This window comes from Lactuca sativa, chromosome 9 (genome assembly GCF_002870075.4).
Source record: "Lactuca sativa cultivar Salinas chromosome 9, Lsat_Salinas_v11, whole genome shotgun sequence".
NCBI classification, from domain to species: domain Eukaryota; kingdom Viridiplantae; phylum Streptophyta; class Magnoliopsida; order Asterales; family Asteraceae; genus Lactuca; species Lactuca sativa.
This window is the reverse complement of record NC_056631.2, coordinates 189,328,668-189,400,756: the sequence shown is the minus strand read 5'-3', so window position 1 is coordinate 189,400,756 and position 72,089 is coordinate 189,328,668. Positions and strand designations below refer to the sequence as shown.

At 40.2% G+C, this 72,089-nt stretch overlaps 6 protein-coding genes across 7 annotated transcripts; all 6 read left to right on the top strand.

Annotated features, from left to right (window-relative positions):
- Nucleotides 1-554: 554 nt before the first annotated feature.
- LOC128129213 (putative F-box protein At5g52610) lies at nt 555-4,141 on the top strand. The gene is made up of 4 exons (XM_052767857.1): nt 555-690; nt 735-791; nt 3,300-3,434; nt 3,963-4,141. Exons 1-4 carry the CDS (start codon nt 555-557, stop codon nt 4,139-4,141), a joined length of 507 nt encoding a protein of 168 aa, XP_052623817.1.
- Nucleotides 4,142-5,980: 1,839 nt separating this feature from the next.
- On the top strand, nt 5,981-7,135 carry LOC111889785 (F-box protein At3g07870). The gene has a single exon (XM_023885938.1). It carries the CDS (start codon nt 5,981-5,983, stop codon nt 7,133-7,135), a length of 1,155 nt encoding a protein of 384 aa, XP_023741706.1.
- Nucleotides 7,136-49,893: 42,758 nt separating this feature from the next.
- On the top strand, nt 49,894-51,544 carry LOC111889725 (putative F-box protein At3g10240). 2 transcript variants are annotated; one of them, XM_042898562.1, is made up of 3 exons: nt 49,900-50,070; nt 50,323-50,692; nt 51,010-51,168. In XM_042898562.1, the coding sequence occupies exons 2-3, from the start codon at nt 50,324-50,326 to the stop codon at nt 51,019-51,021; spliced, it is 381 nt and encodes a 126-aa protein (XP_042754496.1). In that variant the 5' UTR covers nt 49,900-50,070; nt 50,323; the 3' UTR covers nt 51,022-51,168. The 2 variants fall into 2 exon arrangements, with proteins under 2 accessions (XP_023741649.1, XP_042754496.1); XM_023885881.2 differs by having other exon boundaries at nt 49,894-50,070; nt 50,323-51,544.
- Nucleotides 51,545-53,305: 1,761 nt separating this feature from the next.
- Nucleotides 53,306-54,751, top strand: LOC111889727 (F-box/kelch-repeat protein At3g06240). The gene has a single exon (XM_023885883.3). It carries the CDS (start codon nt 53,407-53,409, stop codon nt 54,562-54,564), a length of 1,158 nt encoding a protein of 385 aa, XP_023741651.1. The 5' UTR covers nt 53,306-53,406; the 3' UTR covers nt 54,565-54,751.
- Nucleotides 54,752-54,949: 198 nt separating this feature from the next.
- LOC111889811 (F-box protein At3g07870) lies at nt 54,950-56,430 on the top strand. The gene has a single exon (XM_023885961.2). The coding sequence runs from the start codon at nt 55,097-55,099 to the stop codon at nt 56,291-56,293; it is 1,197 nt and encodes a 398-aa protein (XP_023741729.1). The 5' UTR covers nt 54,950-55,096; the 3' UTR covers nt 56,294-56,430.
- A 6,150-nt stretch (nt 56,431-62,580) lies between these two features.
- Nucleotides 62,581-63,331, top strand: LOC111889763 (uncharacterized). The gene has a single exon (XM_023885918.3). It carries the CDS (start codon nt 62,634-62,636, stop codon nt 63,195-63,197), a length of 564 nt encoding a protein of 187 aa, XP_023741686.1. The 5' UTR covers nt 62,581-62,633; the 3' UTR covers nt 63,198-63,331.
- Nucleotides 63,332-72,089: the final 8,758 nt, after the last annotated feature.

The window sequence follows — 72,089 nt, the reverse complement described above, 5'->3', positions numbered from 1 at the left end:
GTCATAGCAGCGGTTACAGGCTCATGGTAGCAAATTGTTAGAAACATTATACTTTGTCGTATAAAAGTATTAATGTTAAGTATAAGTTTCCCCTACTCATACCCTAGGTTCAAGGAACGTTTAAGTATAACACTTATTTGATAAGTAAACTATTATACCTAAAATATATACTAAATGTTGGAGTGTCAAAATGGTACTTTCAGAAACTAAACTTTTTAACATAGGAAAGGTATTATTTTCATATGGAGTCAAAACCTGTGACCTCACCAACTTTATGTTGACGTATTTTAAAATGCATGTGTTTTCAGGAACTTGAAAAGTTGGTATGTATTCGAACAGAAGAAGTTTTATTATTACCTTTTTGTTCATTAAGAAGTATGCCATAGTCGGATATTATGTAATAAGTACTAGGAAAACAATAATGTAACTTTCAATCATCAATAAAGGTATGTATTTTCTTTAGTACTGTTCAGTGTATGTTATATAGCTGTGATACGAAGAATGACGTTACACCACCCGATGTTTCTGCCGACAGTCGGGGTGTGACAGAAGTCATGGTCGATATTCTCTTAAGGCTTCATGTGAAGACAATCATCCATTGCAATTTTGTATGCAAGAAGTGGTTGTATCTCGTTTCTAACTCTTACTTTGCCAATCTTCACCTGTCTAGATCACTTACAAGCCTCATGATTCATCAATAATCAAAAAAATAAATTTGCGGTATTGTAAACCAGGCATGTTGAAGTGGGTGGAGATCAAGGAAGAATGTGGCAACCCGAAACTTTCACCTGGTACATCTAGTCCATTAATCTATGTTAAACTCGTTTTTGATAACTCCTAGCACTGATTAAGGGTTCATATAAGCGTTCTAAGCTTGAGTACAACCAAGGTTGATGTTAGGAATGAGTCAGCAAGCCGTAGGGTGACAAAAACGGTCCATACACACCCTTAGGGGGAGTGTACGGCCATACATATGGGTGTGCGGCCGCACACTCACTCCTAGGCAGCACACCCACCCCTATAAAAAGGGTAGACCCCTTTCCTTTCATTCCTTTAACACCTTGGCAGCACACCACTCCATTTCTCTCAATCTTCTTCAACCACAAACCCTCCCAAGGCTTCAAAAACATGAGTAATCCATCCCTTAGCTTATTGTGCTTGAAGAGCCTCTTGATCTAAGCCTTTATTCATCATGTCCCATCATGTTCTTCATCTCTTTGAAGGAGTGCAGCTGCACACCCACATAAGGTGGCCTCACACTCCTAAAAGACCCTCCAAAGTGAGAGTTGGACTTCCATCTTCGAGTTAGACATGTCCATAGCCTTGTTGCACCTTAGAATTGGCGTTCTGGACACAAACATGTAGGGTGTACGACCGCACACGCCTGTGTACGGCTGTACACACCCTTGTGCGGCAGCACACTCATGTGTGAGGTAGCACACTCCCTTGTGCGGCAGCACACTCATGTGTATGCGACCACACACACACCCTAGGACCAAAAACCCATTTCTAGGACCCCTAAACTTGTACTACAATTAAGTATGGACATAGAACACTTCATGGATGCAAGTATGGACATTGAAAACCCCTCAATGACACCTTCCATCATGAGTGTACGGTCGCACACCCCTTGGGCCGCACACCCATGGCCGCACACACCTTTAAGTTGGCCATACACGTCCCTCATGCAATCCTTTAAGGTTCTAACACTTAGTACAAGTAGTTCCAAGTTCCTAGAGTGGTTCTCCATCACATCTAGTGGTGAAATACCCTCATTTGACATCCTTTATGTGTCATTACTTGTTAATTAGGATCAAATCGTGTTCAATGCTTCGCTTGAACATCCGGCATTCCGTATCGATCCTTCCTTCAAACCACTTACCCAAGGTGAGTTCATACCCCTACGCTTTTTTTGATTTTTTCATGTTTTCAGGGGGGAATACAAGCAAAAGTACAAGGAAACTTGTGCTCAAAGTATATTATTTTGTTTAAGATAATTATATTTTCAGTATGCTTTTAACACCGAAAACAGTTTTACCAAACAATTAAGAAATCAACTCGTAGAAACAGTTTTCAAAACTAGAGCAATGAACTTATGAATCATATAGTAAAATGTATCGTTTTATTAAGGATTCATGTTAATCACAAAAGGATTTTTCTATATTATTACTTGTAAATTTGTTAGTCTAAGTTGGAGACACGTCTTTGGTAACACTCCCACAGAATCAGAGTGTGGGACTATCACTTGTGACCAGAATCCCTTGTAGGGAGACCGTGACTGTTGTGTATAGATCTATACGGGACTGACAATCCCGCACCTTGCTGCTAGCTACAGTCGGACCGGCAGGTTTACGGGTTACAAAGTCATAAAGGATACCGGCCCCGTTGCGGGCCATATCCAGTGAGTTATGGTCATGAAACTCACAATGTAGATAGCATAGATTTACTTTTTTAATAATGAATCAAGTAAACCAACCTCAAAGTAATAACGAATTTGATTATTGGAGGGTATTAATAGTACCTTCAGGATTTAGTTCATCACGTTTTCTTTTATTAGTTTTATTTATGTAATAGGGCTAATATACCTCACTGGGAGTAACCAGGATTTTGAAAAGAAAACTACGTTTATCGATATAAGTATAGTAGATACTTGTGCACCTCGGTTTAGAACGGATAATCAATGATCAACCTTTAGGGAAAATATAGGATATTCCCAGGATAACTCGGCTTTTCATAAACGGGTTGTTTAACAAGTAACTAACGGATATTCATATTCATTCCATGACACCTTGGATTGTACATATCTTGTATGAATCTGGAAGTCATGGAAGCAATGGGTTTTCAAACACGCTTTTCATAAGAAAATATAGGATTTTCTTGAGGAACACTTTTCAAAAGGATCAAAGAACATTTTCCACCAAAACCAAATGTTTATGAACTCACCAGCTTTATGTTGATATTCTTTCAAAACTGCTTGTATTCTCAGGAAATTAGTAGACAGATACTTCCAGGATTTTAGAGAAGGCGGCGCGTTAGAGTCACATCTTTCCACTTTACTTTTGATATGAACAAAACTATGTATTAAGACCATGTAAACCTTTTTCATATATGTATTCAATGTTTTGTTGTATTTACTATGCTTACTATGATACAACTGTTGTGATACTACGTATGACGTTAACCACCCCCGAATGTTTCCGCCGTTCCGGTTTGGGGGTGTGAAAACGAACTTGATAACCACCATTTACACTGCAACCCTTCCATAAGCCTTGACCTTGATCTTGCACCCATTTTCCCAGACTCTGAAATACACACATTGGGCTTAGTCGATGGTTTGCTCTGCCTGTGGCAGGTTGGCCATAGTATCATTTACATATGCAATCCAATCACTAGAGAATATATCATCTTCCCTAGGAAACATTACTATAGACAAGGTTATGTTATGTTTGTTCATTGTTTTTGTTATAGTTTACGTACACAGGAATACAAAGTGATACGGATTTCCAAGGGGATGTATACTGAGATATTATCTCAGCATCTCAGCCGAGCCTATTTGAAGCGGAGGTCTACACCCTTAGTAGTGGCCAATGGAGAAGTGTCGGTCATGTACCATACCGGCTCAAAGGCTTTAATGGGCCATTTTTGAATGGCCATGCTCATTGGAGTGTTCTTGACAAAGATTCCCCTTAAAAGATTTATGCTTTTGATTTTGACAAGGAGACATTTGAGTTGTTTGCATCTCCTCCTTGTGAAGTTATAGAAGAACGTGAGACATTTTTTCTAATGTTAGGAGTTCTAAAGGGTTGTTTATGTTGAAGTGAGACCTACAATTCTAAATTGACGGTTTGGGTGATGAAGGAATATGGGATCAAGAAATCTTGGCATAAAGAGTTGGTGATAAAAAAAAAGTATCATCCCTAATTTTGATTGGCTGACGAAGAACACCGTGCATATAATTGCAGGTTTAAAAGATGGAACTATTTTGATGGCGTCCTATAAAGACAAAGTATTTGCTTACTGTCCTCATAGGAAAACAATTGTAGACATGGAAATATTTGACCGCTACTTCAACGGATTGCCTTATCGTCCTAGTTTTCATAGACTACACAACTTTGAAAATGAAAGAGTTCGTTTCTTTTAAAGCTCAACATAAGTTCTTTAAGGAACATCCATTGTCATATGTGTATCAAATGGTTCTTATGGGTGCACATGATACTTTTGCCATGTACATTTCATTTAGTGATTTGCTATTGGTTGTCATAAGTGATTTTTTAGGTCTTCAAGTCGCAATTTGCTGGTGTCACTTGCATCCTTATCATTTGATAACATATACATTGAACAAATGCATGATTTTTAATTCGTTGGAATGTATGATGAAGAGAAAATATGATGCCTCGGCTACCGAGTATCATCCAAAGCAACAGAGGCGGCAAGGTCATTCCTATAACCAACTTTTTATGTCCCTAAAACACCTTTTTGAGTCTCATTAGATGGTTTGAAAACACACAATAAATACATACAAGAACCATAACCAAATCCAAAACCAACTATGAAACCATGTCTTCTCTCAATCATTTCCCGGAATATGCTTATCGTCCAAGATCCTTTAAGGTCCAGAAGTTTGAATCAAAAAGAGCTCATTTATTCTAAAATTCAACCATTGGACTTTAACCTTTTGTTACAACGGCTAATACACACTCTCAAAATCTTATTTATAAACTAAACATTTATCAACCATTAGACTTGAACTCTCAAGCACAACACACATTTTCAACACCTAAGACTATCTCAAACCCTATTCAGTTTTTTTTACACCAAAATGGTGCAAATAGTATTTAATCTCTAATCTTACAATACTTTTAGCACCAACTTTTTATACCAAAAAGTATATTTCTTAGTATATATATTTTTTAAACTTATATACATTGTCAAAAACAATATATTGTTAGCTTTTTACTTATTTATTTTTTTTTTGTGTAAAAACTTTATAAAATATATTATTGTCAAATTATAGTGAAATTAGTTATTTGCATATTATTAATATAAATTAGGTGTTATTTTATTAAAATGACATTTTTTAAAATAAAAATATATATTTAATACACGATTTTTTTATATTTAATGATATATAATGACAATTTATTTTTTAGGATTAATTTTTTATATTTTATAGAATAAAATGAAAAATGAAGGATAAAATATGACACATAAAAATATTATGCTATTTCTTTACATCGAAATAGTATAGAAAACCACACGATTTTTGTTTTACTCTCAAAACATTTACGTCTTGTTTTCGAGTTCTAATTAATGAGGGATACATATGAAAATGAAAGGAAAGTGAGAGATGTCGAAGGAAAATTATGTTTCCGAATTTCATTAATGGAAGGAAAGTAAGGAAAAAGAAAATATTTTGGAGCAATATTTTTCTTTCAAATTTTCATCTCAAATTAAGCGGATTTGGGAAGAAAGTGAGCGGAAAGAAAATTGTTAAGTGTTACTTTTCTTTTTCCTTCCGGCTGAGAAACACAAAAACTTAAAATTATTCTTTTCATTTATTTCGAACTCAATTTTCACACCCTTCCCCTTTTTTCTCTCAATATTTTCCTTTTCTTTACAAAAAAAACTCACTAAACACCAGGCATCCAACTCGCTGTTTCTAAGGGCCGCTATTTATCTTTTTGGGCCTTCAAATTTGCAAGTTTAAATCAACATAACGTTATAGAAGGTTCCAACATGAATCCAGTCAGAGATGACGACTTATTGGACCAAATACTTGTCAAATTCAACTGTACTTATCTTCCAAGCAAAGGACCTTTCCAAGTTCCTCCATTATAAATCACATACACCACAAAATATATTCATATCCACAACCACAATCAAACCAAACTCAGCTATTCTCTTTGTTCTGCTGCTATCCACCACCAAAGTCTAATTAAGCTTTTATTACCAGAATATTATGTCTATTCTAAGTCCATCAATGGAAGACTTACCTGTACATGTCATGATCGATATTCTCTCAAGACTTCCTGTAAAGACGATCATCCACTGCAAGTTTGTATGCAAGAAATGGTTGGATCTCATTTCCGACTCTTACTTTGCCAATCTTCACCTCTCGAGATCACCTGCAAGCCTCATGCTTCACCATAATCCTGATAATGGAATGAGGGCACCACGTAAAGTGGGCATTTTGAAGTGGGTGGAGGTGAAAGACGAACTTGATCACCACCATTTACACCATGACCCTGTCATGACATTTGACCTTGATCTCGCACCCATTTTCCAACACTCTCAAATACTCCCGGTGGGCTCAGTCAATGGTTTGATCTGCCTATGGCAGTATGGTCCTAAAAGTGATAACACTTACATATGCAATCCAATCACTAGAGAGTATATGATCCTCCCTAGGCAGCAATACTATAGAGAAGGTTATGCGATGATTATTTATTGTTTTGGTGTTGGGTCACTAACACAGGAATACAAAGTGATACGGATCTTCCAAGGGGATATACCTCCCGACCCCACCTCATCATCTCGGCCGAGTATAGTAGAAGCCGAGGTTTACACCCTTGGCACATGTCAATGGCGAAGTCTCGGTCATGTCCCTTACTTGCTTAATGGATGGTCTGGGCCATTTCTAAATGGTAACGCTCATTGGATTGTTCTTGACAGGGATTCCCCCGAAGAGCTTTGCACGTTTGATTTTGACAAGGAGACGTTTGAGTTGTTTCCATCTCCTCCAGTTGAAATTATAGAAGAGAGTCAGATGCATTTCCAAAGTTTGGCAGTCCTTAAAGGTTGTTTATGTCAATCTGATACGTTTGAATCTCAATTCACGATTTGGGTGATGAAGGAATATGGGATCAAGGAATCTTGGCATAGAGAGGTGATTATCAAGGAAAGTATCAGCCCTGATCTGGATTGGGTGATGTGGGAGCCTGTGTATCTGACTGAAGGTTTAAAAGATGGAACAATTTTGATGATCTATTATGAAGACAAGTTGTTGGCATATTCTCCTAAAACGAGAACAATTGAAGACACAAAAATTTTCAACCGTTACTTCACTGGAATGGGTTATCGCCCTAGTTTTCTTAAGCTCCAGAAGTTCGAATCAGAGAGCGTTTATGTGTTGTAAATGTCGATAAAGTTTCTGCCATTTAGCGTATGATAAAAAGAAGATGATGATTTTTTTATTTCAATTTATTACCAAGTGTCTTGTCATGATTCACACAACAATATCTACAAATTCCTAATCAAATGGATGAATCGGCTATTTGAGCACCAAAATACTCAATTGTTGTACCATGACATATGACAAAAGTTGTCACAAAACACGATTAACTGAAGTTATATATAAAAGCAATTGAGATTAAAACTGTTAGATGGGATTAATCACTAAGTTTATTTTGAAACCTATGCATCGCTACACACCCCACCGACACCCCTTGTCTCGTCTTTCTTTTATTCTCTACTTCTCTCTATCTCTGGCCACCCAACCCACTACTGCTCCCCTCTCTTGCTCTTTTGCTACTCATCGAAGACCATAGGCCCAAACTGGATATCCAATTGCTTCGATTTGAATTATCCAGAAAATGCCTTATATAAATATCCATATATCAAAAAGATAGACGGTCAAACCTATTTCTCAATTCAGTAGAAGCCCAAAGAGGTAAATAGGTTCCTAAATAATAAAAGATCACAACAAGAAAACAGAGCATTAGGGACAACCCTTTTAGCGACATCAGACAAGACATGTGTGGTGTCGCCGCTAAAAGGCAGGCGAGAGTGTCACCGCTATTGCCATCGATCCGTGTGACCCACATGACAAGCAATCTTAACCCTACGATGTTCACATGATCAAACGGCCAATAATCACGAGAAAATGGCACATTCATTTCCCTCCAACTAGTCGTCGCTAATGGTCATTTGTCGCCTCAAAAAGCGTCATTTCAACCATAACGAAAGACAGATATGTCAAATTAGTTTGTCATTTCAAAACAGGTTCTAATTATCAGAGTAAAAACATCACAGGCTAAAACTTTTTGGTGTGTGCCATGCGATCATCTCGAGCTCTTCCCTCCGCTACCGGAAGTACCTAAAACCAAAACTGAAAACCGTAAGCACGAAGCTTAGTAAGTTCCCCAACACAACTCGTACACATACATGCAATCAAATAACATACTAGCGCATAAAGAAAACATACTAGCACATAAAGAAAACATTATCTACTGTACTTCTGTCCTAAGGTATCGCCTATCTTGGCCCCCCCTGGTCTGCTACTGATGAGTTATGGAACCCCGTCCACACTCCTACTGTTAGTGAGATATGGCCCCCTGCCCACACTCACTTATCTCCTATCACGGGCCTCGCCCCTACTCTGCTAATATCGAGATATAGAACCCCATCCATACTCAACTAGTGATGAGATGCGAGACCTCGCCCACACTCACCTCCCTACCAGGCACATACAAGTATCACAAAGACAACAAGTATAATCTATCGTGTACTTATAAATCCTCCTCAGGCTTGCCCCGGCATTGAACCCTAGTCCGGAACTTACTACCATATAAATGTACTTCGGTCTTACCCTGACATCGGACCTTGGTCCGGAACCTATCGTATCGACACATGCAAGAATCACAAAGACTTATATTATACTAACATTCATGGGGCCTCGCTCGGCATCGGTTTGTAACCCGGAACATATACAATAAGTGCCTAGGGCTAACCCCCGGGCCTTCCTACGATACATAAACATAATGGACCGGCATTGTGGCAGTAGACCCATGCACACAGTGAGGAGACTCACCTCGCACTGCTGAAGACTAGCTAAACACCTCTGACTGCTAATCGGCAATTCCTGAACTGTTGATCCTTCCGCTCCCTGAACTATCAATACCCAAAATAACACTTAGACCACAATACCCTCAAAAGTCAAACCAGGTCAAAGTCAACGCTCCGAGTTGACCCACCAACTCGTCGAGTCCCACAATCTACACATAACTCTAGACTTCGATCCTACTCGTCGAGTCTTCCTTGAGCGTGGCGAGTTTTCATTCAAATATGTCGGGACCATTGCTTAACTAACTCGCCGAGTTCACCTTTGGACTCGTCGAGTCCATCTTCATAAGTTAGGGATTTTGCCTTGGACTCGCCGACTTCCTCCTTGAACTCGTCGAGTATGATGAACTTCAAGTCCATAATGAACCCAACTAGCTGAGTCCTCTTCCAACTCAACTCACACCCACTAATAGAAGGGTTTTGGGCAAGAAAACGGCCTGACTCATCGAGTCTTATGAGCGACTCTCTGGGACCCTCTAAGTCCAAGTCTATTCAGACGAGTTCAGTCGAACACAAAGCATCTAGGACCCAGATCTAACCATCTAGGGTCGAAAATAACACACAAATCCTATGCCTTTACATCCATGCATGGCCCTTTTTGCTCAAAAGGCCATAATAGCCTCTTTAAAGCTTTCATGAGGGTTCCAATGGCATAAAGCTTGCACCTTTATGCCTTAAACACTCTTAGGGACCCCAGATCTGAAAGGATCTTTTCTTGGGACATCCTTGTCCCATGGATCAAGCTCCATGGACCAAAACTCTCATAAAGTGGACACAAATAGATCTAAGAAGCTATAAGTCAAGATGAAGACTTGATTACCAGAAAATGATGGAAAGGAGATGGTGTTGCTGGATATACAAGTTCCTCCTTGAACCTTTAATCTCCTTCTCATTCTCGTCTAGTCTCCAAGAACACCAAAACACTCAAGAATGGCTCACACACTCACCAAATGATCTAGGGTTTCGTGGGTTAAGTTTTGGACAATGGGGGCTGGGAATGGAACCAAGAGGAGGAGAATAAGATGCTTAAATAGGGTGCTAAGTCCTGAATTTAGGCTTTCCCAAACCCTGAACAACTCGCTGAGTCGGTCCTCCGACTCGTTGAGTAGGTCACTTAACCCGTGACCTGGAACGCGCTCCTACTCGTCGAGTCACCCAACCTACTCGACAAGTCGCCTTATGATTTTGAGGTTTTCCTTTCCTTTCTAGGTCTTCTGAATTCGGGGTGTTACACTAAACCTCTATAAAAAAAGGGTTTCTTCAACCACTCATCATTGGACCCCCACAGAAGAGGTAGTTGGTAGCCTTGGGATGTAAAGGAGGACCCAATGGTTAATGGCTATTTAAGTGGGTAATCTTTTTGAAACAAAATTTACCAATGATTCCACAATGAAATGGGCCAAGTTTCCTACCAAAGCAAAGATCAAATTTTCAACAAATGGAAGCACACAAACAAATTGGTAGTATACCTTTAGAAAAAAATTATATATTTCATGTAACATCCTAAAATTAGGTATAATTATTATCTCTTGAATCTTTATCAAAAGTGGCACATTTGGTCACTTGAAGAAAAAGACTTGCAGAATTGGTCCTACACAGTGTGTGGTACACCGGGCGTACTATCCCATATTTTAAACCCTGTTCTTAAGGGTTTCCCTGTTTAAAGAGCATTATGTCTTCATTTTGAGCATCCTTATTATCCTCCAAACCCTCTCTACAACCCTAATCCCGAGTTGTGTTGCCTATGTGAGCTTTTTTAAGTTTTTGAGTGTTCTTGGTGTTTGTAGTGGAAGAAGGAGACACGAGAAGTGTCACACCCCCGAACCAGACGGCGGAAACGTCCAGGGGCTGTTGTGACTCAATTGAATACCATCATAATGAATATACATGAAACATAACATCATACAATACCAAGCATTGGAATATTACAACTGATAGTGTTTACATCCTTTACATTGTTCCATAATATTACATGCCCAAAAGTAGATTGTTCGACATATGAAATGTTGGTGAGTTCATAAGTAGTGTTTGAAATCCAATGTTTTGTATTGTTTGAAAACCACCAGAAAATCCGATATTTTCTGAAAATAGTATAGTCAAAAAGGTGTGAAGATCCATAAGTATGCTTGTTTGTTTCTATAAATGTAAGAGTACAATTTGTAAAACTCGGTATGTAGTTCGAAGGTGTATTAATTGAAAACCCTAGGAAAACCCGACGTTTTCCTATCACTTTACTTTAATTAGTTCATGTGTTGTTATTTCGTTACGACAGGTGTATTCGTTGAGCTCCGGAGACGTTGGATTAATAGTGGATTGTGAATTGTTGTAACGTACATTATTGAAAACGACCAGTTGACAACCGTACAAACGATCCTTTAGGCGTCGCTTGCACTTATTCACTTAACCCAACCACCCGGACTCATGTAGCCCCACAACCGAGGGGAAAAGAAGAGGGTGCGAAACCCCGGTATTTCCCTACGTCGTTCAAGACTATCGTGAATGCGAAGGACCCTTAGCCCAACTCGCATTGGTGAAATCTCGACTTTGCTAGCAGTACCGAAGGACCCTTGGGGACCAGCAGCACATTTGCCATTGAAAGTCCTTTTACACGGAATTAAGTCGTATTAGACCCAACTACATGTAAGCAAATTTCCTTCGGGCCTAAAGATCATGCCATTGGGCTAGCTAGGCCCAACAAACATGATTTGAAACTTTTGGGCCCAAAGACGGTGTATCGACGTCTGGTGTATTCCCGCGTGTGTATTGAGTTCCCGAGAGTTTCATGTGTGTATTGAAGTGTCGTCGCGTTAGTAGTTTCGGATTTGTTATTGATTCGAGACCGAATCAATTCGTTTGATAACGATTTTGGTGTTGGAGGTGTATTATAATTTGCCGATAGTCGAGATGTTAGAATTTCATCATGACGGATCTATTATTTACAACTTTAGGATGTTTCATTATTGCAGCCCCTTTTCTTTTGGATAATTTACACATTTAATCCTTTATATAAAATAATTTCTATTTTAGTCCTCAAACTATTTTTCTTGACACTTTAGTATCAAAACTTGTAGAAAAGTTATTTTTCAGCCCAAAGTTATTTGAAAAACAGTTTTAGTCCACCAAAAGAAATTTTTCTCGGCTAGAACCCTTAATTTCGCAGTTTTTACACTTTTGACCCAAAATAGAATATTTTTGCATTTTTGGTCCCTTTTAAATGTGAAAAGCATTTTTAACCTTTGAAATGGACTTGGGACACTAGTAGTCCCCTGTTTTACAGAAAAACGCAATTTCAGCCCCTCAACTTTGGATTTTTCGCATATTGGGCCTTATTGGGCCGAAAAGTTCCCTTTTAGCCCATTAAGTTTAGAAATATACATTTTAAACATTCTAAAGTGTATATTTCTGGAAAATTACTATATGAAACTGTTTGGACACATCTTAACCTCCAGAATTTGTATTTTGACGTTTTGGGCCCTTAAAATTCATGTTTTTAACATTTTAAGTCCAAAAATGTGATTTTTAGCCCAAGATGTTCATCTAAACCAAGTTGGCTATTTTTCTAGAAATGATTTGTGTATAGCAATATGTTTAACACTTGTTTCATACATCCTAATGCAAATCTCGATTTTAAGGGCTTTTTGACTAGTTTCAACACCATAATCACATATAAACATGTATATAAGCATAGAAATCATACAAAGCATACATATACTCATATATCTACACATTTGCTTGTATTCCCCCCCCCCCCACAAAACTTGTAAAAACCGAAAAATAGGGGGTATGAAGCTCACCTTTGGGTGTGGTTTCGGTTTTGGAGAAAAGATGGAAGAAAATGAGGTGATTTTCGGCCCTAGCACTTTGATGAAGATCTCGGCCTTGAGGTGTTTCTAGGATGCAAGATCATGAGTTTGAATGAATTAAGTGGTGATTTTTGGATGAAATGAAGTAGCTAGTTTAAGGATCTAAGAGATTTCTTACCTTAGATGTTGATTTTTGTGTAAAAATCCTCTTGATTTCTCCTTAGATCTCGAAATATGGATGAGTTATGAGAGAGTTTCCTTGAGAGAAAAGTGAGTGAATTATGTGTGTGTGTGTGTGTTGGAATCGGCCGAGAATGAGAGAGAGGGAGAAGAAGAGAGTGGTTTGCATGGAGAGATGAGATTTGCATGGATGTTTGAGGTGTAAAACTTGGATATCCCCCATACAAAAGTGAGGTGTCATGCCAATAGTCTACTTCCTCTTCTTGGGCTTGTCTTGGGCCGAGATTTGGAAAGGAAGAAAAGATTTTTGGGCTTTATTGCCCCTAAGCCCATATTATAGTTAGTTTGGATGATCTTTGGCCCAAAAAAAATATAATATGATTTTTACACTTTGTTGGGCTAGTTTGAGTTAATTATGATTCATAATATTTAATTTATTTCATTCTAGGTCCAATATGGCCCAAGATGTTGAAATACATGAATGTGGGTCTAATTAGAGCCCATTTAAAGGTTCTAATCCCATGATAGTCAAATTGGAAGCTTATTGGCCCATTGAGTCCAATAAGGAAGTCCTAGTCCAAAATGGACCTAAACAAGAACTTCTAGGTTTTCCAATTGCTTATTGACTATTTGTAGCACTTGTATGGTGTATTTGATTGAAATTATGTTGTCATAGAGTAAGCATCGTACATGCTCTTTGAGTTTTTTTTTTTTGATTCTACATTTTACTTGAGTGTAGTGATTACAAGACACAAAATTTCTAGTTGTGACAAGAAGAAAGAATGAGTGCTAGCAAGCTTGTAGATCCATAAACCTTCCCTCTGTATGCATCATTTTCAGGTATAAATTCTATACCTTGGCAAGCCTTTCTTTAGATCTTCATGGTTGATGTTTTATGAAATTTTGTCCCTAAGATTGGACCTTTATGAGTTTCGAACACTCTAGGGAATTGTATCTATCCGTTCATGCATTTTAGGACCTATAGATCCATAAAATTGGTTCCTTGATCATTCCCTTTGGCTCATGCATGAGTAAGGTAGCTTATAGTGCATTAGAAGCTAAAGATTGTTGCATTAGGTCCTTCCTCGCCATGTAAATGCTTAAAGCAAACAACTTTATGGGTTAAGACATCTTAGATTAGTCAGATATGTGGTTAGGTTAGTTGTCTTAAAGGATTAAGACACTAACTTGGTGGAAGTAGAGGCAGACAGAGTACGTCGGACATACTCCTAGCTATGCTCAATGTAGCCACTTCCTCCCCCGATTAAAGCTAACTTCTTTGTATGCCCAACGTAAGGAATGGTACGCTCAGTGTACTCGCTGAGCGTTGACTTTTATCGACTTTGATCCTTGGTCAAGATTTAGGGTTTTGGACCATGAGAATGGAAAAATGGTCCTTTTGCCCTAAAAAGGTTTAGTTGTGGGATTTGGACTCGCGAGTAAGTATTGGACCTTAATTATTAATTAGGTGTAACGTCCAAAAAATACGAGCCAAAAATTTCATTTTTAAAACATACACTTAGCAAAACATTAGAAATAAAACATTCACTGATCATATCATTTCATAAAAGATGTTGCGTGTCTGGAAACCATTTTATAAAACATAACAATGTCAGAGTACAAATCCCCAGGAAGATCTCATAGTGCGGAATACAAAGCATGTATGTGATGTGCCGCTATCGCGCCAGCTCCTTCCCCTTCGAAGAAGAGGTACCTAAAACCAAAACTGAAAAATGTAAGCACGAAGCTTAGTGAGTTCCCCCAACATACCACATACCATACAATCAAATAACATACATATATTGTCAGGCATATCTGGGTGCCCGACCTACCCCTTCGGTCCTCTCGACCGGATACAGACTAGTCTATCTGGGAGCTGGCCTCCCCTTCAGTCCTCTTGACCGGATACTGACTAGCATATCTGGGTGCTGGTCTCCCCTTCGGTCCTCTCGACCGGATGCTAGCATATCTGGGAGCTGGCCTCCCCTTCGGTCCTCTCGACCGAATACTGGGGACTATTTCACCCCCTACTACTACCACATAACACATATATCACATAATCTATCTAGCATGATTGGGCATGACCGTCCCTTAGGCCCTATCGACCGGTATTCTGGGGGACTATCTCCCCCCCCCCCCTCCCTACTGTCACTAGCACATAGCATCATATCATACTAGCACAATAACACATCACAGGTAGTAGCAACCCTAGATGAATATCACAGAGACAAACATCTATCATAAAACTCCTACTGGTGGGCCGGCATTGTGGTCGTAGACCCACCGCTACTGGAAGGTAACTCACCTCAAAGTAGCTGCTGATCTGCGTGGGAACTGACTGTCTTCTACAGCTGTTGCCCCGGAAATCCTCCGGCTATAATTCACACAAAACACTCAGTCAAATACTACTAATCGACCTCAGGGTAAAATGACCATTTATACCTAACCAAGCCAAGAGTCAAGGTCAAAGTCAACTTCCAATTGACCCGACTCGCCGAGTTGGCTTGCCAACTCGCCGAGTCCCTATTCATTTGATTGACCATAATCCCGTCTCTACTCGTCGAGTTAGGCATTGACTCGACGAGTTTTCTTCTAACCGATGTCCAATAGTCCTTCATCCTACTTGCCGAGTTGTATGAACAACTCGTCGAGTTCATCTTCATCCGAAGAACATGCTATGCAGACTCGCTGAGTTGTATGAACAACTCGCCGAGTCTGTTCTTGAGGCAAGAAGATTGCCTTGGACTCGCCGAGTCAGGGCGTTGACTCGCCGAGTTACTTCATGGGTGAGTCTGGCTTCTGACTCACTGAGTCACACCCCATGACTCACCACTCCACTCCGCAAACACAAAAAAAGGGAAAACTCGGGGACTCGCAACTCGACTCGCCGAGTCAGTCACATGCAAATACTATACACTCGATTTTGCTTGAATCCAGCTCATGCCATACCTAGATCTGGGTTTCTAGGGCTTGATTAACACGTAAAGTTTCCAACTTTACATGTAAATAAACACCAATGAAGGTTTTAGGGCTCAAAATGCACTAAAAGAGTAGATCTAGGGCTTTCATGCAATATGGCTTCATAAAGGCAGTGGATCTGAGCTCCTGGAGCTCAATCATGCCTAGATCTAAAGGTTAAGCGACTTATTACAGACCCTAAATCATACCCAAGCTTGGAAGTGGCTCAAGAAGAACTTTAATGGAGCTATAAGGGACTATAAGCATGAAAACAGAGGGAAACTGAGTTATACCTCAAGGGAATCACTGAGATAACACCAAGATGTATGGCCTCCTTCTTCTCTTCTTGATCTACTCTTCTTTTCTCTCAAAATCTTCAACAAAACACACCAAAGCACTTCAATCTCACAAGGAACAAGGGTTGGACGATATAGGGAGCTCTGAGGGTGAAGGGGGCAAGGTTGGGGTGCATAAGGTTGGTTTAAATAAGGAGCAAACCCTTGGAATTTAGGGTTTCATTAGATAGCGGGGACTCGCCGAGTTGCCAACTTAAACGTGTTCCATATCTCGTCTCTACTCGGCGAGTCGGGCCTACAACTCGCCGAGTCCAAGGCTAAAAATGCAAAACACTTAGATAAATTTCACATACCAGGAACCAAGTGCTACAAATCTCCCCCACTAATTTTAGACTTCTTCCTCGAAGTCTGTTGCTCGATCCTGAAACAGCTCGGGGTAATGCTCCATCATTTCTTCCACCGGCTCCCAAGTCCACTCCGAACCCTTTCGGTGCTGCCACTGCACCTTCACTAATTCCACCTTCTTGTTCCTCAGATCCTTCGACTTCTGGTCTAGGATTGCGACTGGGCGCTCAATGTAATTCAGGCTGTCATCAACCTGGATATCCTCTAATGACACCACCGCTGAATCATCCACTAGGCACTTCCGCAGTTGGGAGACATGGAAGGTGTTGTGGATCTGACTGAGCTCGGCTGGCAGATCCAGCCTATATGCCACCTTGCCCACCCGGGCTACAACCCTGAACGGACCAGTGTATCTCGGGCCCAACTTGCCCCGCTTCCTAAATCGAATGACGCCCTTCCAAGGCGACACCTTCAGGAGAACCATATCCCCGACCTCGAACTCCAGGTCTGACCGGCGTTTGTCGGCATAGCTTTTCTGCCGACTCTGCGCAGTCTGCTGCCTGCTTCGAACCTGTTGGATTCTCTCGGTCGTCTTGAGCACCACCTCAGTGCTCCCCATGACCCTCTGGCCAACTTCACCCCAACATATCGGGGTCCTACACCTCCGTCCGTACAACATCTCGAATGGAGGGCGGTCGATACTCGCATGGTAGTTGTTGTTGTACGAGAACTCCGCCAAGGGAAGATAGGTAACCCAACTACCACCAAAGTCTAGCACGCATGCCCGCAACATATCCTCCAACGTCTGGATGGTCCACTCGCTCTGACCATCCGTCTACGGGTGAAAGGCGGTGCTAAAATGCAGACGAGTGCCCAACTCGTCATGAATCTTCTTCCAAAAACCTGGAAGTGAACCGCACATCTCGGTCTGATATCACTGACACTGGCACCCCGTGCCGTGCCACTATCTCCCTGATATAGACATCGGCCAACTTTTCGGCCGAGATACTCTCCTGGATCGGAACAAAATGGGCGCTCTTCGTCAATCGATCCACGATGACCCAAATCGAATCTACTCCTTGCGCAGTCCGGTGAAGCTTTGTGATAAAATCCATCGTAATATCTTCCCATTTCCACAACGGGATATCCAACGGCTGCATCTTGCCGTGCGGTCTCTGATGCTCGGCCTTGACCTTCCTGCAGGTCAAACATCGCTCGACGTACCAGGCCACATCCCGCTTCATGCAGGGCCACCAATAGTCTAGGCGAAGATCCCTAGACATCTTCGTCGCCCCTGGATGAGTAGAAAATCGGGATTTGTGCACCTCCTCCATCAAGATCTGGCGCACGCCTCCGTGATACGCCACACACACCCTATGGTGTAGTGTCAATAATGCTCGGCTATCATAATCGAAGGAGGTGACTTGACTCACTATTCGCTCGCTCTTCCGATGTTCCTCCTTCATAGCCTCCCGCTGAGCTTCCCGAATCTGCTCTAGCAGTGGTGTCACCACCGTCATCCTCATACACACATCCCTGATCGGTGCCGCCTTACGGCTAAGCGCATCGGCCACCACATTGGCCTTCCCTGGGTGATAAAGGATCTCGCAATCATAATCCTTCACCATGTCCAACCACCGATGCTACCTCATGTTCGGATTCGGCTGATCCATGAGGTACGTCAAACTCTTGTGGTCCGTGTAAATGGTACATTGAACCCCGTAGAGGTAATGCCGCCAAATCTTGAGGGCGAAGACCACCGCCCCCAACTTTAAATCATGCGTCGAGTAGTTCGCCTCGTGAGGCTTCAGCTGCCTCAGGGCATAAGCAATGACATGCCCCCTCTGCATCAATACTGCGCGTAAACCTAAGATAGACGCATCACAGTATACCACAAAATCCCCAACGCCCTCAGGCAGGGCTAAGATTGGCGCCTCGCACAATCTTCGCCTCAGAATCTCGAATGCTGCCTGCTGCTCAGGCCCTCATCGAAAGACCACGGCTTTCCTAGTCAACCGTGTCAGGGGTACGACTATCTTGGAGAAATCCTGAATGAATATCCGATAGTAGCCGGCTAATCCTAGGAAACTCCGAATCTCGGATGGAGACTTCGGAACCTCCCATCTCATCACGGCCTCCACCTTGGCCGGGTCTACTGAAATCCCGTTCTGGTTGACGAGGTGCCCAAGAAACTGCACCTCGCGCAACCAAAACTCACATTTGGAGAACTTGGCGTATAAGCTCTCCCTCCTCAAGGTCTCCAAAACCTCTCTCAGATCGATGCTCCTCGTGCTCCTCCTGCGTCTTGGAATAAACCAAGATGTCATCAATGAAAACTATCACAGACCGATCCAGCATCGGTCTACACACGTGGTTCATGAGGTCCATGAACGCGGCAAGAGCATTGGTGAGCCCAAACGGCATCACCACGAACTCATAATAGCCATAACGTGTCTGAAATGCGGTCTTCTGTACATCCTCCTCTCTGACCCTCATCTGATGATAACCTGAAGGCAGATCGATCTTGGATAACCAAGATGCTCCCTTTAACTGGTCAAAGAGGTCATCAATCCTCGGGAGTGGGTAACGGTTCTTCACCGTTACCTTATTCAGCTCCCGATAACCTATACACATCCGATGCGACCCGTCCTTCTTCTTCACAAACAAGATCGGGGCTCCCCAGGTTGAACTGCTCGGTCGAATAAATCCCTTGTCTAGCAGCTCCTACAGCTGCGTAGACAACTCCTGCATCTCGGGAGGAGCCAGCCGATAGGGTACCTTGGCTATCGAAGCCGCACCAGGAACTAGGTCGATTCTGAATTCTACCTGACGCTCCGGAGGTATTCCAGGAAGCTCCTCCGGGAACACATCAGTGTAGTCTCGCACCACTGGAACCTCGCTCACTGTCGCCTTACCCGTCTCCCGGGTATCCATAACGTACGCGACATATCCCGCGCAACCCTGCTAAAGGTAGCGCCTAGCTCTCGCTGCTGAACATACTACAGGTCCACGTTGTGACCTCTCGTCGTGGATCACCAACTCTCCCCCACTTGGGGTCCTGATCCGCACTAGCTGTTGTGCGCAATCTATCACCGCCCCATTAGGGCTCAGCCAATCCATGCCTATAATCACCCTGTTCCCCCGCAATGGGATGGGAACCAAATCCACCAAATAGCGCTCCACAAATAACCTTAGAACACAATCCCTGAACACTGTTGACGCTCGCACCGATCGATCATCGGCAATCTCTGCCTCTAAAGGGCAATCCAACATGCCCGAAGACTCAGTAAACCTCTTGCTAAGCGCAAGGGAAACAAATGATCAGGTGGCACCCGAGTCAAACAACACCTGAACAGGGATACCGTTCACATGGAACGATCCTAACGCATATACACAGAGCACAAATCAATATCATAACTGTTGGGTTTTAGCCATAAGAACTTTCCTATGTGCGCATGCAAAACCCTATTGCTTGGATCTAGGCTTTCTATCAAACATGCTTTTGAATCCAAGACTTCTAATGGCTAATTAGGTTAAACAATAACATTAATACAGATCTAGAATCATACCTTTGAGTTCCTTGTTGATCTTCTTGTCTTGGAGCTTCTAGAGTCACAATTGTCACTCCTCTGATGGTTCACAAACACCAATAGCAAGCAAGATGATTTAGGAGAGAGGAGAGGGGATGGAATTCGGCCAGAGGTTCCTTTCTTTAGGTTCTGAAAGCTTGTCCACGAATTCCACACCCCAAGGGCCTATTTATACCTTTAGACTCCTTAAGGGTTTCACCCTAAACCCTAATTGGATAATCTTCACTTAAGGCTATCCAAATCCACTCCATAGATATCCTTATGGACTATTTTGAGCTATCCTAAAGCTCTTAGAAACCGTCCAAAGTCCATCCTAATGGATTTATAGTCTAAAGTCTAACTATCAAACAATTGACAGTTTATACCCTCTTATTTAATTAATCTCTTTAAGTCACCAAATTAATACCAATTAATCTATGACTTATATTAATCAAATAGCTAAATATTATTCCTTATAATATTTACTCTCTCTTAACAAATCATCCTTCAAGTTGCTATGGTGAAGGCAACCCAAAAGGACCATGCACCACCGAATATAGTTATAGCCTTAGACACTATTCCAACAGTCTCCCACTTGGATAAGTCTAGTAACTATACAAGTATAATACGGTTTGCAATCGTAGCTCTCAAAGACGTTGTCAACTCTGATCTAATCAATCTTGTCCTTTAGATAAGGGATCGTACAATCCTCTGTTAGATATCATGCTGACAATCCTATGGAATGGTTAGTCTAGCATTTAGATTTCTCGATCTTCGATTTATTTGACATAGAACTTAATCGAACACATCAATTCAGTTCTGACCGGGCCCGGCACATAAGTCAAATCAAATCATCGAGTGGCCAAGATATCTCTTCTACCCTCTTAGGATAAAATTTACAGATAAACTTCGACTTATATGCATTTACTTATTCATTAACCAACTATACACAACAATGCGTTTTATAACATCAAGTTACTGATGCGTTTTCGCATTATCAATGCACAATCAAATAACAAATAATAAACCATATATCTAGGTTTTAAGACCATATGATATTATCGTCTTGCGATCACCTTTTATATCGTATTCCATAAAGTGATTCCAGCAAGCGCGGGTTTATTCCAATGCTCAAAACCAGTTCGTAAGCACTCATGAACGTTGCAGCAACTCTTGCTATGTCTAACACTATTTAGACACTTTACACACCAATTCACGACAATCTTCATTCATATCTACTCCCAACATATGAACGATTGTGGACCATTTGAATAATTCGATTATTCCTAATAAACTCAATTATTCTGGAAGTCAAAACATGCAAAGTGAAACAATAGTTAAACAACTAACATGTGATAGTAACTTTACTCATAAATAAAACTTCTTTATTTAATCATCAAATGTTAATTACATTTATCTATTATACGTTTCTAATACAATCTAATCTATGCTAATATCATCCTTCAGCCCAATACTCCTAGCATGCTGTAAGTGCTTAACCCCACTCAGTCCCTTCGTAAGCGGATCTGCTGGGTTATCTTCTGATGATATCCTCTTCACTACGAGTTGTCCTTCTTCTACACGATGTCTAATGAAGTGATATTTTCTGTCGATATGTCGAGATCTACCATGATCCCTCGGTTCCTTGGTCAAGGCAACCGCACCTTCGTTATCACAGAAAATCTCCATGGGCTCCTTTATGGCCGGTACAACTCCAAGATCACCGATGAAGTTCTTCAGCCATATCGCCTCCTTCGACGCTTCGCTCGCTGCGATGTACTCTGATTCGCACGTTGAATCAGCTACGGTTTCCTGCTTGGAACTTTTCCATGTCACTGCTCCTCCATTTAGGGTAAAGACCCAGCCCGACTGCGAACGGTAGTTGTCCCTGTCGGTTTGAAAGCTGGCGTCACTATACCCTCGCACCTTCAAGTCATCACTCCCTCCAAGGACTAAGAACCATTCTTTCGTTCTCCGAAGGTACTTAAGGATGTTCTTCACCGCAATCCAATGTGCTTTGCCAGGGTTCCCTTGATATCTGCTAACCATGCTCAAAGCGAAGGCTACATCAGGGCGAGTACAAGTCATAGCGTACATGATTGAGCCAACTGCGGAAGCGTATGGTACTCGGCTCATTTCTGCTATCTCGGCTTCGGTACTCGGACTTTGAGTCTTACTCAACTTGGCATTTCCTTGTATCGGTAGTTCTCCCTTCTTTGAGTTTTCCATACTAAAACGTTTTAGTACCTTCTCCAAGTAAGTATTCTGACTAAGTCCAATTAGTCTCTTACTTCTTTCTCTTACTATCCTTATTCCCAATATGTAAGAAGCCTCTCCGAGGTCCTTCATAGCGAAGCACTTCCCGAGCCAGGACTTAACCTCCTGCAGAGTCGGGATGTCGTTTCCTATGAGTAATATGTCATCGACATACAGAACGAGGAAGCTTACTATACTCCCACTGGCTTTGACATACACACAAGATTCGTCTTCGCTTCGTACAAATCCAAACTCTTTGACTTTCTCATCGAAGCAAAGATTCCATCTGCGAGACGCTTGCTTAAGTCCATAAATGGACTTCTCAAGCTTACACACTCTATTCGGATGCTTCGGATCCACAAACCCCTCTGGCTGAGCCATGTAAACATCCTCAGCCAACTTTCCGTTAAGGAAAGCGGTCTTGACATCCATTTGCCAAATCTCATAATCATGAAATGCGGCAATTGCTAGCATCACTCTAATAGATTTAATCTTCGCAACTGGCGAGAAGGTCTCATCATAGTCAACTCCGGGAGTTTGAGTAAAGCCCTTCGCAACCAATCGCGCTTTGTATGTGTGTACGTTCCCATCCACGTCGGTCTTCTTCTTGAAGATCCACTTGCACCCTACGGTCTTACGTTCGGGCACGTAATCAACCAAATTCCAAACTTGGTTATCGTACATGGATTGGATCTCGCTATCCATCGCCTCTTTCCATTTCGCAGACTCCGGGCCTGCCATGGCTTCCTTATAGCTATTAGGTTCATCAAGATTTATTAGTGTACCATCACTAATATACGTGTCCCCTTCGGTAGTAATATGAAAACCATAAAACTGGGGTTGAACTCTAAATCTATCGGAACGTCTAAGAGGTAAGGATTCGTCAATCGGTTCAACCGGAGTTTCCTCCTCGGGTTGAACGCCAGCGGTAGAGGTTCCTTCATCTATCGATTCTTGAATCTCTTCAAGTTCGATTTGACTCCCACTGTCTCCTTGGCTTATGAGTTCTCGCTCTCGGAAAACTCCTCTCCTCGCAACAAAGATAACATTATCTTTCGGTCTATAGAAGAGATATCCAAAGGAAGTTTGCGGGTAGCCGATGAAAATACATCGCTCACTTCGAGGTTCAAGCTTGTCGTGAGTATCTCGTCTTACGAAAGCCTCGCAACCCCAAACCTTGATATGTGCCAACGAGGGAACTTTCCCCGTCCACATCTCGTGAGGAGTTTTGGCAACCTTCTTGGTAGGGACTCGGTTAAGGATATGGGCGGCAGTCTCTAAGGCATACCCCCAAAAGAAGATAGGTAGTGAAGCACGACTCATCATAGAGCGAACCATATCCAATAAGGTTTGATTACGCCTTTCTGCCACACCATTCAATTGCGGTGTCCTAGGAGGCGTCAATTGCGAAACTATTCCACACTCCTTGAGATAATCGTGGAATTCAAGACTTAGGTACTCTCCTCCTCGATCGGATCGAAGCATCTTGATTTTCCTGCCCAATTGATTCTCCACTTCATTTTTGAACTCTTTGAACTTTTCAAAGGTTTCTGACTTTTGCTTGATTAAGTAGATATACCCATATCTACTATAATCATCGGTAAAGGTCACATAGAAGCGGTTCCCATCCTTCGTGGTTGATCTAAAAGGTCCACATACATCGGTATGTATTAGGTCTAATAGTCCCTCACCCCTTTCACAAGTGCTCGTGAAGGGTGACTTAGTCATCTTTCCAAGTAAACAAGATTCGCATGTGTCATCTTTCCTAAGGTCGAATGACTCCAACACTCCATCCTTTTGGAGTTGGGCTATGCGTTTCTTGTTGACATGTCCAAGACGACAATGCCACAAAGATGCTTTATCCATACTAGTGGAAGAATCAATATTCAAAACATCATTTCCTAAGTTATCAACAATCATAACAGTTTCATATATTCCATTACATGGTATAGCTTCAAAGTAAAAGACACCATTTAGATAAGCCAAAATAGAACCATTCTCATTATTAAAGGAAAATCTAAAACCTTGTCTATACAAACCATGAAATGAAATGATGTTTCTAGCCATTTCTGGCGAATAGCAACAATTGTTCAAATTTAAAACTAAACTATTCTTAAGCACCAAAGAATACACTCCAATCTTGGTCACAGGCGACGATCTTCTGTTCCCCATGATTAGATTGATCCTTCCTTGCTCCACATCCCTACTTCCTTTTAGTCCCTGCACATTAGAACAAATGTGATAACCACAACCGGTGTCAAGAACCCAAGAAATAGCATGATTAGAATCGTTAGATTTTATTGCATATATACCTGCGAAAGATGGCTTGATCTTTCCTTCCTTGATGGCTTGCAGGTAGTCCGGGCAGCTTCGCTTCCAATGTCCTATCTTGTGGCAGTGGTGGCACTCTGCCTCCTTCGGGTTAGAGCAGGGCTTAGAGGGATCAACTTTTGTTCCACTAGAAGAGGAACCATCTCGGGCTTTCACCTTTCGATAGTTATTTGAAGAAGCTTTCCTCTTCTTTCCCTTCCCTTGACCAATTGCCAAGACAGGAGCAGCAGACGGATTGGGAGTTGGTGCAACAGACTTGTCCTTGAAATTGCTCTCAGCAACCTGTTGGGTTTTAGCCATAAGAACTTTCCTATGTGCGCATGCAAAACCCTATTGCTTGGATCTAGGCTTTCTATCAAACATGCTTTTGAATCCAAGACTTCTAATGGCTAATTAGGTTAAACAATAACATTAATACAGATCTAGAATCATACCTTTGAGTTCCTTGTTGATCTTCTTGTCTTGGAGCTTCTAGAGTCACAATTGTCACTCCTCTGATGGTTCACAAACACCAATAGCAAGCAAGATGATTTAGGAGAGAGGAGAGGGGATGGAATTCGGCCAGAGGTTCCTTTCTTTAGGTTCTGAAAGCTTGTCCACGAATTCCACACCCCAAGGGCCTATTTATACCTTTAGACTCCTTAAGGGTTTCACCCTAAACCCTAATTGGATAATCTTCACTTAAGGCTATCCAAATCCACTCCATAGATATCCTTATGGACTATTTTGAGCTATCCTAAAGCTCTTAGAAACCGTCCAAAGTCCATCCTAATGGATTTATAGTCTAAAGTCTAACTATCAAACAATTGACAGTTTATACCCTCTTATTTAATTAATCTCTTTAAGTCACCAAATTAATACCAATTAATCTATGACTTATATTAATCAAATAGCTAAATATTATTCCTTATAATATTTACTCTCTCTTAACAAATCATCCTTCAAGTTGCTATGGTGAAGGCAACCCAAAAGGACCATGCACCACCGAATATAGTTATAGCCTTAGACACTATTCCAACAGTCTCCCACTTGGATAAGTCTAGTAACTATACAAGTATAATACGGTTTGCAATCGTAGCTCTCAAAGACGCTGTCAACTCTGATCTAATCAATCTTGTCCTTTAGATAAGGGATCGTACAATCCTCTGTTAGATATCATGCTGACAATCCTATGGAATGGTTAGTCTAGCATTTAGATTTCTCGATCTTCGATTTATTTGACATAGAACTTAATCGAACACATCAATTCAGTTCTGACCGGGCCCGGCACATAAGTCAAATCAAATCATCGAGTGGCCAAGATATCTCTTCTACCCTCTTAGGATAAAATTTACAGATAAACTTCGACTTATATGCATTTACTTATTCATTAACCAACTATACACAACAATGCGTTTTATAACATCAAGTTACTGATGCGTTTTCGCATTATCAATGCACAATCAAATAACAAATAATAAACCATATATCTAGGTTTTAAGACCATATGATATTATCGTCTTGCGATCACCTTTTATATCGTATTCCATAAAGTGATTCCAGCAAGCGCGGGTTTATTCCAATGCTCAAAACCAGTTCGTAAGCACTCATGAACGTTGCAGCAACTCTTGCTATGTCTAACACTATTTAGACACTCTACACACCAATTCACGACAATCTTCATTCATATCTACTCCCAACATATGAACGATTGTGGACCATTTGAATAATTCGATTATTCCTAATAAACTCAATTATTCTGGAAGTCAAAACATGCAAAGTGAAACAATAGTTAAACAACTAACATGTGATAGTAACTTTACTCATAAATAAAACTTCTTTATTTAATCATCAAATGTTAATTACATTTATCTATTATACGTTTCTAATACAATCTAATCTATGCTAATATCATCCTTCAGCCCAATACTCCTAGCATGCTGTAAGTGCTTAACCCCACTCAGTCCCTTCGTAAGCGGATCTGCTGGGTTATCTTCTGATGATATCCTCTTCACTACGAGTTGTCCTTCTTCTACACGATGTCTAATGAAGTGATATTTTCTGTCGATATGTCGAGATCTACCATGATCCCTCGGTTCCTTGGTCAAGGCAACCGCACCTTCGTTATCACAGAAAATCTCCATGGGCTCCTTTATGGCCGGTACAACTCCAAGATCACCGATGAAGTTCTTCAGCCATATCGCCTCCTTCGACGCTTCGCTCGCTGCGATGTACTCTGATTCGCACGTTGAATCAGCTACGGTTTCCTGCTTGGAACTTTTCCATGTCACTGCTCCTCCATTTAGGGTAAAGACCCAGCCCGACTGCGAACGGTAGTTGTCCCTGTCGGTTTGAAAGCTGGCGTCACTATACCCTCGCACCTTCAAGTCATCACTCCCTCCAAGGACTAAGAACCATTCTTTCGTTCTCCGAAGGTACTTAAGGATGTTCTTCACCGCAATCCAATGTGCTTTGCCAGGGTTCCCTTGATATCTGCTAACCATGCTCAAAGCGAAGGCTACATCAGGGCGAGTACAAGTCATAGCGTACATGATTGAGCCAACTGCGGAAGCGTATGGTACTCGGCTCATTTCTGCTATCTCGGCTTCGGTACTCGGACTTTGAGTCTTACTCAACTTGGCATTTCCTTGTATCGGTAGTTCTCCCTTCTTTGAGTTTTCCATACTAAAACGTTTTAGTACCTTCTCCAAGTAAGTATTCTGACTAAGTCCAATTAGTCTCTTACTTCTTTCTCTTACTATCCTTATTCCCAATATGTAAGAAGCCTCTCCGAGGTCCTTCATAGCGAAGCACTTCCCGAGCCAGGACTTAACCTCCTGCAGAGTCGGGATGTCGTTTCCTATGAGTAATATGTCATCGACATACAGAACGAGGAAGCTTACTATACTCCCACTGGCTTTGACATACACACAAGATTCGTCTTCGCTTCGTACAAATCCAAACTCTTTGACTTTCTCATCGAAGCAAAGATTCCATCTGCGAGACGCTTGCTTAAGTCCATAAATGGACTTCTCAAGCTTACACACTCTATTCGGATGCTTCGGATCCACAAACCCCTCTGGCTGAGCCATGTAAACATCCTCAGCCAACTTTCCGTTAAGGAAAGCGGTCTTGACATCCATTTGCCAAATCTCATAATCATGAAATGCGGCAATTGCTAGCATCACTCTAATAGATTTAATCTTCGCAACTGGCGAGAAGGTCTCATCATAGTCAACTCCGGGAGTTTGAGTAAAGCCCTTCGCAACCAATCGCGCTTTGTATGTGTGTACGTTCCCATCCACGTCGGTCTTCTTCTTGAAGATCCACTTGCACCCTACGGTCTTACGTTCGGGCACGTAATCAACCAAATTCCAAACTTGGTTATCGTACATGGATTGGATCTCGCTATCCATCGCCTCTTTCCATTTCGCAGACTCCGGGCCTGCCATGGCTTCCTTATAGCTATTAGGTTCATCAAGATTTATTAGTGTACCATCACTAATATACGTGTCCCCTTCGGTAGTAATATGAAAACCATAAAACTGGGGTTGAACTCTAAATCTATCGGAACGTCTAAGAGGTAAGGATTCGTCAATCGGTTCAACCGGAGTTTCCTCCTCGGGTTGAACGCCAGCGGTAGAGGTTCCTTCATCTATCGATTCTTGAATCTCTTCAAGTTCGATTTGACTCCCACTGTCTCCTTGGCTTATGAGTTCTCGCTCTCGGAAAACTCCTCTCCTCGCAACAAAGATAACATTATCTTTCGGTCTATAGAAGAGATATCCAAAGGAAGTTTGCGGGTAGCCGATGAAAATACATCGCTCACTTCGAGGTTCAAGCTTGTCGTGAGTATCTCGTCTTACGAAAGCCTCGCAACCCCAAACCTTGATATGTGCCAACGAGGGAACTTTCCCCGTCCACATCTCGTGAGGAGTTTTGGCAACCTTCTTGGTAGGGACTCGGTTAAGGATATGGGCGGCAGTCTCTAAGGCATACCCCCAAAAGAAGATAGGTAGTGAAGCACGACTCATCATAGAGCGAACCATATCCAATAAGGTTTGATTACGCCTTTCTGCCACACCATTCAATTGCGGTGTCCTAGGAGGCGTCAATTGCGAAACTATTCCACACTCCTTGAGATAATCGTGGAATTCAAGACTTAGGTACTCTCCTCCTCGATCGGATCGAAGCATCTTGATTTTCCTGCCCAATTGATTCTCCACTTCATTTTTGAACTCTTTGAACTTTTCAAAGGTTTCTGACTTTTGCTTGATTAAGTAGATATACCCATATCTACTATAATCATCGGTAAAGGTCACATAGAAGCGGTTCCCATCCTTCGTGGTTGATCTAAAAGGTCCACATACATCGGTATGTATTAGGTCTAATAGTCCCTCACCCCTTTCACAAGTGCTCGTGAAGGGTGACTTAGTCATCTTTCCAAGTAAACAAGATTCGCATGTGTCATCTTTCCTAAGGTCGAATGACTCCAACACTCCATCCTTTTGGAGTTGGGCTATGCGTTTCTTGTTGACATGTCCAAGACGACAATGCCACAAAGATGCTTTATCCATACTAGTGGAAGAATCAATATTCAAAACATCATTTCCTAAGTTATCAACAATCATAACAGTTTCATATATTCCATTACATGGTATAGCTTCAAAGTAAAAGACACCATTTAGATAAGCCAAAATAGAACCATTCTCATTATTAAAGGAAAATCTAAAACCTTGTCTATACAAACCATGAAATGAAATGATGTTTCTAGCCATTTCTGGCGAATAGCAACAATTGTTCAAATTTAAAACTAAACTATTCTTAAGCACCAAAGAATACACTCCAATCTTGGTCACAGGCGACGATCTTCTGTTCCCCATGATTAGATTGATCCTTCCTTGCTCCACATCCCTACTTCCTTTTAGTCCCTGCACATTAGAACAAATGTGATAACCACAACCGGTGTCAAGAACCCAAGAAATAGCATGATTAGAATCGTTAGATTTTATTGCATATATACCTGCGAAAGATGGCTTGATCTTTCCTTCCTTGATGGCTTGCAGGTAGTCCGGGCAGCTTCGCTTCCAATGTCCTATCTTGTGGCAGTTGTGGCACTCTGCCTCCTTCGGGTTAGAGCAGGGCTTAGAGGGATCAACTTTTGTTCCACTAGAAGAGGAACCATCTCGGGCTTTCACCTTTCGATAGTTATTTGAAGAAGCTTTCCTCTTCTTTCCCTTCCCTTGACCAATTGCCAAGACAGGAGCAGCAGACGGATTGGGAGTTGGTGCAACAGACTTGTCCTTGAAATTGCTCTCAGCAACCTGTTGGGTTTTAGCCATAAGAACTTTCCTATGTGCGCATGCAAAACCCTATTGCTTGGATCTAGGCTTTCTATCAAACATGCTTTTGAATCCAAGACTTCTAATGGCTAATTAGGTTAAACAATAACATTAATACAGATCTAGAATCATACCTTTGAGTTCCTTGTTGATCTTCTTGTCTTGGAGCTTCTAGAGTCACAATTGTCACTCCTCTGATGGTTCACAAACACCAATAGCAAGCAAGATGATTTAGGAGAGAGGAGAGGGGATGGAATTCGGCCAGAGGTTCCTTTCTTTAGGTTCTGAAAGCTTGTCCACGAATTCCACACCCCAAGGGCCTATTTATACCTTTAGACTCCTTAAGGGTTTCACCCTAAACCCTAATTGGATAATCTTCACTTAAGGCTATCCAAATCCACTCCATAGATATCCTTATGGACTATTTTGAGCTATCCTAAAGCTCTTAGAAACCGTCCAAAGTCCATCCTAATGGATTTATAGTCTAAAGTCTAACTATCAAACAATTGACAGTTTATACCCTCTTATTTAATTAATCTCTTTAAGTCACCAAATTAATACCAATTAATCTATGACTTATATTAATCAAATAGCTAAATATTATTCCTTATAATATTTACTCTCTCTTAACAAATCATCCTTCAAGTTGCTATGGTGAAGGCAACCCAAAAGGACCATGCACCACCGAATATAGTTATAGCCTTAGACACTATTCCAACAGTCTCCCACTTGGATAAGTCTAGTAACTATACAAGTATAATACGGTTTGCAATCGTAGCTCTCAAAGACGCTGTCAACTCTGATCTAATCAATCTTGTCCTTTAGATAAGGGATCGTACAATCCTCTGTTAGATATCATGCTGACAATCCTATGGAATGGTTAGTCTAGCATTTAGATTTCTCGATCTTCGATTTATTTGACATAGAACTTAATCGAACACATCAATTCAGTTCTGACCGGGCCCGGCACATAAGTCAAATCAAATCATCGAGTGGCCAAGATATCTCTTCTACCCTCTTAGGATAAAATTTACAGATAAACTTCGACTTATATGCATTTACTTATTCATTAACCAACTATACACAACAATGCGTTTTATAACATCAAGTTACTGATGCGTTTTCGCATTATCAATGCACAATCAAATAACAAATAATAAACCATATATCTAGGTTTTAAGACCATATGATATTATCGTCTTGCGATCACCTTTTATATCGTATTCCATAAAGTGATTCCAGCAAGCGCGGGTTTATTCCAATGCTCAAAACCAGTTCGTAAGCACTCATGAACGTTGCAGCAACTCTTGCTATGTCTAACACTATTTAGACACTCTACACACCAATTCACGACAATCTTCATTCATATCTACTCCCAACATATGAACGATTGTGGACCATTTGAATAATTCGATTATTCCTAATAAACTCAATTATTCTGGAAGTCAAAACATGCAAAGTGAAACAATAGTTAAACAACTAACATGTGATAGTAACTTTACTCATAAATAAAACTTCTTTATTTAATCATCAAATGTTAATTACATTTATCTATTATACGTTTCTAATACAATCTAATCTATGCTAATATCATCCTTCAGCCCAATACTCCTAGCATGCTGTAAGTGCTTAACCCCACTCAGTCCCTTCGTAAGCGGATCTGCTGGGTTATCTTCTGATGATATCCTCTTCACTACGAGTTGTCCTTCTTCTACACGATGTCTAATGAAGTGATATTTTCTGTCGATATGTCGAGATCTACCATGATCCCTCGGTTCCTTGGTCAAGGCAACCGCACCTTCGTTATCACAGAAAATCTCCATGGGCTCCTTTATGGCCGGTACAACTCCAAGATCACCGATGAAGTTCTTCAGCCATATCGCCTCCTTCGACGCTTCGCTCGCTGCGATGTACTCTGATTCGCACGTTGAATCAGCTACGGTTTCCTGCTTGGAACTTTTCCATGTCACTGCTCCTCCATTTAGGGTAAAGACCCAGCCCGACTGCGAACGGTAGTTGTCCCTGTCGGTTTGAAAGCTGGCGTCACTATACCCTCGCACCTTCAAGTCATCACTCCCTCCAAGGACTAAGAACCATTCTTTCGTTCTCCGAAGGTACTTAAGGATGTTCTTCACCGCAATCCAATGTGCTTTGCCAGGGTTCCCTTGATATCTGCTAACCATGCTCAAAGCGAAGGCTACATCAGGGCGAGTACAAGTCATAGCGTACATGATTGAGCCAACTGCGGAAGCGTATGGTACTCGGCTCATTTCTGCTATCTCGGCTTCGGTACTCGGACTTTGAGTCTTACTCAACTTGGCATTTCCTTGTATCGGTAGTTCTCCCTTCTTTGAGTTTTCCATACTAAAACGTTTTAGTACCTTCTCCAAGTAAGTATTCTGACTAAGTCCAATTAGTCTCTTACTTCTTTCTCTTACTATCCTTATTCCCAATATGTAAGAAGCCTCTCCGAGGTCCTTCATAGCGAAGCACTTCCCGAGCCAGGACTTAACCTCCTGCAGAGTCGGGATGTCGTTTCCTATGAGTAATATGTCATCGACATACAGAACGAGGAAGCTTACTATACTCCCACTGGCTTTGACATACACACAAGATTCGTCTTCGCTTCGTACAAATCCAAACTCTTTGACTTTCTCATCGAAGCAAAGATTCCATCTGCGAGACGCTTGCTTAAGTCCATAAATGGACTTCTCAAGCTTACACACTCTATTCGGATGCTTCGGATCCACAAACCCCTCTGGCTGAGCCATGTAAACATCCTCAGCCAACTTTCCGTTAAGGAAAGCGGTCTTGACATCCATTTGCCAAATCTCATAATCATGAAATGCGGCAATTGCTAGCATCACTCTAATAGATTTAATCTTCGCAACTGGCGAGAAGGTCTCATCATAGTCAACTCCGGGAGTTTGAGTAAAGCCCTTCGCAACCAATCGCGCTTTGTATGTGTGTACGTTCCCATCCACGTCGGTCTTCTTCTTGAAGATCCACTTGCACCCTACGGTCTTACGTTCGGGCACGTAATCAACCAAATTCCAAACTTGGTTATCGTACATGGATTGGATCTCGCTATCCATCGCCTCTTTCCATTTCGCAGACTCCGGGCCTGCCATGGCTTCCTTATAGCTATTAGGTTCATCAAGATTTATTAGTGTACCATCACTAATATACGTGTCCCCTTCGGTAGTAATATGAAAACCATAAAACTGGGGTTGAACTCTAAATCTATCGGAACGTCTAAGAGGTAAGGATTCGTCAATCGGTTCAACCGGAGTTTCCTCCTCGGGTTGAACGCCAGCGGTAGAGGTTCCTTCATCTATCGATTCTTGAATCTCTTCAAGTTCGATTTGCCTCCCACTGTCTCCTTGGCTTATGAGTTCTCGCTCTCGGAAAACTCCTCTCCTCGCAACAAAGATAACATTATCTTTCGGTCTATAGAAGAGATATCCAAAGGAAGTTTGCGGGTAGCCGATGAAAATACATCGCTCACTTCGAGGTTCAAGCTTGTCGTGAGTATCTCGTCTTACGAAAACCTCGCAACCCCAAACCTTGATATGTGCCAACGAGGGAACTTTCCCCGTCCACATCTCGTGAGGAGTTTTGGCAACCTTCTTGGTAGGGACTCGGTTAAGGATATGGGCGGCAGTCTCTAAGGCATACCCCCAAAAGAAGATAGGTAGTGAAGCACGACTCATCATAGAGCGAACCATATCCAATAAGGTTCGATTACGCCTTTCTGCCACACCATTCAATTGCGGTGTCCTAGGAGGCGTCAATTGCGAAACTATTCCACACTCCTTGAGATAATCGTGGAATTCAAGACTTAGGTACTCTCCTCCTCGATCGGATCGAAGCATCTTGATTTTCCTGCCCAATTGATTCTCCACTTCATTTTTGAACTCTTTGAACTTTTCAAAGGTTTCTGACTTTTGCTTGATTAAGTAGATATACCCATATCTACTATAATCATCGGTAAAGGTCACATAGAAGCGGTTCCCATCCTTCGTGGTTGATCTAAAAGGTCCACATACATCGGTATGTATTAGGTCTAATAGTCCCTCACCCCTTTCACAAGTGCTCGTGAAGGGTGACTTAGTCATCTTTCCAAGTAAACAAGATTCGCATGTGTCATCTTTCCTAAGGTCGAATGACTCCAACACTCCATCCTTTTGGAGTTGGGCTATGCGTTTCTTGTTGACATGTCCAAGACGACAATGCCACAAAGATGCTTTATCCATACTAGTGGAAGAATCAATATTCAAAACATCATTTCCTAAGTTATCAACAATCATAACAGTTTCATATATTCCATTACATGGTATAGCTTCAAAGTAAAAGACACCATTTAGATAAGCCAAAATAGAACCATTCTCATTATTAAAGGAAAATCTAAAACCTTGTCTATACAAACCATGAAATGAAATGATGTTTCTAGCCATTTCTGGCGAATAGCAACAATTGTTCAAATTTAAAACTAAACTATTCTTAAGCACCAAAGAATACACTCCAATCTTGGTCACAGGCGACGATCTTCTGTTCCCCATGATTAGATTGATCCTTCCTTGCTCCACATCCCTACTTCCTTTTAGTCCCTGCACATTAGAACAAATGTGATAACCACAACCGGTGTCAAGAACCCAAGAAATAGCATGATTAGAATCGTTAGATTTTATTGCATATATACCTGCGAAAGATGGCTTGATCTTTCCTTCCTTGATGGCTTGCAGGTAGTCCGGGCAGCTTCGCTTCCAATGTCCTATCTTGTGGCAGTGGTGGCACTCTGCCTCCTTCGGGTTAGAGCAGGGCTTAGAGGGATCAACTTTTGTTCCACTAGAAGAGGAACCATCTCGGGCTTTCACCTTTCGATAGTTATTTGAAGAAGCTTTCCTCTTCTTTCCCTTCCCTTGACCAATTGCCAAGACAGGAGCAGCAGACGGATTGGGAGTTGGTGCAACAGACTTGTCCTTGAAATTGCTCTCAGCAACCCTCAAGAGACCTTGGAGCTTACTTAGAGTGACCTCCTCTTTGTTCATGTGGTAGGTCATCCTAAATTGATTGTACATCGGAGGCAAAGAGTGAAGCACCATGTCGATCGCCAAGTCTTCGCCGAAGTCAACGTTTAACTTGCGAAGGCGGTCGACATACCTTTGCATCTTTTGCAAGTGCACGGTAAGAGATTCTCCATGACCCATCTTGGCGGAAATCATGTTGGTGAAGATCTCGTAACGCTCTTGTCTCGCGTTTTGGTGGTACCTCTCCAGCAAGTCTTGATGCATCTCGTATGGATACATGTCCTCGTAGGACTTTTGGAATTCTGAGTTCATGGTGGCGATCATGATGCAATGTACTTTCGTCGCATCTCGCTCATGGGTTTCAAAGGCGGTGATCTCAGCGGGAGTAGCAATTTCGGGGTTGATTTTCTCGAGCTTCTCGTCGAGGACATACTCTTTATCCTCATAGCGAGCAATGGTGCGAATGTATCTTATCCATTCGCCAAAGTTCGTTCCATCGAAGGTGACCTTTTGGCAAAGGCTCATCAACGTGAAAGAACCAGCAGCAGCGTTGTTTGCGTTTGACATCTATAGAAAGGACAAAGATAGATTAGAACAAGAATCCCTAATTATCACCCAATAAGAAAAATTAGGGCTAGGATCCAACAATAACATTTACATACTAGAAAAGGGATGCCGTAATCCAACATGCAAATAAATTGAAGGTAAGTGAATGACGATTCACTAATTCTCCATCACAAAACTTAAACTTTTAGTCCTAAGTGTTTTTGAGAATTCCTAGGTTCGGATGAGATTCATTGAACTATTCAATGGCATGTTTAAATCTCGATATGCCCCTCTTGTTTGTGACTGGGATGCCGAGGATCACAAAGCGGGTGTGAATTACCATGCAAATTTACATGGTGCCTTCATTGTTACGATCACCTATTCGATGTGTCGGTAAACCACACACGCTCCACCGAACTATGATAAACAATGAATCACCCTCCGCCACCTTCGCTTAGAACCAATTAGTGTGCCGGTAAACCACACACGCTCCACTAACATCTTAGCAAGGTGCAAAGTGTAATTTCATGGAATTGCATCAATTCACTTTTCCTAAAGTAACTAAGATTGGGAAATTTGAAAAAGATTTAGTTACTTCGTATTTCTTATTATACTTTTAATGAGAGGATGAGGCTGCCCTATCCTACCCGTTCGGCTAACGACCCTCCACCAATCAAGCAAGCGGTGGGTGTGAGTGTACACCCATTAAGCGCCATTTTATAGGCCGCAACCTTATACCCACCTTATAGATCGGCTTCGTGAATGAGGCCTACTAGCGGTAAGACTAGCATTTAGTTATACATATATATATTATTCTAATAATGTCATATAAGTATAGGGTTGTATTTAAACTTTTCAAAATCTAGGGTTTGAAATTTAAGTTGTCTAAATTAAAGCTTTTAATCACAAATTTAAATTTCAAAACTATAGGGTAGGTTTTAAACATTTAAAAACATGGAGGATCAAATAATAAATAATTTCAATTAACAATTAATATCTTAATTATCTTTATTTGATTTATCTTTGATTTCTTTGAAGATAATTACCAAAAATAATTAAAACAATTAATTAATTATCATATAAAGAAACTAAATATTTAATTAGTTGATAATTACCTTTAACTAGATCAATATAACACTTATATTTATCAAAAAAAAACGGATTCATATTGATCTAATTAGTTTATGGTAAGTATGGATAAGATAAACACAAAGAAATCCCGAATATGGCCTTTCCTGACGCTTGGACTCGCCGAGTACACAAATGGACTCGCCGAGTCAGGCCTACTCGCCGAGTCCACTTTGGAACTCGACGAGTCAGTGACTCAAAAACCAAAAAATCGAATTTTGCAGGTTTGTTTCAGTTATACAAGCAACAATATGTAGAAAACCAATCTAGGCTCTGATACCACTGTTGGGTTTTAGCCATAAGAACTTTCCTATGTGCGCATGCAAAACCCTATTGCTTGGATCTAGGCTTTCTATCAAACATGCTTTTGAATCCAAGACTTCTAATGGCTAATTAGGTTAAACAATAACATTAATACAGATCTAGAATCATACCTTTGAGTTCCTTGTTGATCTTCTTGTCTTGGAGCTTCTAGAGTCACAATTGTCACTCCTCTGATGGTTCACAAACACCAATAGCAAGCAAGATGATTTAGGAGAGAGGAGAGGGGATGGAATTCGGCCAGAGGTTCCTTTCTTTAGGTTCTGAAAGCTTGTCCACGAATTCCACACCCCAAGGGCCTATTTATACCTTTAGACTCCTTAAGGGTTTCACCCTAAACCCTAATTGGATAATCTTCACTTAAGGCTATCCAAATCCACTCCATAGATATCCTTATGGACTATTTTGAGCTATCCTAAAGCTCTTAGAAACCGTCCAAAGTCCATCCTAATGGATTTATAGTCTAAAGTCTAACTATCAAACAATTGACAGTTTATACCCTCTTATTTAATTAATCTCTTTAAGTCACCAAATTAATACCAATTAATCTATGACTTATATTAATCAAATAGCTAAATATTATTCCTTATAATATTTACTCTCTCTTAACAAATCATCCTTCAAGTTGCTATGGTGAAGGCAACCCAAAAGGACCATGCACCACCGAATATAGTTATAGCCTTAGACACTATTCCAACAATAACATCATAAAAATAAGATAGAGGGAAAGAATTATACCCGTCACCACATCGGGTGCGGCGCATGCCTCCTCGATAGTCAGCTGAAACGTCCGGTTCCTCACTACTGGAGCCTCTGCCTTGACCTGCCAGCCATCTGTAATCTGCAGGGTAGCTGGAGCTGGCGCCTTAACCGGCGCTGATGCTGTCAATTAGGGGCAATTGGCCTTCTTGTGGCCCCTCTGGTTGCAGTGGAAACACAGCAACTCCGATGTCTGTATCACAGGTGCAGGGGCGGTACAATCCCTGCTGAAGTGCCCTAACTTGCCGCACTTGTAGCAGCCTGACTATCCCAACATGCACGCTCCCTTGTGCATCTTGCCGCATTTCCGGCAGTGGCCCCGCCCCTGTTGGCCTTTCGGCCCCGCATTTGGTCCCTTGGGCTTCTTCCCTGAAGCCCCCATAACATGCCCCTCTTCCGCCTTCCTCTTCCGGATGTGCTCCAGATCTATCTCCCTCTCCCTTGCCCTGGCAATCATAGAGTCCAGGGTAGGGCAAGCTGAAAAACTGACATGCTCCCGAATATCAACTCGTAGCATGTCATGATAGCGGGTCTCCTCATATCCTCATCACCCGCGTACTGGGGCACCAGCAACCTCCTCTCCCGGAACTTGGCGGTGATCTCCGCCACAGTCTCCGTCGTCTGTCTCATATCTAGGAACTCCCTGGCCAGCTGCTGAAGCTCGACAGTCGACGCAAACTCTTCCCTGAACCTAGTCACGAAGTCCGACCAGGTCATAGCCTCGACAGCCGAGGCTCCCAACGAGTCACCAACGGACTCCCACCAATCCCTAGCTCGATCTCTCAAACATCCTGCTACATATCTCACCTTCAACCCCTCAGGGCAGAAGCTAGTCAACTGTGTAGACTCAATGTCTGCGATCCATCGCCTGGCAGCTATGGGGTCCTTCGCCCCATGAAAATCCGGCGCACCACTGCCCCGGAAGTCCTTGAAGGATAGTGTGCGAGATCCCAACTGGCCGGATGCAATGTCGCTCCTGAATGCCCTAAGGCGATCCTCCATCAACTCCACTATCCCTTCCTTGATCGACCCAAAGATAATGGGGGTCGACTCAAGGATGCCTCTGGTGGTCTCTGACGCGATGAACTCATGTAGCCCCTCATCTACTAGCTCGGAACCTGATCCCGAACCCGATCCCTCTCCCGTACTGCCAACTGCTGGCCTCGAGCGTAGTACCACCATTCTGAAATACATAAATAATAATCGTTAGTGATACTGATACCTCTGGAGGGATCACACCTACTACAAGCTCCCTGGTCTTATCTTGGCCTTCCTCGGTTTGGGTACGGATCCTCTGCTTTCAGTAGTACGGGCCCATACTACCTTCCACATCTATCCGTACCTTCTCCAAGGACTGCCTTGACTCCACCAGGTCCCTTTCACTACCGCTGATCACTGCTATACTCATCGTAGGCTTGCCCCAGGAAAATCTCTAACTCCACCCTACCCGGTCCTCAGCTGCTGAAGGCCTCCTTGTAATGCCAATTAGTCATTACCTGAATACCATCACATGAGGCGAGGCTCAGATAATCCTTCGAGTAACAGACTTGGCTCTACAACGGTTAGACTCGGACAAGAGTTGCGCAATAGGGCCAAATCCAGCACTCTAAGATTATTCAACCCTAATCACATGTGACGTGACGTATTCACCTAATGTCTAATTCCCATCACTCAGAGTCCCACAAAGCACAAAGCAAGCAACATTCAGACAAAAGGGAACAATCTCAAGCAAATCCGTCCTCACAGAGAGAAGCTAAACTAGCATCCAATGTTAAACTCATACTATCAGGCATAACCTAAACAGGCTATCCTACTGCCGTCTACTCAATCCTAGCATGCAATTTTCATATACTGAAGCACATAAAGCAGGCACATAAGGCATCACCCTAGATCCTTAGTCCTATTCTAGCATGCTGTTCTACTGAAACTGATAAACATAACATAAGCTTGTATGGGTACTTTGGGGAATACTTACTTGAGCTCGGCCGGTCGCGCACATCACACACTTCGTTCCTTCTTAAAACTCTTTACTTAGCTTTTTAGAAAATATTTTCTTCTTTAAAATCTTTTAATCCCTCGATTTAAGTTCAGACACCCCCGAAGGTGTGTACGAATCCCTCAAACCAGGGCTCTGATACCAACTTGTAACGTCCCAAAAATACGAGCCAAAAATTTCATTTTTAAAACATACACTTAGCAAAACATTAGAAATAAAACATTCACTGATCATATCATTTCATAAAAGATGTTGTGTGTCTGGAAACCGTTTTATAAAACATAACAATGTCAGAGTACAAATCCCCAGGAAGATCTCATAGTGCGGAATACAAAGCATGTATGTGATGTGCCGCTACCGCGCCAACTCCTTCCCCTTCGAAGAAGAGGTACCTAAAACCAAAACTGAAAAATGTAAGCACGAAGCTTAGTGAGTTCCCCCAACATACCACATACCATACAATCAAATAACATACATATATTGTCAGGCATATCTGGGTGCCCGACCTACCCCTTCGGTCCTCTCGACCGGATACAGACTAGTCTATCTGGGAGCTGGCCTCCCCTTCAGTCCTCTTGACCGGATACTGACTAGCATATCTGGGTGCTGGTCTCCCCTTCGGTCCTCTCGACCGGATGCTAGCATATCTGGGAGCTGGCCTCCCCTTCGGTCCTCTCGACCGAATACTGGGGACTATTTCACCCCTACTACTACCACATAACACATATATCACATAATCTATCTAGCATGACTGGGCATGAACGACCCTTAGGCCCTATCGACCGGTATTCTGGGGGACTATCTCCCCCCCCCCCTCCCTACTGTCACTAGCACATAGCATCATATCATACTCGCACAATAACACATCACAGGTAGTAGCAACCCTAGATGAATATCACAGAGACAAACATCTATCATAAAACTCCTACTGGTGGGCCGGCATTATGGTCGTAGACCCACCGCTACTGGAAGGTAACTCACCTCAAAGTAGCTGCTGATCTGCGTGGGAACTGACTGTCTTCTGCCGCTGTTGCCCCATAAATCCTCCAGCTATAATTCACATAAAACACTCAATCAAATACTGTTAATCGACCTCATGGTAAAATGACCATTTATCCCTAACCAAGCCAAGAGTCAAGGTCAAAGTCAACTTCCAGTTAACCCGACTCGCCGAGTTGGCTTGCTAACTCGCCGAGTCCCTATTCATTTGATTGACCATAATCCCGTCTCTACTCATCGAGTGGCGTTGACTCGATGAGTTTTCTTCTAACCGATGTCCAATAGTCCTTCATCCTACTCGCCGAGTTGTATGAACAACTCGTCGAGTTCATCTTCATCCGAAGAACATGCTATGCTGAGACTCGCCGAGTTGTATGAACAACTCGTCGAGTCTGTTCTTGAGGCAAGAAGATTGCCTTGGACTCGTTGAGTTAGGGCGTTGACTCACCGAGTTACTTCATGGGTGAGTCTGGCTTCCGACTCACTGAGTCACACCCCATGACTCACTACTCCACTCCACAAACACGAAAAAGGGGAAAACTCGGGGACTCGCGACTCGACTCGCCGAGTCAGTCACATGCAAATACTATACACTCGATTTTGCTTGAATCCATCTCATGCCATACCTAGATCTGGGTTTCTAGGGCTTGATTAACACGTAAAGTTTCCAACTTTACGTGTAAATAAGCACCAATGAAAGTTTTAGGGCTCAAAATGCACTAAAAGAGTAGATGTAGGGCTTTCATGCAATATGGCTTCATAAAGGCAGTGGATCCAAGCTCCTGGAGCTCAATCATGCCTAGATCTAAAGGTTAATCGACTTATTACAGACCCTAAATCCTACCCAAGCTTGGAAGTGGATCAAGAAGAACTTTAATGGAGCTATAAGGGACTATAAGCATGAAAACAGAGGGAAACTGAGTTATACCTCAAGGGAATCACTGAGATAACACCAAGATGTATGGCCTCCTTCTTCTCTTCTTGATCTACTCTTCTTTTCTCTCAAAATCTTCAAGAAAACACACCAAAGCACTTCAATCTCACAAGGAACAAGGTTTGGACGATATAGGGAGCTCTGAGGGTGAAGGGGGTGAGGTTGGGGTGCATAAGGTTGGTTTAAATAGGGTGCAAACCCTTGGAATTTAGGGTTTCATCAAACACCGGGGACTCGCCGAGTCCAGAATATGGACTCGCCGAGTCACCAACTTAAACGTGTTCCATATCCCGTCTTTACTCGGCGATTCGGGCCTACAACTCGCCGAGTCCAAGGCTAAAAATGCAAAACACTTAGATAAATTTCACATACCAGGAACCAGGTGCTATATTAGGGTTAGTTATTTTGTTGACTAGGCAGTGTCTAGATCCGGCAGTTCGGGTGCTAGATTTACGTGTCGTCAGTATCAGGTAAGTCTCCTCACTTATTCTTACCTATGTGGTAGAATAGATGTATTTATGATGACATTTGGGTCTAGCTATTATGGTTATGTGATGCAATTTATATAAGATTGAGGTTGTTGATAGCCAACCATGGTTGCTGATAACCTACAAGGCGTGTTGTTAGCTCATTGGGACTGCTGATATTTCCCAGGGTTGCTGATAACCCATAGTTGTTTATTTATGTTCTGTTGTATGTGGTATCCTGGGGAACTCATTAAGCTTCGTGCTTACATTTGTTCATTTATATGCGGCAGGTACTTCCGAGGACCACGAGATGGCGAAGGTTTGATTGTACACATGTGTTGGGAGATTTACTACCGGGACATGTTTATGAAATCTAATATTTTTTATACTGGTTGTTTTGAGATAATTATGTAATTGATAACTTGGTTGTGAAACTCTGATTTTGTTAAATTAAACATTAAAAATTTGGTCTAAAATTTTAGGTGTTACAATTATCACACATACGATTTAGAGCTCGGGGCAGTGGTTTTCGCTCTCAAGATTTGGCACCACTATCTCTATGGTGTTCGATGTACCATCTACACTGACCATAAAAGCCTAAAATATCTTATGGATTAGCCTAACTTGAATATGAGGCAAAGGAGGTGGTTGGATGTAGTGAAAGACTATGACTGTGAGATCTTGTATCATCCGGGCAAGGCCAGTCACAGGTACCCACACCCGGCCGCACTGTGTCCGAAGACCTCGGCTCTCCCGAACAAAAAAGGGATACTAACCTCGAATCCACTCTATCTTCCAATTCTCTTTCTTAACCCCCTCTACATGAGCCTCTTTGATCATATACAATAATGGAGAGATCACCGTCATCCTTAAACAAACGTTACCAATCGGGGAACCAGTCGCCTTGCGGCTCAAAGCATCGGCCACCACGTTGGCCTTCCCTGGGTGGTATAAGATCTCACAATCATAGTTTTCATCACATCCAACCACCTTCTCTGCCGCCTGTTGAGGTTCTCCTGACCCATTAAATACTTCAAACTCTTGTGATTAGTATAAATCATGCACCGTACTCCATACGAGTAATGCCTCCAAATCTTGAGGGAAAAAAACCACTCCCCCCAATTCCAGGTCGTGAGTGGGGTAATCCGCCTCATGAGGCTTCAACTGCCTCCATGCGTAGGCTATCACATGTTCCCTTTGCATCAATACTGCGCCTAACCCTGAGAACGATGAATCACAGTATACTACCAAATCATCTAACCCCTCAGGTACTACTAGAATCGGAGCCTCGCATAACCTCTGTTTGAGGGTCTCAAAAGCTAACTGCTAATCTGTGCTCTATCGAAATGTCACATTTTTCTTGGTCAAGCGGGTTAACGGCACGGTGATCTTGGAGAAATCCCGGATGAATCTCCAGTAATAGCCCGCTAAACCCAAGAAGCTACGGATCTCGGATGCATTATTCGGTACTTCCCACCGCATCACTGCCTCAACCTTGGCTGGGTCAACCGAAATGTGCGCCCTCCTTATTGATGATGTACCCAAAAAACTGTACCTCTCGCATCCATAAATCACACTTGGAGAACTTTGCATAAAGCTTCTCCGCCCTCAGTGTCTCCAATACGTCTCTTAGATGCTGCTCATGCTGCTCCTTGGTCTTAGAATAGACCAGGATATCATCAATAAAAGCGATTACCAACCGATCCAGCATCAGTCTGCACACTATGTTCATGAGATCCATGACCGCTGCTGGGACATTGGTGAGCCCAAACGGCATCACCACAAACTCATAGTTCCCATACCGAGTCCTGAAAGTTGTCTTCGTTATATCCTCCTCTCGAATCCTCATCTGATGATACTATGACCGAAGATCAATCTTGGAAAACCAAGACGCACCCTGTAGCTACTCGAACAAATCATCGATCCTCGGTAACGGGTAATAGTTTTTCACCGTTAGCTTGTTCAGCTCTCGATAATCAATGCACGTCCTGTGTGATCCATCCTTCTTTTTCACAAACAGGATCGGATCTCCCCACGGGGAACTGCTCGGACGGATAAACCCTCGGTCTAGCAGCTCCTGAAGCTTCATAGATAGCTCCTGCATCTCGGGCGGTGCTAGCCGGTACGATGCCTTCGCTATAGGAGCGGCACCCGACACTAAATCAATGTGAAACTCCACTTGCCTCTCCAGAGGCTTTCTCGGTAACGCCTTGGGAAAGACATCCTGAAACTCCTATACAACCGGCACACTGCCCACATCCGTTGTGGGCTCAACCCTCGTATCCGAGATATATGCCAAAAATCTCGTACAACCCTGCTGCAGAAATCTCCTAGCTCTCGCAACTGAACAAATGGTTGGCCCCTGTGAGGCCCTCTCACCATGAATGATCAGTTCTCCCCCACTTGGGGTTCGAACCCTCACCAACTGGGGCTCGCAATCGATCATGGCTCTGTTGGCCCCCAACCAGTCCATCTCGATAATCACCTTCAACCCTCGCAATGGTATCAGAACTAGATCAACACAAAACCTATCTCCAAGCACATTCAGGACACAGTCCCGGTACACCCTTGCAGCACTCATAGTGCGGTCGTCTGCAATCTCAACCTTAAGCAGGGAACCCAAAGTCCATGTCGCATCTGGAACTTCTTGCTAAGTGCAAGAGATATAAACGACCGGGTAGCCCCCGAGTCGAATAGAACGTGAGCTGACATACCGTTGACCAAAAAGGTCCATATACATAAGGACAATACACACGTAAGAAATGCAAATAAATATAGAGCATGAGAATAGAATATGTACCAGCCACAACATCTGGCGCTGCCCAAGCCTCCTCGGTAGTCAACTGAAATTTACGGCTCTTCACCGCTGGAGCATCCGCCTTAGAAGGGCGGCCATCATTAATCCTCATTGTGGCGGGTACAGGCACCGCCACTGCTCCTCCCCCTCCCTGCAACCTCGGACAATCAGCCTTTTTATGGCCAGCCTGGTTGCAGTGGAAACAAATCAAGCCCTTCTTGGGGAAAATCTCTGATCACGTGGCCCAACTGGCCGCATGCGTAGTATCCCGAGCCTGCCGCCCGACAAGCCCAATGTGCGGTTTGCTGCAGTTGGCACACTGGCCACGACCATGCTGGCCTCTACTAGAAGAATATGAGGTCTTAGGCTTTTTAGGCTGACTTACTACTGTCTGTGCCTGCTCCGGCTTTCGCTTGGTGCGGAAGTCCAACTCCATTTCCCGCTCACGGGCCTTCTCCACCATCTCATTCAGGGTTTTGCACCTTGTAAAGCTCACAAACTCTTGGATATCATCCCTCGGGATGGAATGATACCTCGTCCACCTTATATCTCCGTCTGTAGCATACTGTGGGATCAACAATGCTCATTCTCAAAACATGGCAGTGATCTCCGCCACAGTCTCTGTGGTCTGCTGAAGGTCATGAAACTCCCTCACAAGTCGTTGCACCTCAAAGTCGAACCGCCTAACAAACTCGGCCCATGTCATCTCAGCCACACCGGCTGCTCCCACATGGCTAGTAACCTCTCCCCACCAGTCTCGGGCTCTGTCTCTCAGTATACATGAAGCAAACCCCACCTTCACCGCATCAGGGCATGAACTCGTGCGATGGGCGTTTTCTATGTTCGCCACCCAACATCAGCTAACAATGGGGTCCCTGACCCCAAAAAACTCCAGCACCCCACACACCTTGAACTCCTGGAATGAGGGAGTTCGTGCCCCAACCTGGCCTGTAGTATTCTCGACTCTGAATGCCCTGAGCCTCTCCTCCATAATCTCCATCATACCCTCCTTGAGCGTCCCAAAGATAACTGGGGTAGCTTCAAGGATGCCCCTCATAACCTCAGCTGCGATGAGCTCACGCAACCTCTCGCCGATGGGCTCGGTACCATCGCCCGACCCAGATCCAGATCCTAATCCTGATCCCCCAGCTCCATGTCGTGTCATCACCATACTATACTGCAATACCATAAAACATAATGATCAGGATGTCTATAGAGGGGATCCTCCCACACCGGTCCTCCTTAGAGCTTCCAGGTCTAACATTGGTTCGGGTATAGGTCTGTGCTTTCAGTAGTACGAACCGAATACTACCTTCCACACCTACCTATACCTTCCCCAAGGCTCTACCTGATAACTCCATTTCGTTCCAAAATACATCATCTTCCGCTGACTACCGCATATCTCAAACCCTAGGCGACCCTAAGATTTGCTCTACTCACATCAATCATACAAATCATAACAGGTTGCCTTATGAATGCAAATTATACAAAGAAAAGGATCAAATAGACTTTCGAATAATAGATTCTACCCTAGGACCACAACCAGACAAGGAACAGGAAATAAGGCCAAATCAATCATTCTAAGGCTATAAGCTCCTAACCGTATACAACTTTAAAAGCATACATATAGCAAGATCCATACGATTATCATAGCTCAAGCATCAGTATAACATGGCAAACATATTGGGGAACTACTTACTTGGCTCAGTCGATCATGCGCGTTGCACTCTCCTCTTTTCCAATTTCTAAAAGTTTTAAATTTTATTTTTTATTTTTGAAAACAATTTTACCATTGCCTTAGTTTGAGTCCCGACACACCCGAGGGTGTGCCTGAATCCCTCAAACCATGGCTCTGATACCAACTTGTAATGACCCAAATTTTTCAAATAATTTTTTCATTTTTAATTAGCCAATCACTCCCATAAAATGTGAAGTAACATTAACCACTGTTTTCAAAAAATCATAACATTAACATTTTATTCAAAACATCATAGTGTCCCATCAAAACAAATGTCGGAGAGTGCATGTCGCGCCATCAAGCTTTGCCCTTGCCCTTAGGCTCAGATGTACCTGAAACTAATCAACAAACTATAAGCTAAGGCTTAGTGAGTTCCCTAGAGCATACCCCACACAATCCACATAAACACACAATCATATTAGCTATAAAGCTACATATATCACAACAACCATGCATACAAACATATAGGGATGTCGTGGGCTCGTCCCCAGGGTCTTACTCCAGGATGCCATGGGCTCCACACATGGTCTTACAACTAAGTGCCATGGGCTCTCCTATGGTCTTTAATAGGAAAGCCATGGGCTCTCCACGTGGTTTGACATCCGAGTGTCATGGGCTCTCCTATGGTCTTTTATTAGGAAAGCCATGTGCTCTCTACATCGTCTTACATCCAGGTGCCATGAGCTCCCCAATGGTCTTTCATACAAGCATACTACATATACCACTAGCATATCACATATTCCATAACCAACTAGCATATCACATAACAAATAATAGGTCGGCCTTGGTGCCTTGGACCCATTGGTATGGTGAGGAGACTCACCTCTCGAATGTTGAACTGACAAGCTAAGATCAGATATATCCCACACACTGCTCCAACTCAACCGCCTATAATCGACATGTGATGAACTTGTTACAATCCCAAAATACCATAAATACCCTATAAGTCAACCCTGGTCAAGGTCAAGGTCAACAATCCATGTTGACCTCAACTTGTCGAGTGCATCCAGCAAATCGTCGAGTTCCTCCCGAATTCATTCCACTGAATCCTGAGTCAACTCACTCAGTCACCTAAGTGACTCGTCGAGTTCATCAAATGTCCAGAAAACCTAAAGTCCATTCAGACCAAAACCCTAATCCTTCACTGCACTCAATCAGAAACTCAAAAACAGGCAAACCCTACCCGACTCGTTGAGTCAACTAAGGGAATCGACGAGTTCCTTAAGTCACTTTTATGTTCAACCCTTTTCAGTAGGATCTAAGGTCCTAAACTTCAGATCCAACCTCCCTAGTGCAGATACCACATAAAGTTGCAAACTTTACTTGCATGCAAGGTCCTCCAAGGCTATAACATCAAAACTAAGCTTCCTACAAGGTTTTAGTGCATGGAAAGGGCCTAAGTTGGATAAAGTGAACAACTTTATGTCATTGGGGACCTAGAGAGGTCCAGATCTGGAACCATATCCTTGTGATAAGTCCAGATCCGAGACCCTATTTTGCACCCAAAAGTGACCATATCCTTCCATGAAATGAGATCTAAGCAAATAGAGATCAAGGTGGTAACTTTTTACCTCTAAATGGATGCTCACAACCAGTAGATGCCGAATCCCAAGCCTTCTCCTCTCTTCAAGCTCCTCAACCTTCAAGTTTCCTCCTCAAAAGCACAAGTTTTACTCTCTAAGACTCACATACACTCAAGGAAGCTCAAATATGCGACTAGGGTTTCTTTTTGGGCTTTAAATACAATGAGGGAGGCTACAAATGAGCCATAAATCCTTTAAATAGGGTACAAACCCCTAAAAATTAAGGTTTCTCTCTACCAAGTCTACTCCTCGAGTCGGGGCCTTTCGACTCGTCGAGTAGGATTTAAATCTCGCGTCCTCCTAATAGTCTCTACTTGACGGGTTGGAGCTCTCCAACTCGTCGAGTCCATGCACAAAACCCTAAGAAAATTAAATAAAATAAATAATACATGGAACAGGTGTTGCATTGGCATTCAAACCCGAAGGTTGATGGCCTGGGGTATTCTAACCTGAATTGTTGATTGGACCCATAATATGCTGTTATTGTATTTGTGTTGGTATTTTGGGGGAACTCACTAAGCTTTGTGATTACAATTTTGGTTTATGGTTTCAGGTACTTCGGTGGACAGTGGCAAACGAAGGCGTAATCGTACACATCCTTGGTTTTACAACTAATTAGATCTTGGGAAACAAAATGTTTTTGAAATGATTGTTTGTAAACATTTTTATAAAGAAATGGGTCACTTTTGAAAGGTTTAAATTTGTTAAAAATTTTGGGCTGTTATAATTTGGACTCGCAAGTGAGTTTTGGACCTTAATTATTAATTAGGGTTAGTTATTTTGTTGACTATGTGGAGTTTAGATCCGGCAGTTTAGGTGCTAGATTTACGTGTTGTCAGTATCAGGCGAGTCTCCTCACTTATTCTTACCCGTGTGGTAGAATAGTTGTATTTATGATGACCAACTGGGTCTAGCTGTTATGGTTATGCAATGTTATTTATATGTGACTGAGGTTGCTGATAGCCAACCAGGGTTGCTGCTAACCTACAGGGCGTGTTGTTGGCTCATTGGGGTTGCTGATAACCCATAGTTGTTTATTTATGTTGTGTTGTATGTGGTATCTCGGAGAACTCACTAAGTTTCGTGCTTACAATTGTTGATTTATATGTGACAAGTACTTCCGAGGACCATATGAAGACGAATATCTGATTGTACACACATGCTGGGAGATTTACTACCAGGACATGTTTATGAACTCTGATATTTGTGATACTAGCTGTTTTGAGATAATTATGTAATCGATAACGTGGTTGTGAAACTCTGATTTTGATAAATTAAAAATGAAAAATTTTGTCTAAAATTTGAGACGTTACTTTCGTATATCCAAGCCATCCAGAATTTCCAAAATGACTATGGGAATTTAAATATGAAAAATCGAATATCCCTCTAATTGGAGTTTTTAGTGAGTTGATCTCTATAGTCTTTTTACTATTTTAGACCGAAGAGGCGAAGACAATACGATCATATTTATAAAAAACTAACAACTAATATGTTAGTCTATGTAATTTTTTCAACCCATAAAAATATTCTTTAGTAATTTTTCAAAGATTGGACAAGTGTAAAATACACCCAACGGTATATTTCTGTAATTTACATTCTATATTATTTAATATATTTAATACACTTGCCTTTTCAAAAAAAAGAAAATCTATATTTAATACACCGAGACAAGTAGCCAACCCCACTCTGTTCATTGTCACAACTCCCAAGTCCCTCCCCTCTCTTCAACACAGAAGCATAAACCCTCCGAGGACTGTTTCTCCCGCCGCTTGGAATCCGAAACAAGAAAAAAGACCTCAGCGCACCGGTGCGCCCATCGCCCTGATGCTGCTGCTGCTGCTGTTGGGTCTCGCTTTTGGATCTCTCCTTTAGGTACAAAATTATTCATAATCAATGCCATCTTTACTCTGTACTTATTATATTTTTCGAAGTAAAATTTTCTTAGGTTTTGATATTTCAGATTTGTTAGTAGTAATTTGTGTTAATTTAATTTATTAATGGCAATGCAAGGAATTTTTCTGATAGGAATAGGGACATATTCTTTATAGGGTTTTGTTGCTTTGGTAATTGGTATTTCATTTCTGTTTGCGATTTATATTTATTAACCACGAATATCTTGAACAGAATGTCACTTCCAGATCAATCCATGGGAGACTTACCAGTGGAAGTCATGGTCGATATTCTCTCAAGACTTCCTGTGAAGACAATCATCCACTCCAAATGTGTATGCAAGAAATGGCTGGATATCATTTCTGACTCTTACTTTGCCAATCTTCACCTCTCGAGATCACCTACAAACCTCGTGATTCATCATAATTTAGGATTTGATACGAACGGTTATAAAAAACCAGGCACTTTAACATGGGTGGACCTTGAAGACGAACTTGATCACCACGACCCTCGCATGACCCTTGATCTTAATCTTTCACCTATTTTCCAAAATTCTCAAATACTCCCAGCAGGCTCAGTCAACGGCTTGATCTGCTTATGGCAGGTTTGTCCTAAACGTCATAACATTTACATATGCAATCCAATCACAAGAGAATATATGATCCTCCCTAGACAACGTAATTGCATAATTGTTTATTGTTTTGGTGTCGGTTTACTTACACATGAATACAAATTAATACGGATCTTCCAAAGGGGTATGCCTCCATATTCAACATCATCATCTCGTATGGGCCTATTTGAAGCTGAGGTTTACACCCTCGGAACGGGTCAATGGAGAAGTCTGGGTTGTGTACCATATTGGCTCAGTGGATCCTCTGGGCTATTTTTGAATGGCCATGCTCATTGGATTCTTGTTGACAGGGATTCTCCTGAGAAGATTTATGCTTTTGATTTTGACAAGGAGACGTTTGATTTGTTCCCATCTCCTCCCTCTTCTGAAGCTATGCGTGGAAGTTTGGGGGTGATAAACGGTTGCTTATGTCAATGTGAAAGTTTCAATTCTAAATTGACGATTTGGGTGATGAAGGAATACGGGGTTAAGAAATCTTGGCATAAAGAGGTGGTGATTGAGAGAAGTATCAGCCCTGGTCTTCCTTTGTGGTGTGTGGAACCTGTGTATGTAATTGAGGGTTTTAAAGATGGGGTTATTTTGATGGGGTCTTTTCGTGGTGTGCTATTTGTTTATTGTCCTCAGAGGAAAACAATTGTAGACTTTGTAAAATTTGATCGCTCCTTCAAATTCAATGCATGGGTTTATCGTCCTAGTTTTCATAGACTACACAACTTTGAGAATGAGAGAGTGGATGTGTTTTAAAGGTCAACAATGAACACTGATCGTCGTTTTTGTATCAAAAATAGTTGTTTTGAGTGTAGTATTTTACTATTGCCTTCTAAATTTTATTTAGTGATTTCCTATGCTTTTCTAAAAGTAATCTATTTCATCTTCAAGTCCTAACTCAAAGGCTTCAATTACAATCATATGACTATAGCATGTACGCTTTAAGGAAACATGGTTTTTACTTTTTAGTGCACCTGAATATATATAGAATTAATAACAAATACTAATATAAAATTTGTAATTGAAACGTAAAGGGTGTAAGATTGACTCCACATTATCCAAAGCGAAAGCCGAAAGAGGTTGTGTGGTCATTCTTTTTTAATGGTAAAACCTGGGTTTTCATATATGGTCATTTTCAGAATATATACTTTTTTCAAATATAGTTTTGGGACTAATTTTTTCATAGATGTCTAAGATTTTTGAAGACGTCCATCTTTGAAAATCCTTTAAATAGTGTCATTTAAAGAATTTCGCAGATGACCATTTACAAACAAAAATCATGAATATTTTCGTTCAGTAGTTCATTTTTGCTTAAATTTGTAAGTGGTTATAGGAATAGTCAGATTCTTTATAAAATCATACAATTATACACTAAAAGAAGTTTGTCATTTGCCATATTTACATTTCAAATTCTTTAGTGCATTTACAAAACACACATGATTTTTTTTAAAGCCAACTCATAAAGTAACTATCCTAATACTAAATTTGCATATCTCGTCTTAAAAAGGACTTAACCCGCGACACATTTCAATCAACCTTGATGCTTTCAGAGGCCCTAGGTGAAAAAAACAAAAAACCAAATAAGAATTTATAAAGTAATGTATTTCAATCCCTTTCCAAATCCAACCAACCAAATATGGATAACAAATCCTTCTGTGAATAATTTTTAAATATTCAAAATCTCACAAAAACAATCCACAATACAAAGTCCCGACAATCTAACATTAAATTCATCCGGTCACAAACACGACCCAACACTGTTTTATGGGCATTGGATGCCATGTTGGGTTTGGGTCTAATGTTTTAAAAACCAGTGTTTTAGTTGAACCAGTATGGTTATTGGTTTTCAGTTCAACCGGTTTGACCGTTGAGTAAACCGGTTTCTATAATTTTCATCTTTTTTTTTTGTATTTTCATACACATACATACATACATATATAAATCAAGAATTTGATGTCTACAAGTTCAAACATTAAAATACACATGAAACAAGTTGTAGATCAATCTAAATACATTAAAATAACTCATAAGCATAAGTTTTACATCAATCCACGTGCATTAAAAAGAAAATAAAGTCCTAGATAAATATAAACGCATCAAAAAACTTCATAACATTTATCATGTATTTTTATTTAGAAAAAATTTAATAAATGTGAAAAAACTATCAAAGTTTATTATGCTAAAGATTTCGGTTCCCTTATTCAATTTAACCGGTTCAACTGGTTTAATTGAACTAGTTCAACTGGATTTTTGTAAAACTGACCGGTTCGATCCGGTTCAAAAATAAATATAAAACCGGTAATAATTGAACCGCTCCTTCCTCGATTCCGATACAACCAGTTCAACCAGCCAATTCAAAACCGTTTTTTTAAAACATTGTTTGGGCTCATAATGAGTATCTAAATATATCGAAGATATTCTGATCTATATTTCTTGGGCTTTGGTCGTTCCTCTTTTGATGTAGTCAAAGATGACGACTTATTTGAAGAAACACCTTTTAGAGTCAACTATACGTATCTTCCAAGTAAATATCTTTTCCAAGTTTCCCATTATAAGAAACCAAAATTAACCACAAGATATATATATACATATCGATAACAACCATCAAACCAAACTCAATTGTTATCTTTCTTCACCACCAACCATCATCAAAATTTACCTTTTATTACTAGAAAATTATATTTATTTTCAGTCCATTCATGGAAAACTTACCGGTGGAAGTCATGGTCCATATTCTCTCAAGACTTCCTGTAAAAACAATAATCCACTGCAAGTGTGTATCCAAGAAGTGGCTGGATCTCATTTCTGACTCTTACTTTGCCAATCTTCATCTCCAGAAATCGCCTTCAAGCCTCATGATTCATCATAATTCTGAAAATGAAATGACCGATTACCATAAACCAGGCATTTTGAAGTGGGTGGAGGTTGAAGGTGAACTCGATCACCATCGTTTACACCATGACCCTGTCATGAGACTTGACCTTAATCTTGCACCCATTTTCCAACGCTCTCAAATACTCCCCGTGGGCTCAGTCAACGGTTTGCTCTGTCTCTGGCAGTTTGGTCAACGAAAAGATAACACTTACATATGCAATCCAATCACAAGAGAGTATATGATCCTCCCTAGACAACAATACTATAGAGAAGGTTATGCAATAATTGTTTATTGTTTTGGTGTTGCTTCACTTACACATGAATACAAAGTAATACGGATCTTCCAAGGGGATATACCCCCAATTAATCCAACCTCATCATCTCGCCCGAGTCTATTAGAAGCTGAGATTTACACCCTTGGCACAGGAAAATGGAGAAGTCTAGGTCATGTCGCTTACTGGCTTAATGGATTCTCTGGGCCATTTCTAAACGGCTTTGCTCATTGGATTGTTGTTGACGACGATTCCCCTGAAAAGCTTTGTGCTTTTGATTTTGAAAAGGAGACGTTTGAGTTGTTTCCATCTCCTCCTGTTGAAATTGTTGAAGAAAGTCAAATTCATTTTTACAGTTTGGGGGTTCTTAAAGGTTGTTTATGCCAATCTGATACTTTTGATTCTCAATTCACGATTTGGGTGATGAAGGAATATGGGGTCAAGAAATCTTGGTGTAGAGAGGTGATTATCAAGCAAAGTGTTAGCCGTGATCTAGATTGGTTGATGTGGGAACCCGTTTACCTGATTGAGGGTTTAAATGATGGAACTATTTTGATGGTGTATTATCAAGATAAATTGTTGGCGTATTGTCCTAAGAGGAAAACAATTGATGACACGGAAATTTTTGATCGGTATTTCACTGGAATGGCTTATCGTCCAAGCTTTCTTAAACTTCAGAACTTCAAATCAGAGAGAGTTCATGTGTTGTAAGGGTCATAAAACTGATAGTGTTAAGTCATAAAGACTAATAAAATGATCTATTCACATTAAAAAAAAAAGTTTCATAAAGACTATTTTAAACATTTTAAACCATAAGAACCATTTGTGATTTTTTGTCATAAGTAACTGATGTCACAAAGCGGCTAAAAAAATGGCTTAACCCTTTTAATAAATTTACCACTTTTTTTTCCTGATAGAAAAAAACAATCATAACCATCTATTTCATGATTGATTAAAATGTGAAATATTTTTTTTATGAAATAACACACAATTTCACAAAATATTATCTACTTCGTATAACAATTATCTTTCTTTTAAAGTCAACTATACGTATCTTCCAAGTAAAGAACCTTTACAAAGTTTCTCCATTATAAAACAACACACCCCATAAACATATATACATATTGACAATCTCACAATCATCAATCCAAAGTCAACTATTCTCTTTCTTCTGCTGTCACCACTCGCCACCACCATCACCACCACCATCACCACCAAAATCCAGCTTTTATTACCAGAAAAAATGTCTCTTCTGGATCCATCGATGGAAGACTTACCGGTGTATATCACGGCTGATATTCTCTCAAGACTTCCAGTCAAAACGATCATCCATTGCAAATGTGTATGCAAGAAGTGGCTGGATCTCGTTTCAGACTCTTACTTTTCCAATCTTCATCTCCAGAGGTCACCTTCAAGCCTCATGATTCATCATAATCCTGAAAAGGAAATGGCCATTTACTATAGAACAGGTATTTTGAAGTGGCTAGAGGTTGAAGACGAACTCCATCACCACAATTTACACCATGACCCAGTCATGAGCCTCGACCTTAATCTCGCACCCATTTTCCAAGAATCTCAAATACACCCCGTAGGCTCAGTCGATGGTTTGCTCTGTCTATGGCAATTTGGTTCTGAAAATGAAAACACTTACATATGCAATCCAATCACCAGAGAATACATGATCCTCCCAAATCAACAATACCATAGAGAATATTTTGCAATAGTTATGTGTTGTTTCGGAGTCGGGTCAATAACAAGGGAATATAAAGTGATACGGATCTTTCAAGGAGATATACCCACAAACCCTAATTCATCATCTCCTCCGATTCTACTAGAAGGTGAGATTTACACCATTGGCACAGGCCAATGGAGAAATCTTAGTATTATCCCTTATTGGCTTAGTAACTTCAATGGGATATTCTTAAATGGACATGCTCATTGGATTGTTATTGATCAGGATTCGCCTGAAAAGCTTTGTGCTTTTGATTTTGATAAGGAGACGTTCAAGTTGTTCCCATCTCCTCCTGTTGAAATTGTAGAAGAAAGTCGTATCCATTTCTACAGTTTGGCTGTTCTTAAAGGTTGTTTATGTCAATCGGATACCTTCGATTCTCAATTCACGATTTGGGTGATGAAGGAATATGGGATCAAGAAATCTTGGCAAAAAGAGGTCATTATCAAGCGAAGCATTAGCCCGGATCTTGATTGGTTGATGAGGGAACCTGTTTATGTGATTTGGGGTTTGAACGATGGAACGATTTTGATGGTGTATGATGAAGAAAAACTGCTGGAATATTCTCCTCTCACAAGAACAATTGTTGATACTGAAATATTTCATCCATATTTCACTGGAATCGCTTATCGACCCAGCTTTCTTAAACTCCAGAACTTCAGAATAGAGAGAGTTCGTGTGTTCTCAGGGTCAATAAAGTTGATGTAATTATCACCCATTTACCAGATGATTTAGATCTTGATAATCTTTTATTTCATTTCATTTGATAAATATTATATTTTTTGTGTTGAAAATTATTCATAAAGCAATTATATATTACTTACCCAAGTGACTTCATTGCGGAACTGAGTGAATATTTTGTTAAAATGATAAAAATGTGATTATTTACTTAACGAGACATCATTTGGTCATTTTGCGATTATCCTTGGGAAATTAACTTAAAAAAAGGTGTATCGTTTTATAATGGTTCAAATAGATATTCATATTACAAAAAATGAGTTAATTATTTTTTAATTCATTGCAACTTTTTTTTAAAGATAAGTTTATCATTTACCATTTTTTTTTCTTTGATAGATTCAAATACAAAAACAATCAATACTCATAATAAAAATCTAAAAAAAAAAATCAATACTCATTAAGTCAAAGTCACACACACCACCCAATTCTGTGTTTATGGGCCTTGGATGATCTTTTGGGTCGCATAATGCATCTTGATTATCTTCCAGAGTCCAGAATCCAAGACCTTCAAAGTTGCACGTTTATGTGTCTAAGTCTCAAACTTAAAAATCAGGAAAGGAATTCTAATACATTACCTATAGGTTGATATGCATAATCTATTTTAGAAATTAGAAAATAAAGGTGCCCTCAAACTCAAAAATTAAAAATCAAAACCTAAATCTATAGAAATCGATAAAAAAAAACAAATGAGAAAGAAAAAGCAATATACCTTTAGGTTCATATCCATAATACATTTCAGAAATCAGAAATTAGAAGCGCATTCAAACTTAAAAATCAGAAAGAAATATCGAGAGGTTGTATTCTCCTTATAAAGCCGATTAAACTTCTTCTTGAGAACTGATGAGAAGTACATTGGGAGTTGGGAGGAGAACTGGGAGATTTAAGAGACTTTAAGGGTATTTTCCCGCTTGCTTACGAGTACGAGACATAGCAAGAACATACAACACATGGGAACAAATGGAGCGCAAAAAAATACGATGCATAAAAAATGGAGGGAAAAAAATTTAGGAGTTGAGCGAAATTTTTTTTTTGAGGAAAAATCGGTGGTTGCAAGACTTGAACTGAGGCGTGTCCTTATCAACATCAAAGTCCGCTGCGGCTTAACCATGTGAGCTACAATTAAGTTTGTATTTTTGCTGCTTAATGTATTTTGGGACAAAGTTTAGAGGTGCAAAAGGGTTGCGTTGATTCGATGTGATTCCTACCATTCTAACTTGACTGTTTGGGTGATGAAAGAATACAGGATCAAGAACTCCTGGCATAAAGAGCTTGTGCTCAAATATAGTATCAACCCTGATCTTGATATTGATATTGATATGTTGTTTTTGGAACTCGTGTTTCTAATTGAGGGTTTTAAAGATGGAACTTTTTTGATGAGAACTTTTGGGAAAAAATTAATTGTTTATTGTTCTCGGAGGAAAATAATGATAGACATGGGAATGCTTGATGACTTCTTAAATGGATTTGCTTATCATCCTAGCTTTCATAGACTACACAACTTCAAAAACGAGAGAGTTCATATGTTTTAAAGGTCAACAATATTGTGATATGGTTTTCAAGAAAACGTGTAATGTGTGTGTACCATGGCTAAATTGTAACGTGTGTCATGTCTATTTAAGTGAAGGATATTGTGCTAGGTATCCTGGATCGATTGCATTACCAAAACATTTCTAATTATGGGAGTGGAAATTATTTCTATAACTGTTTATTAAATAAAGAGTTTTATAAATATATTAAGTTAAGAATATAAAATGGATCAACTTTGAAATTGAAGTCCATGCTCTGGAATGTCCAACATTGTTTTTTTTTCTCCTTTTTAGTTTCTTAGAATGATGGAATGTATTAAAAACGAGCTAACAAAGTGCTAGAAAATAAGTACAAATACAAATAAAGAGCCATGAAAGGAGAAGAGCACCAAGATAACCGGATTAAACTTGACAAATTGGCCCTATTTTTATCCCCAAAAAAGTCATATCTTCAATTCTTCAAAAACCGAAAGGAACCTTGCCACCCTAGCCTCAAAAACTAAAGACAAGAACAATTGATGACACTGAAATTTTCGACCCATACTTCACTGGAATAGCTTATAAAACCCAACTTTCTAAAACTCAAAAACTTTGAAATAGAGAGAGTTCATGTCTTCTAAGGGTAAACAAAGTTTTGCAATTATCACCCATTTATCAGATTTAAAAGAACTTGATAGAGTTTGATTTCATTTTTTGTCATAATAACTCAATCTTAGACCTCGTAGCAAGATCCACACGATAATAACTACAAAGTCACAATCAAAAGGCTATCAGAGCTTTGTTATGATCATCTAATTGCTCATTTTATAATTAAGGCATATGAAAGAACATGATACACTGAAGTCCTATCACGAATTTGAGTTCAAAATCGTATATGGTATTGGATTTGTCCAAATTTTACCGATAGGGTCAAATTCTCATCTTCTTCAACCAAACAAAATGAAACCTAATTCTCTACATATGAATGATCGTGTGTTAAGCAAACAAAGAAATAGAGTCAAGATTGGCCCGAGAAAAAAAAAGGATTATGTGTTGAATTGATCTTGGATTAACCATGCTTTTTTAGACCACAACGATTTGTGGTTGTAAACATGGCAACTATTCAGTATGATTGTTGTGAGTGAAGATCATGTCTGGATGATACCTCAAGGAACTTCGGTTATAAATCTTCTCGTGCATCATAGCTTTCATTCAAAACGAGTACAACATCAGGTATCTGAGTAGTTCTTCGGATTTTAGACTGTCTCTTCATGTTTCGATGTATGGACATTGCAATTCATAGTACTTGACTAGAAAAATAATAATGAGCAACACATAACAAACAGTAAACTTAAGCTAACTACTATAAAGTACGTAAAAAACATATTTCAACCCCAAAACGAATACATATTCGACAACTCTGCATTTTGGACTAGGGTTTTAATTTTAGATACGGTTATTGCATTTTTAACTATATAAAACTTAATGCGAATCTAACTTGTCTCAAGTTATAGATCATAGTAGTTTGCTTCAAAGTGTTTTAGATAAATACGTAATCCAAAATCAGTTATCGAGATGTAGTGGATATCATATTCTAAATTTTACTTAACTACGAGCCGAACAGATGTCCATGAGACCCGGGTCCAAGTTCATTTCGCATTGCCACATCATTTCTATGGATGGACAAAATCTAGATTATTATCTTATATCTCAAAAAAAAAAATGTTGCCATTTATGTGATTACCACAAATTCTTTCTATATATGATGAATTTAAAACATATTTAAATATTAGTTTTTCAATCCAGCACAACTAAAAATAAGTTATTTGTGAAGTTCACCTTAGATTCTAGAACATGATGGTTTTGTTGGGCTTTCAAAAGCTAAGGCTCCTGTGAATTGCCTCCAACGACAAATACCGTTTTTCCAACTCCTGTTGGGTCCATCGTGTCTGCGAGACTACTAATCTGTATTTTATATTATTGACTCTAAGAAGACTTTGACATTTACAAACATTTTTGGGACGTTTGAACCAAAACAACAAAATAATGTCACATCTAATGTGTTTATTATATAAAAAGTTTAAGTAATAATCGATTAATATTTATATACACATAAAATTCACCATGTTATCAACTACTCATTTAAAGAAAGCTTAAAAGAATTTAAAGTTATTCCGGGTCGTACACAAAACTAAAATTAGTCTAATCTATGATTTAATAAAAATATTATTGTTATCCTCAATTTATGCATTATATTTTACCCCAAAACGTAACTCGTTCGTTATTTCTTATCATTATGTGTAACCATAAATGGCCAATCATGTTGCATAATGTGTAAAAACATGGCAATGTTTTTACATTAAAATTTTGTATTTAAGTTTACTTTTGTATTTAAGTTTACTATTTTTTTTTTATTATTTTTTTATTTTTTTATTTTTTTATGGGAAGTTCTACTGTTGCACCCTTTTTGCTGTTAAAAAAAACGATTGGAATGTATATTTCTACCATTATTTAATACTATTAAAAATAGTATTCAATTCATCTTGTAACATATTAATTATATATAGTATATAAAGAAATATTTTCTAAGCATGTATTATAATTTATGGATAAAGAAACCTTTAATAATGACAAAATTGCAAAATTGGTCCCTGTGGTATGCATTTTTTTTTGGGTTTTAGTCCAAACCCCGACTTTTTTGGTTTCGTGGTCCTTTTGGCCACATTTGTACGTAAGTTTGGTTCCTCCTAAAATTGAAATGACTGTAATGTCCTTATGATATATATTTTTTTATGTTTTTTCTATTTAATTTAAATGAAAAGAAAATAATTAATTAATTTGGGCCCACATATCTCTCTCTCTCTCTATCTCTCTCTCTTCTTCTTCTTCTTCTTCTTCTTCTTCTTCTTCCACAACATTCAAGTGGCTAACTACAGGAACTAAAAACCCTCGAATGAGTTCAATTTTTTCTTGATCATAAAAACTTAAATGATTCACAGCTTCAATAAACACACATAATAAATGATTAATCTGATGAAAAAACCAGATGAATTTGTTTTCACTTTATTTCAAATGCTATCACAGACCTCTGAATTCATGATTATAAACCGAAAAGAAACTAAAAACCTGGAGGAACCCAAACCATCTAGAAATCGACCAGATAACAAACCAAGATGAATTTAAGCTTTAACTGCAACCTGGTACATCAAATCCATCATAAAAAACTAAAATAATCTAAATTGCTAAACTCTAGACCGAAATATCAAACCCAGAAAAAAAAACCAGATGAATTCAATTTCCAAGAACAATTGCCCAGATCGAGAACTTGATCATATAAATAAACCCGGATGAAATCAGTTTCCAATAACAACTCACAACATCAAATTTGTGTTCAAGGACATACGAGGCAGGAGTATACAATTTGCATCAGGTTAAGATGTAAGAAAGTTAAATTAAGAACAGGGGCATGTTTATGTAAACAAATTCGAACCCTTCTTGAACCTGATGTGTATGTCGACTGGCACAACTCCTCACCACCATCATCTTTTTCAAACCCTAACTCCTCACCACCATCTCTCCTTCCAGTCACCAAAATCAACTACCAACACCACGATCAGAATTCAAGACTTGTTCATGTTGCAGATTCGGTGAGTTCCCAGTTTACCCACCTAGATCGTATAAGGATATGGTGGTGTCGGAGATCTACAGTAGCAGCGACAGTGGGCGGTGATGGCAGCTCCGCTGCTTTCACTTCCTGTTCTGACGAGATCGATGAGGATGGAGGCAAACTGAGATGGGTACGACGGAGGGAAGAAGTAGCGGTGGATGGTCGTGGGTGGCAGGCCTTGGTTGCCTCGCTATCTTTTTCGTTTTCTGGGCAGCAGGTCGTTGAAAGGGAGGTAGTAGGAGATGGGATGAGGTTTGATGTTGTTTGGTGGTGATTCACGGTGATCAAAGTCACCGGTGGTGGTTATTGATGGAGGCAGCGACGGTTCTTGATGGGTTTTGGTGGCAAGCTCCCAAAACTGGAGGAAGACAGTAGATGGTGGTGTTTTGAAGCTTGCTTGACGGATTTTAATGGCGGAGATATAAGGTGGAGTTGTGGTGGATGGGTTCAAAAGAAAGAGACAAAGACAAATGCTTTTTGAGTAAACCACAGTGGAGCAGGAGGAAAAGAATTCAACAGGTTTTCTTGAGAGAGAGAGAGAGAGAGAGAGAGAGAGAGAGAGAGAGAGAGAGAGAGAGAGAGAGAGAGAGAGAGAGAGAGAGAGAGAGAGAGAGAGAGAGAGAGAGAGAGAGAGAGAGAGAGAGAGAGAGAGAGAGATGGGACCTTTTTCATTTTTTTAATTGCTAAAATAAATAAATAAATATTAAATTTTAAGAATAATGAAAGAAAAATGAAAAATAAATACCCCAAAAGTATTATAGTCATTTCAATTTTCGGAGGGACCATTTTCACATACAAATCACGGACTACTACGAAACCAAAAAAGTCACTGTTTGGATTAAAACCCCAAAAATTTGCATACCACAGGACCATTTTTGCAATTTTGTCTTTAATAATTTACCAAATAAGTTATTATGTGATAATATAAACCTCAAACAAATATCTTATATCTGGTAGTAGATCAGAGTGTGAATAGGTGGGTAAGCCATCATTATCTAGAAAATGGTTTGGTAAATTTTATTCCAAAATCCAAGGTTAATTTTGTAAATTCGCTCATTTCTTGAACTTATTTATATGTGCATCATATCGTAGACATCATCATCGTCTTCATCGCATCACCTCCATCGTCTCTGTAACAATGGAGGAAATGTCGAATCACATCAACAAACAAACACCAAAAACCAATTTCATTAAGCTCAACAACATGTTCTCCATTTTCATCTTCATCATCTTCTTCTTCTCATCCACTGTGTCTCTCAGTTCTTACACTCACCATTTCTCCTCTTTCGACAGACATTACATCTTCCTCCTCTGCAATGGAATCCTGGTTTTCCTCATAATGAACTTCGGTTCGACCAACAGCTCTTCACCAAAACAAAATCATACAGTAATCACAAATGAAACCAACCTCCCACATCTGCTAATCTCATCAGCCATGGAAGAACAAGAACAAGAACAAAAACAAGAACAAGAAGAAGAAGAAAAAATCGAAGAAGATGATGAAAGCATTCATATTGGTTCTCATGTTTGCGTAGTTGAAGATGATTATGTTGTTTCTGCCACTCAGTATCAAATTGAAGATCAAAAGGCAGAGATTCATTTTGTTGTTGATGAACATGAAATAGAGGAATTGAACAGGAGATGTGCAGAATTCATAAGAAAGATGAAGAAAAGAATTAAATCTGAATCATTTCTTCATTAGAAATAAGTAAAACAGTTTAATTTTAGTGTAAACTAACAGTTAAAGCCTCGACTTTGTTTTTTTCTATGTAGTATGAATTCTCTTGTTTGTGTTATTTAGATATCCAACTACTAAAAAATATTCAGTTTAGTTAATCACCAAATTTCAAATTATCAAACTACAAACTTCAATTTTCGGTATCACTCATTGTAAAATACTTGACAAAATTACATCGAGGTTTTTTTAAAAGTCACTCAATTCTTTATTAATTTTTTTTTTGAGGAACGAGGTTTATATGGTTTTCAAAACTTACGTTAGTGCTAACACCATAAGTTTCCGTCCGTCAGTGTAAGAGTGATTTGATCTTTTCATGTAACAATACTCTGACCATGCGTAAACCATAGGGATCATTTATGTAATTTTATCGATTTTATCGATATATATATATATATATATATATATATATATATATATATATATATATATATATATATATATATATATATATATATATGTCTCCACATAAATTTGAAGGTGGTCAATATTTCGACATGAATTTTAAAACTGCCGTTAATTTTTTTGTAAATTTTTATGTACATGTCGGCTTAAATTCAAATTTTATCTATGTTTCAACGTAATTTTTTTAAGTTTTCCTGTTTAGTTTTATGTATGTTTCTTATGAGTCGAATCACATATAATAATTTTCGTTTGTTAACTACAAAAAGTTGTATCAAATTTGAGTTGGTTTATGTTTCAATGTTTTTTTTACGTTTTATACTAAATTTTATGTATGTTTTTTATTTATGAGTTGGGTCACATATAAAAACTTGCATTTGTTAACTTAAAAAAACTAATTTTTTATATGTTTATTTTATTTATTTGTCGGTATACATTCAAAGTGGTCAAAGTTTCGATCTATCTGAATTTATACCGACACGTACATAAAAAAAACAAACAAGTTTTTTATTAAAAAAAATTAATAAACAAAGTTTCTGAATTTGCGTCGAAACGTTGGGCATCTTGAATTTATATTCACACGTACATAAATATGCATGTAGAATATATATATATATATATATATATATATATATATATATATATATATATATATATATATATATATATATATATATATATATATATATATAATCTGACTCATATTTAGAAAATATACATAAAATTAAACACAAAAACATAAAAAATAATATATCGAAACATAGACTAACTCAAATATAATACATTTTTTTAAGTTAATGAACACAAATTATTATATGTGACGCGACTCATACGAACAAAACGTGCATAAATTAAGCACGAAAACGTAGGAAATTACGTTGAAACGTAGACAAACTCGAACTTAAATGACACATGGAATAAAAAAAACAAGTAAGTTTTTTAAAATAAAATTAACGAACGAAAGTTTTAAATTCACATCAAAATGTTGATTACCGTGAATTTATACCGACACATATATAAAAATAAGCGCATAAAACGTTATTGTCTTAGGTTAACGAACAAGATAAACACAAAAGCTTAATAAACGGAGGGGTGAAAATATCATTTTACAAAGTTCAAAGTGAATGGTCAAAGTGATATTTAAAAAAAATAAAAGGGTGGAAAAGCCACAAACTTGTAAACATAAAATGTAGACAACATTAGATAAATGGTCCCGATGGTCTACCAATGGTCACAAACTCAGTCTTTGTTGTTCAAAAGTATCAAATTACCCTCACATTAACGGACGAAAACTAATGGTATTAGCAAAAGGAACGATCATGTACGCAAGTTTTGGAAACCATAGAGATCATGTTTGTAAAAAGAATTAGCATGAAGTGGGTTTGTGACTTTTAGTAAACCACAATGACCATTTATGTAATTTTATCTAAAATATAAAAAGTAAATTTATGTTACACAAAATTTCATAATTGATCCTCATGGTTTGCAAAATATCACATTTTGAGGACAACTATAAAAAATATAACACCATTGGTCCTTATGGTTTGAAGACCTTGCATGATTGGTCCTTTTAATTAACTCTGTTAAAAAAGAGGTTAAATACTTGTGAAATGACTAATTTCATCTGTTAGTGTAAGAGTGATGTGACATCCCCAAATTCACGGTCATTTTAAAAATTTTATTTATGCTTATTTGAAAATCAGAGTATTTATTTTAAAGAATAATATTGCGGAATTTGTTCCTAGAAAACATGATAAATATATCATCAAAGCATTTCTGAAGAAATGTATTTTGTTTATATTAAAACTTTGGGATGTTATTGTTAATACAGAAACATAAGCATAAACAGACCTTCCATTCATTTATACTAATGATTTACATCTCTGTTAATGTCTCAGTGTAATGCAGTTTCGTATCGACACCTGTGATACAAATAAACTGAGTGGGTCAGGTTGGAAAACCGGGTGAGTACATAGGGTTTTCAACCCACATTAATAAAGTTATTATGTTTCATTATCTAACAGTTAACCCAATTACCCATCCCCATTATCTTCTTTATTTCTTAAGGATCTACCCTAATAATCATCTATCATTCACTCATTCATTCCTAAGGATTGTCCTAAGGAATAGGCACGAAGTCCATCGCTGTCAGGGTTTATACAACAGGCACTAAGTTCATAGCTGCCAATGTTATTTGTTAGGCACTAAGTCCATAGCTGTCGGGGTTTATCTCTTTTATTGACAGTGTTATTTTAGGGAGTCCACCCACAATATATGTCAATGAGTTTTTAGAGTACATCTGAGGAACATATCGTTCACAACACCTACAGGTTGCGATCCTACTAGTGTTCCACTGGACTATCTAGAATTGTCTGTGGTTGTCATCTATACTCTGGTAGATGACTGGGTCATCGCTTCTCATCATCTTTCACCTATAACGACTCCAAAAATAAAGGGTAAAAATTTCATTTTTCATTATGGTCAAAACACATATATCTTTTAAATCCAAGCTTCCCCAAAACATTGCTCATTAAAAACATTTATCAAAGTTCATCCCAAAATTAAATATTTTGGAAAACACGAATGTGTGCGCTGCGATCAAGCCGATCCCTTCCTTTCCAACCGATGATACCTGAAACCATAAACAAAACTGTAGGCATGAAGCTTAGTGAGTTCCACAGAGCATACCCCACATAATCACATAAACCATATCAATCGCATAACCATGCATATAGACATATAAGGATGCCATGGAAACCTTCCAAGGTCTTATACACATAATCACATAAATCATAACAACTACTCAAGCCATGCATGTAGATAAATAGGGAAGTCGTGGAAACCCTCCAAGGTCTTACTCCGGGTGCCATAGGAACCCCCTCATGGTCTTAGCGCACTGCCATGGGAACCCTCACATGGTCTCAACTACCTTCCATATAAATCATACATACAAACATGTAAGGATGCCCTGGAAACCCTCCAAGGTCTTACATTGGATTCCATAGGAACCCCCTCATAGTCTTAGCCTACTTCCATGGGAACCCCCACATGGTCTTATCCTGGAATGCCATAGGAACCCCCACATGGTCTTATATCCAACTGCCTCGGGAACCCCCGGGTTCTTCCATGAAAGTATCACAAAGACAACTAGCATACCAAATACCACACAATCAACTAGCATACCACATATATACCTACTTGCCATAGGAACCCCCGCATAGTCTTCACATAAATACATAATGCATTAGTAGCACATCCGCAATAATCATCACAACTAGATAAATAGGACCGCCTTGGTGCCTTAGACCCATTGGTATGGCGAGGAGACTCACCTCGAATGCAAAATCTTCCTGAATGAAATCCTTAGTTGCTGCCCTTCCAGCTTCCCGAACTGTCACTACCAATCAATATACCCAATTAGCAATTGGGTTCCATGCTATAACCCATAATCCATACATGGGGTAAAATGACCATTCTATCCCTAGCCCAGTATGATCCAAAACTAAGCCCCAAACCCAAACACAAGCCCAACACTATAAAGTCCATAATCCATCAATGGGCCTAACTCGAGAAGGCCTAATACCAAAAGGCCTAAAATACCTAATGGCTAACCCTAGTCAACTCCTGGTCAAAGTCAAAGTCAACAATCAAGGTCAACAGTCTATGTTGACCCAACTCGTCGAGTGCATATAGAAACTCGTTGAGTTCCTTCAGTTGTTCAGAAAACTGTGGAAAAACTTAACCAACTCGTCGAGTTATCTTGCCAACTCGCCAAGTTCACTCTATATACCGAAAACGGGAAAACCCAATCCTACTCGTCGAGTTGCCAGGGCAACTCGTTGAGTTTTCCCCCTTTCATAACATATTGAGCCCTTTCATTCGAATCTAAAACCCCAAACTACAGATCTAGTCCCTTAGGATCGAAATATCACGTAAAGTTGCTAACTTTACGTTGATGAAAGGCCTTAAGAGGCTAAAACACTTAATCAAAGCTTGTCAAGGGACCTAAAGCATGAAGGAGGGAAAAGACTTGATAAGGTTGGCAAATTTAAGTCCCCAAAGGCCCTGATATGTCCAGATCTAAAGCCATATCTTCAAATCATGCTCAAAACCAAGAAGGGTACCAAATTAGGATAATAATGTCCATAAACTTTTATAGAAGAAGATCTAAGAAAAGGAAGGTCAAGGTTTCGACTTTATACCTTAAAATGATTGCCACAACATAGTAAACACCGGATCTACAACCTCTCCCTTCAACTATGCACCAACCACTTCAAGCTTCTTCATATAAAAACCAAAAAGGCACTCCTTAAGCCCTTACATACTCAAAATGGGATATGAGACACGATTTAGGGTTTCCCTGGACAAAGAGGGTGATAAGGGAGGCTACAAGTTAGGCTTAAGGCCTTTAAATAGGGTACAAACCCTGAAAATTAGAGTTTTCCTTTCCAGTGTCTACTCGTCGAGTTGAGGCCTTCCAACTGATCTCTACTCGACGATTTGGAACTCTTCAACTCGTCGAGTTCCAACCTAAAAGTCTAAAAATGCTGAAAACTGAATAACACATAAACCAAGCGTTACAAATCTCCCCCACTTGAACTAGACTTCGTCCTCGAAGTCTGCTGATGCATAGGGTCTGGTTAATGCTTCCTCATCTCCTCCCCCGACCGCTGCTCATGAGTCACACCCATGACTTCCATTACCTACTATGTCCCAACTGATGATTCCCATTGCACTTTCACTAATACCAATAACAATTGGATGAATATGAGAGAGAGGTTATGAACCTAAAATCAGCTAGGCATTCACCTTAGGAGTCTTCGGGGTCCGATTTTAGCAAGCTAGAGGTTTATTTTATAGTTTGGAATTCCTAGGGTTTCAACTTGTAAACCCTAATTCACCTGGGCTTTTAATCCAATAACTCATTAGCCTTTTGGACCAACTTTTCATGGACTCTCACAAAGATTTAGTCTAATCCTAATCAACATGGATCTTTAGCCCAAACTATAAGTATTACTGACTATAATTGTACAACTACCAATTCAATCTTGAGATCAGCCTCTTTTGATCACTAAATTAATTCTTGATCAATACCAATTAAATAATATGATTTCTCAATTAATATATTATTCTTTTAATATATTAATAGATCACAAATAACCTCTTTCTCAAATATCCATCCTGTCAAATTGTTCTGGTGAAGGCAACCCGAAATGGACCATGCTACTCTCGGGTTAAGTACATACCAATTATAGTTATGGGCTTAGACACCTAATCTAACATATTTTAGAACTTCCCATAACATAACCGCCTTAGTCTTGGTTGGGTCGTTCAATATACCATCCTGGTTGACGTGGTTCCTCAAAAACTAAGCCTCGCGTAACCAGAACTCACATTTGGATAAATTGTTGTACAACCTCTCTGCCCTAAGAGCTCAAAGAAGCTCAGACAAATGATCCTTATGCTGCTCCTTGGTCTTGGAATAGACCAAGATATCATCTATGAAAACAATCACTAAATAATCATACATAGGCCTACACACCCGATTAATGAGATCCATGAATGATGTCGGTGCGTTGGTGAGTCCAAAAGGCATCACCACTAACTTGTAATTCCCATAGCGAGTTCAGAAAGCCATTTTCGGCATATCCTCCTCCCGAACCCTCATCTGATGATTACTGGACCTCAAGTCGATCTTGGAAAACCAAGATGCCCTTTGTAATTCAGCAAAAGGTCATTAATCCACAACAATAGATATCGGTTCTTCACCGTCAACTTGTTCAACCCCTACTAATCAATGCACATCTAGTGTAAACCATACTTCTTCTTGACAAAAAGGATCGATGCTCCACACGGTGAGCTACTCGGCCGAATAAAATCCTTCCCCATCATCTCCCGTAGTTAGGAGGATAACTATTGCATCTCGTATGGCATGACACAATATGGCGCCTTTGCAATCGCAATAGGGATGATGCCAATTGGTAATCGCACACTGAAAATATCCAATACACAGTCTTGGTATATCACCGAAGCCATGACAATACGATCATCAGCTATAGCAACCTTCAAAGGTCGATCCCAGGCTCACAAACAACACTAAAAGCTCTACAAAAAGATATAGACACAAATAAGCAACTCGCACCCGATTCAAATTATACCGAGGCAGGTATAGAATTCATAAGGAAAGTACCTAACAAAATCACAACATAAGCATATACAACAAAATAATTCAATATAAATATAAAACAAATACAAACAAAAAACAACATCAAGTGCTGCTTTGGCCTCCTCTGCAGTCAACTGAAAAGCTTGACCCTTGGCCTTCGGGGACTCAACCATCCGTTGATGCCCATCAGTGATGCGCATGGTCATAGGAGCAGGATTCTGAACTGACTTCAATGCAAGAAGTGGACATTCGTCCTTCACATGGACCGCCTAGTTGCAGTTGAAAAAAAAAACTCATAAACCCTTCGGGCACTCCTTCGCAAAGTGTCCCTCCTTTCCATATAAGTAGCATACCGATCCCGATCGACATGGACCCTCATTACCATTGTTGCACTTGCTGTAAGTGCAGCTCCTATGACCTCATGCTCTCGAATCGGCCGGCTTTGCCCACTTAGCCACCAATTGTGATCGGACTGGTCTCCTATCCCTCCTCTGAGTATCCATCCCGATCTCTCTCTCCTGCAACTCCAAATCGATCTTCCTCCTCATGGTATTGGACTATAGGTTAGCCAATGTCTGGTACTAGGAGCTCGTCACAAACTCTCTGATGTCCTTCTTGAGCATACTAAAGTATCGGGTCATCTGTGTCTGCTTAGTGGATGCGTACTCTAGACAAAACATTGATCTCTCATGGAACATCCTGGTGATCTCAGTCACTGTCTCAGTTGTCTGCTGGAGCGAAAGATACTCCTGAGCCAATCGCTCCCACTCCACCAAGGGGACATACTTCTCCCAAAACATCTCAACAAACCAATCCCAGGTCACTGCAGCCTTCACCGTAGGTGATAATTCAGCAGTGACGAGCTTCCACCAGTCCTTCTCTCACAAGTGAAGTAGGTTCAATGAAAATGCAAACCCTCAGATCATATGGATAGGAGCAGGTATAAAAGCATCCTTCAACATCAACAATCCACCTCATAGTTGCAATCGGATCCTTGACTATATCAAACTTTGGGGCTTCGTGTTGTTGAACTCCTGGTACTGCATCGAATCACCCCAATGGGATCTCGTGGCGACGACAACAATGGTGGATACAACAACAACCTCGGTGACAGCAACATAACACTCATCAAACATCTCGATCATCGTGGTCTTGATAGACCCAAATTCCTCCTCGATAGCCTTTGTACCTGTCATGGCCACCTCCACGACAATGATCCTACGAATCTCATCGGCACTGACACCCTGCTTCTCCAGGCCGTTGGAGCCTGAAGCTTAGGTATTCACCATACTAAAATACAAATAAAAGGTCAAAGGCAGACTAAAAGCACAAGCAAGCGTATAATCCAATAAAATCCCCCTCAGTAACCTTGAGACTCCTTCCAAATCACCTATGCTTTAGTAGTATGGTCATGTACTACCTTCCACACCTATCCGTAGTTGATTTAGATTCCATATCAAGGTCCTGAATCACAAACACCCTGCTTCCACAGAAGCAACACATATACACCAAGGTGATCAAGGAGCCTCATCTAAACCCTTAGATATACCATATAAGTCTACACTCAGCTACATCTCTAATCTGAAAGAAGTCTATGCTAGCCTCTCCAATGGCTCCGTGTAAACCAATTATACATAACCCACACTTAATAGACATTAGAATAAAAGATTCCACCCCAAATCCACAAACAAACAAGGAATACAAACTAAGGCTAAACCAATCATTTTAAGGCTATAAATCCTAACTACGTACAACCATGCAGTTTACACAAAGCAGTTAGCAATCTTAGCTTCAAACATAGAACAACATCCACAAGTAATCTCCTAAGCTATAAGGCATCACAAAGTCAGGAAACCCTATCCTAAAGTTTCAGAGGGATCTTTAGCCTACCAACTAGCATCCATTTCTATCAGCTCAATAACAAAAACTATAATACAACATATAACATAGATATGGATATTTTGGAGATCACTGCCTCGAGTTCTAGCTGACTGTACACCGTGCTTCCACCATTCCTTTCCTTGAAATTCATTCTTTGCTAAAATGGTTTTTATAAAACTACCAGATCCTTAGTTTGAGTCTAGAATCCCACAAATGTTCATCCAAATCCCTCAGAGCAGGGTTCTGATACCAAGTTGTACCATCCAAATTTTTACCACAAAATTTTTCATTTTTATTTTTGAAAACCTCTCATGTTATAAAAACCAAGTCAAATAATTTCTAGGAATGTCAAGTATAATAATCCCATATCAGAGTATCAAATGAGGTAAATATCAAAATCTACAAGCCCG

Coding starts and splice junctions, on each gene's coding strand:
- LOC111889727 (XM_023885883.3), top strand. CDS start 53,407: ATGGAAAACTTACCGGTGGAAGTCATGGTCCATATTCTCTCAAGACTT.
- LOC111889785 (XM_023885938.1), top strand. CDS start 5,981: ATGGAAGACTTACCTGTACATGTCATGATCGATATTCTCTCAAGACTT.
- LOC111889725 (XM_023885881.2), top strand. CDS start 50,324: ATGTCACTTCCAGATCAATCCATGGGAGACTTACCAGTGGAAGTCATG.
- LOC111889763 (XM_023885918.3), top strand. CDS start 62,634: ATGGAGGAAATGTCGAATCACATCAACAAACAAACACCAAAAACCAAT.
- LOC111889811 (XM_023885961.2), top strand. CDS start 55,097: ATGTCTCTTCTGGATCCATCGATGGAAGACTTACCGGTGTATATCACG.
- LOC128129213 (XM_052767857.1), top strand. CDS start 555: ATGGTCGATATTCTCTTAAGGCTTCATGTGAAGACAATCATCCATTGC. Junction 792..3,299: donor CAACCCGAAACTTTCACCTG/GTACATCTAGTC, acceptor CCATTTTCCCAG/ACTCTGAAATACACACATTG. Junction 3,435..3,962: donor GAAACATTACTATAGACAAG/GTTATGTTATGT, acceptor ATATAATTGCAG/GTTTAAAAGATGGAACTATT.